This window comes from Rutidosis leptorrhynchoides, chromosome 11 (genome assembly GCF_046630445.1).
Source record: "Rutidosis leptorrhynchoides isolate AG116_Rl617_1_P2 chromosome 11, CSIRO_AGI_Rlap_v1, whole genome shotgun sequence".
In the NCBI taxonomy this organism is placed as follows: domain Eukaryota; kingdom Viridiplantae; phylum Streptophyta; class Magnoliopsida; order Asterales; family Asteraceae; genus Rutidosis; species Rutidosis leptorrhynchoides.
In genome coordinates, this window is record NC_092343.1 from 42,586,993 (window position 1) to 42,659,081 (window position 72,089).

The window sequence follows — 72,089 nt, forward strand, 5'->3', positions numbered from 1 at the left end:
GATTGCCTTTTCGAACGTTGTTACCGAGGAACCTTTTATATTCCACCATATTAATAGTAAACGTACCAACAACTCGTTTACTATTTGACTTAAGTCTCTCTATATTTATTTATTGAAACCCCATCATATACTCATCTGCATCTTGTAACAATAATTACCATACTAATACCAGGAAGCATCAATCATTATTTTCAAATTTCGCGGCATTTCTAAAACAACAGTTATATATACATATAACGTCTATCTCCTGGACATATGTACTTCAATTCTGGAATCCTGAAAAATACCCCAACCTACGAATCAGTTCTCTGAGTTTTGAAAAATTGGTGAAGCTGCAAAAACTATAAAGGACCTTAACAGTCAAAAGTTTGGTGATAAAGAATAGAGTGTTGGAAACGTTCAATAGAAAAATTTGGTACTAAAAAACGGATTGAGCAAACCATGAAGGAGGCTGTGGACAAATCACGAGGACTAAACCTGTATTCAAAAAAATCCAGATGATTCTGTATTTGATAAAATCTTTAGCGAATACCTTGCTCTTTACTTATTCTAAATCCTTACAGAAAATTTTCTTCATCAACCTTCAATCTTAGAAATTTCAAAATATCATCATATCTTCATTATAAATATCTTCGATATTTCTGAAGATATATTCATAACTATTCTTGTCCAAAATTATTTATCTCTTCGAGCTATTTGTATTACATTAAAGGAAACTATTTTAGTTTCTTAACTTCTAAAAACCTTCGAGTTTAAATTATGAATGATTTTTGGAGAAGTGTTTGGAAATTGAAGCATGAGTTAGTATAATATAATGGCGCCGGGCCAACGTGATTATATTACAGTAAGTCATGCTAAATTTCTAATGGAACGTGATGATTCACAGATCTTACACTCATCATATACCATGCTACACGACCCTTTCATTCTACTTAAGCTCTAAACATATCAAGAACATATTTTCTTGATAGTTCTATCTTTTTCCGCGACTTCGGATAATTTAACAAATCAAATCATGCTATTACCTTCCCTTTCTACTTAGTATGATATGATTATTTGAAACTTCATACCTATGAATTCTGGACCATTATTCACTTTACTTAAAGTCGGGAAGAGAAAACAGAAGCATAGAGCTTCGAAACATAAAGAGGAGTATAAATCACAGCAAATAGAAAAATTACAAACCGTGTATATCAATGCATATAGCAATATAGAGACACGGTAGGATTAAGAATAATATCACACCTAGAGCGAAGTAGAAGTAAACAGATTCCTCTAGTGGGAGTTGGAAAAGAAGAATGATTGTTACGATAGTCAGGATAAGGACAAGGATCAGAAATGGATTAAGCATTTTTTCACAATCTTAGGAAGTGTGAGTTGATGGAGAAAATATAGGAATGGTAGAAATAATGGAACGGAGGAGGTTAATTTATAGCTAAAAATTAGACAAAGCAATCGAGGCAGATGACTACATTTAATTAAAAAGGATCATAATTTCCTAAATCTGATCTTATATAGATTACGAAGATTTTCTTTAAGATCCCTTAAATCCCGAAAATCAACCGTGACTACGTCCAAAGTTAAGACGAATCTTTATTTTCTTCATTTCACTCTTTTACGATAGTTTCACTCATACTCTTCGCGTAATCGAATTGTTCTATCCATATTTTTCACAATGGTGAAAAAACTCTATAATTATTGAACTCATAAAACGGAACTCGACTAATTCAAGGTATTCAAAATACTCCATTAATGTATTTTATTATGTTCTTTTGATAATGATTTTATGAACAATCGAATTCATGATAGGAATTCATGTTATATCATATTTCTTGATACAAGAATATTCTGGTTTTCGTTACCAACTTTCCTTAACCAAATTTCGGGACGAAATTTCTTTAACGGGTAGGTACTGTGATGACCTGAAAAATTTCGACTTATTTTAAACCAATTCTCTATATGATTTAATATTTTCATCATGATAAGCAATGAATTTTGACAAGTTTTAAAACTTTTGAAAATGAGTTTTTATATAACGATTGATCACCCTGTTTGTCCGACGATTCACGAACGTCATAACTTGTGATAATTATATAGTTGTATATATATATATATATATATATATATATATATATATATATATATATATATATATATATATATATATACGAAAACATGCGAATAATATTTATATACGAAATGATAAAAAAAAATTACTATTGAATGATCCAATTTCAAATTAAAATTTTTACGTATTAAATCGTTTTATTTTTATGATGTATTTTTTTTAATTTTTAAGAAGACACGAAGTTAAATCAAAGATGTACAAGTTGTAAAGCACAACGTACAACAACGTAACTTAAATAGTTGAATTGAAATTAATTCATTTATTATTCATGTGAATAGTAAATGAAACGAAATTAATTAATTTACTATTCACATGAAAGCGACATGATAGAAATTATTAATTATAAGTTACGTAAAATACGCCTGGAGTATTTAATAAATACAACTTTTTAAAATATTAAAATTCATTTATTCAATTGAATTAAATGAATTCCGTGATTTACAGTGGCACAGAATGATCAGCAGACTAGTACGTACACTCTACATCAAACATATATAGTAATTTTATAAATAAATGGACCTTTTTACAACTACTTTTATAAAGCTTAAGACCAAAATAAATATATGTATTCAATTATAAAAAGTGGAAATTTTTTTATTTATACTTTTAACCCGTCAAGATATATATATTATATGATTTTACTTTCTTAAATGAAAACGTTAAAATAACTTCTATTATTAAAATGTTTTTAAAAATTAAGAATATAATTAGTTTTGAAAAACTAAATTTTATATAATTAAGGTTACAAGATCTCAATTTTATATATAAATATCGTGTTTCAAATATAAAACGTACAAACTTATGTTTCAAAATGTTAATATATATATATATATATATATATATATATATATATATATATATATATATATATATATATATATATATATATATATATATATATATATATATATATATATTACGATGTAACAAAAATATATTGTTAGAAAATATTTATATATTATATATTTAAATATTAAACGTTTTGAAAATATTAAAAGATAACGATATTTATATTTTATTTTATTAAATATATATAACGATTTAAATGAATATTATATATATTTATACGTGTATTATACGTACATAGTTTTATACTTTTACTTTACTTTAACTTTACTTTTACTTTACTTTTACTTTACTTTAACTTTAATAATTCACTTTAATAATTCATACTTTAATAATTCACCTTAATAATTCAAAAATCTATTATAAATAGAATTCAATAGTTTTTATTATTTCATAAAACTTGAAAATATTTTTATTTAAACTCTCTCAATCGATTTACACATATATATTTACTCCGTATTATTTCAAGATATTATTAGTATACATAAAATACTACGACGATGTTATGTTTGGGTGATTATAAAAATGGGTTTTCAAACAGGTTAAAGCTAAGGAATTTATGGGTTATGGCTAAGGAGGTTATGAGTGATGTCCGTGGGTATTGTTCGTGAATCAAAGGCTAACCTTTCATTTGTCATCTTCGTTGCAACTGCATACTTTTCCTACAATATTGAACCACAATATTGATATGTGAGTTTATAGATCCCCTTTTAAATGCTTTAAATATTTTTGGGCTGAGAATACATGTACTTTATTTATACGTAATGGACACAAGTACATACTTAATTCTACACTGAGTCTAAACTGATAATCCCCTAGCTTTGGTAACTAGTAACTGCCGGTTATAAGAACTGATGGGCGCGAGTAATTGTATATGGATCCATAGGGCTTGACATCCCCGTCCGTTCCAGGTATAGAGACCCTAGCCTGAACTATAAAGCAGACGTATACTATTTGAGTTTAGTACACGTTAGTTTACGTGTATTGTACATGTTGGTTGTATATATGTTAAAACAGGGGTACTTATTATATATACGTTAAGTTTAGTTACCAAGGTGCTCAATTTCGTAGAATATTTTGATAAATGTTTTGGATGAAACAACTGAAATCTTGTGATCCACCTTTATATACATATTATGCGCAACATTAAAATTATGAACTCACCAACCTTTGTGTTGATACTTTTAAACATGTTTATTCTCAGGTTCCTAGAAGTCTTTCGCTGTTTGCTTATACGTTATACAAGCTATGTGCATGGAGTCATACATGCTTTATTCGAGAAAACTTTGCATTCACAAAATCATCACCATGTATCTTATTTTGACTGTATTGTCAACGGATGTATTATTAAAAACTATTTTTACGGTGATTGTCTATACGTAGAAATCATCAGATGTTGAAAACTTTGGATATATATATTCAATTGATAGTGTACCTTTTCAAAAGAATGCAATGTTTACAAAATGTATCATATAGAGGTCAATACCTCGCAATGAAATCGATGAATGATGTACTACGTCTAAAGGGATTTGGACGGGTCATCTCAACACCAAAGTCGAAAGGTGGGTTTTAAAGTCCACATTTCTTGAAAATTTGGATCCTTAGGGAAATTAGGACCTTTGCGAAAAACCTTTTGTGTTTTGAAAAATAACCATGTTAGTTTTTACACTAATCAAGTTTTCTGGTTTTAACCTCAAAGTCCAGTTGAGGGTAACTGAAAACCGAAGCCTCAGTCGGCGATTAGTAAGCTACTCGCCCCCACGATTGAAGTATCATGGAACTTGAAATCGGATGTCCTAAAAATGATTTTACATAATATAGTTCATAAAATAGCATAGGTTTTAGAAGAAACTATATCACGTTCAAATATCATCGGTGAACCATGAGTTTGCACACCTCAATTTGTTATAGCATATGTATATTGATCGCGGTCAACATAGATGCGGTTGATCTTTACGGAGATCATCCATCTGGGGATTAGATTCATTAGTCTTAAAAGCTAATTTGCAATGTGCCCCCCATTGTATGAGACAGATCCATCTCATGGTTAGGATAAGTCTGACCACCAAAAACCCTGTTTGATGCTGAGGTGAGGTGGATTTCCAGCCGATGATAGAGATGATTTTTCAAGATTTTTCGTCAACCTACAGCTGTTCTGGACTGCATCTTCTAATCATAAGTTAGCAAGTGCGTCATTTTAGAAGACTCGACTTCCTTTACAATCATTACATAGATAAGCATTGGATTAGATTGTTATAACAACAAAGTACTTGAAGATCCTTTTCATTAAGAATGTGGTGTAGCATATTAACCAAAATAAATTCAATCATTTGGTTGTTTCTAAATTTGTTTCATGATAATAATTTCGGTGTAAACACTTAGTTTTAAGATCAACAAATTTTTAAACAAAATTTGAATTTATGAAGATAAAAGTTCAAAAATTTTCACCATTTTAAAACTTTTTAATCAAAATCAAAACCTAAAAGAATTTATAACCTCCTCCCCACACTTGAGTTCATGTATCGCCCACGTTACATGAAATCAGGAAAATTTAAATTCGAGAGGGTTAAAGAGTGCAAGAGAGTGATTACTTTCAAGGTTTAAAACCGAAGTGCACGGGATGATGGCGCTGAACTGAATGTCAGCATAAGAACATCATCCACTTCTTTTTACCACTATTCATTCATTAATTAAGTATGTGCTGAACTTACTGCCAGTCTTTGAAAATTTGTAGCAATTAGCACAATGCTCACCTGTCAAAAACCAAACAAATATCTCACACAAACCAATGGGGTAGTACTCCATGTACCAGAAACCCCACTTACAATTATCTAAAGCATTCAAATTACAAACATCCTGAGTACCATTATCTATTACAAACCAAACAAATAAGATAAATTATAAATTGTTTTAAAACACCAACATTATTCAAACCTTACACAAACCACGAGAATCATCACGTCAACCAGAGAAAAATCCCCAAAAAGAGTTACTCGGCCCAGTTTCTTCTGGGTTTTGGTCGGTCGAGTCATCACGCTGAAAAACTGAGGGGTGGTGCTCCGGATAAGTTAGATTGGCAGGGGTAATAGCAGTTTTCGGATTAGGTGGGTAAGTAGGAGGATAAGGTGGAGGATATGGATCACCCATTCGAACCCAAGGGTCGTATGCAGGCCAAGGAGATGGGGAGTAGTTAGCCGGATCTTCAGCGTATATTTCAGTCTGGCAATGCATCAAGTTAAGCTGAGCTTGCTGCCCGGCTTGAGTGTACTAAGTCCTATCATTCCCCACATCGATGTGCTATTGCATCTCCCGGTTACCTGCATCGTAGTGGTCCATTACCCTCTGAGCATTTTGATCTTGATGGAGTCGCATTGCTAAAAATTGACGCTCCATGTATGCCTCCCAATCGCTGCCCGAACCTGAGCTACTACCAACTTGGGGCTGTAGATGTGGCTGTGGTTGTGGTTGTGGCTGTGGCGGTTGCACGTGCTCGGGGTCCACATACCTAGTTAAAAGCATGTTCGACCCCCTCATCAAGATATTTGCCTTGTATAACTCACCCAGTCAAAGGTAATCATTTGCTTCTCTTCTAACCCAATTGTATTAACACGAAAATGTTCGACAATTTTGGTGACATATTGGCCTCCCATAATTGGTGTTATCTTTTTCCTATCTTCGAAAAGGAAAGTTAGAAGCATGTGTGGGATATGAACATGCGCGTGATTCATTATTCTATAGATGTACCAGATGTCCAAGTTTGTTACTTTCTCGCTGCTGTCCTTTCGACGGTTTATCGTGTTCGAGATGAACCTTTGAACACATCTATGTTCGTAAGTCAGAAGCTTGTTACATGTTTGCTTGCTTGCATTATACGCATGATGGCTCATGTTTTCCACACTTCTCGATGATTAAAAGATGACACATATACTTCACATTGACTAAAGTATGTTTGCATTAGTTGATTTGGCAAACCTTCGTAGATATTTAGCACCTTTACAAATTGTAGCAATGTCAATGTTCGGTCTTGCCCTCCCAGTCGAAACCTCATGAATGTATTTGATGTTGGTGAAGAATAGTCAACCCTCCGTGAACCTATGAATTCCTTGGTTAAAAGTGGGAACACTTTTTCTTGCATTCGGAACAAATTTTCCCAACCGTAGATTCGATGACCTTGGTATGTTACCCAGAAAAGATTTCAAAAGTTTTGTAGTTTACCGTCTTCTTCCAATGGTACCCAATCCATGTATTTACCTGGATATACGTCTTTGTTCAAAAGTTTCTTCATGCGTTCATGATACTCCAGATGTCTTAAAATCGCATTGATCCATGGATCCGGAGTAGTTAATCTACGGACATTGAGTTGTTGGTTATCTATGTCCATCTCTTCTTCTTCCTCAACATTTTCTTCCTCACTTGTCTTCGGATCTTTAACCGCCGGGCCCTTTTGCTTTTTCGATTGTGGGTTTGATGATGATGCTCTAGTCTAAAAAAATAGACACAACAAAAACAAACAACAAAACAACAAACCAAGTTGATTAGCTTTTACGAGAACTAAAACATCTACCATATTACGCAAGCCACAACCATGTAGAGAAAGTTTATATCTTAAGTTGACACAAAATTTAAAGTTCATGTTAAACAATATCCTAACATGGTATAAACTAGTCTCATTCTCAATAAACAAACTAGTATGACTTAAAATCTATATCACTTCACAAGTGTCATAAACTAGTATGTTTAGTTTCACCAAAAATCTTTTAAAACAATATTAAACCATAAGCATTCATCAATAAGCATGTTAAACAAAATGCAATAAATGGTTTTCATACATTTAGTACATTAAAGCCAACTCAAGTCAACAATTTATCAAAAAGCCTAAGCATACAATCCTTAACTTTCGTAAATAATACTTTCAAATTGAACAAACACTAAGTTAAGGCATATATGAGTTTAGCATAATCAATGAATTGCTTCAATTCCACTTAGAACAATTACTAGTTAACAAAAGTCAAAATCCCCAATTCAAGAACCCTAATTCTCAATTTATTCAAAATCATGTAGTTCAACGAGGGTTCAAGGCAAATTGCTAATGTATGCTAGTAATTAAACTTCAAAACATCTCAAATTAAACAAGTAATGGTCAAAAATTCGAAATTCCTAAATTCATGAAGAACCCTAATTTCTAAAGTAAAAATTTAAGCAATTAATCATGAAATTCGAGTATGAATAAGGATTAGTAACAATAATACAAGCATATAATGACCAAAACATGAAGATTCAAACATCCCACACTTAGAACAAACTAAATCCGAATTTGAGAATGAAGAACACAAGAATCATGAAGGAATGAAGATTAATCTTACCTTTCTCATGTTGATTAGACTGATTAGATGCTCAAAGATGGGATTAATTAGTTGATTTAGTGTCTAGAGGTGGAAGTTTTGAGAGAAAATGAGATGGGAGTCGGAGTTGTAGGTGAAAAAATGAGAAAATTTGATAAAACCCGTATTTGTGCAAAAAAATTTGGTCAGACTGCATCATTCAGATACAGATGCGGCGCATCTGTATCAGATGCAGCGCATCTGTATCAGATGTGGCACATCTAGCTCAGATGCGGCAGATCTGAATCTGATGCGGCGCATCTGGTGGTCAAAAGCGGCGCTTCACTCAAAAGCGGCGCATCCCAAACTGTCGACCTTTTTTATGCATTCAGATGCGGTGCATCTGGCCCTGGTTCACCAGTTTTCGATGTTTTCCAATGTTTAAACAGTTCCAAAGGTCTCTTAATCACTTGGTTCGCATTAAAACTCAAAAAATCACTTAAAAACAAACATTCCTAAGAAACGAGGCATACGAATGGGACTATATACAAGGTGTGAAGTTTATTAGTGAGTCGTTCACGCGACTCCGTCCTAAGCTAATTAGCCTTGGAGAAAAAAGTGACATCATCTTGAACCGTTGTGTCAACTCCATCAAAATAGAGTTTTAATCGATGACCATTCACTTTAAAAGTGTTTCCGTTTCCAACCAATTCAACATATCCCGATGGGAATGCTTGTTTCACCAAATAAGGTCTAGTCCATCGGGACTTCAACTTTCCAGGATAAAATTTAAATCGCGAGTTAAAAACCAAAACCTTGTCACCGGTTTCAAACTCTTTCACTCCTTTTAGTCAGGCATCATGCCACCTTTTTGTTTTCTCCTTATACGAGCTTGAATTCTCGTATGCTTTCAATCTTAATTCTTCTAATTCATGCATTTGCATGAACCGGTTTTCACCTACCTTCTCCATATCCAAATTACAAAGTTTCAAAGCCCAATATGCACGATGTTCTACTTCAACAGGTAAATGGAAAGCTTTTCCATATACAAACTTAAATGATGTTGTATCGATAGGTGTTTTAAATGCAGTTCGAAAAGCCCACAACGTGTCATCTAACTTGCATTGCCAAATCTTAGGGTTGTTATCAACCGTCTTCTCAAGTATGCGTTTCAAAGCACGATTCGTGTTCTCCACTTGACCACTCGTTTGTGGGTGGTACGGAGTAGAGAAACGATGAGTTACGCCATACTTCTTCCACACCTTTTCAAGAAGGTTGTTGGCAAAATGTGTTCCTCGATCGGATATGAGCGCCTTTGGAATTCCAAAGTGCGAGAAGAGATTTTTTAAGAAGTTCACCACCACCCTAGCATCATTTGTAGGCAAAGCTTTCGCTTCAGCCCACTTAGATACGTAGTCAACAGCTACTAAGATGTATTTGCATTTATGGGAACTTGGAAATGGTCCCATGAAATCGATTCCCCAAATATCAAAGATTTCACAAACTTGGATGCCGGTTTGAGGCATCTCATCCTTCTTCGTGATGTTGCCCGTTCGTTGACATGCATTACAAGTCCGAACGAAATTATGGACATCTTTAAAGATCATGGGCCAATAAAAGCCCGAGTCAAGGATTTTTCTTGCGGTGTAGTTTGGTCCGAAATGACCGCCGGTTGGCCCTTGATGGCAATGCTCAAGAATTTGTTGAGCCTCTTTTCCGTATACACAACGGTGAATCACTTGATCCGCACCAACATGAAATAGGTCGGGGTGTTCCCAGAAATAGGACTTCAAATCCGCGAAGAATTTCTTCTTTTGTTGATTAGAAAGTCCTTTTTGAAGAATACCCGAAGTAAGATAGTTTGCAAAATGGGCAAACCATGGCATTTCAGAATCCTTGTCAACCTTCATTAGAGATTATCGAGTTTCTCTAATTTGGGGTTTTCAAGTTGGGATAAATGATCGGCAACTAGATTCTCGGCTCCTTTCTTGTCACGTATCTCAATGTCAAATTCTTGAAGTAAAAGAACCCAACGTATGAGACGATGCTTTGCATCTTGTTTCGAGAATAAGTACCTAAGGGCTGAATGGTTCGTGTAAACAACGGTCTTGGACAACACCAAATATGACCGAAATTTATCAAACGCAAAAACAACCGTTAGGAGCTCCTTTTCCGTGGTGGTATAATTAATTTGAGCCCCCGTTAGAGTTTTGCTAGCATAATAAATTGGGAGAAAGTGATTATCGTGACGTTGTCCTAAGACAGCACCTAAGGCATAGTCGCTCGCGTCACACATTAGCTCAAATGGCATACTCCAATCTGGAGATATGATAAAGGGAGCTTGTGTGAGTTTTGACTTTAGAATGGAGAATGCATTCTTGCAATTAGAATTAAAGTCAAATGGAGCATCCTTTTCAATAAGCTTGGTCATTGGGCGGGTGATTTTAGAAAAATCTTTGATAAATCGTCTATAGAATCCCGCTTGACAAAGAAAGCTTCTAATGGCCTTGACATTTGACGGTTCGGGTAGCTTAGAGATAACTTCAATTTTAGCTTTATCTACCTCTATTCCCGCACGAGAGATCTTATGGCTAAGAACAATGCCCTCCTTCACCATGAAGTGGCATTTTTCCCAATTTAGGACCAAGTTTGCTTTCTCACATCGGATAAGCATACGTTCAAGGTTAAAAAGACACGATTCAAAGGAGTCTCCAAACATGGAAAAGTCATCCATGAAGACTTCCATACAATCCTCTACCATATCATCAAAGATTGCCATCATGCACCTTTGAAAGGTTCCGAGTGCATTTCATAAACCAAATGGCATGCGGCGATAGGCAAAGGTACCGAAAGGATAAGTGAATGTGGTTTTTTCTTAGTCGTTGGGATCAATTGGAATTTGGAAGTAACCAGAGAAACCATCAAGAAAGCAATAGTATTCTTTTCCTGCTAATCGTTCAATCATTTAATCAATAAATGGTAACGGGAAATGATCCTTTCTTGTGGCATCATTGAGACGTCTATAATCAATACAGACTCTCCAGCCGGTAACCGTTCTAGTTGGAACGAGTTCATCCTTTTCATTTAGAATAACGGTTGTACCCCCCTTTTTGGGTACTACTTGCACTGGACTAACCCAAGGACTATCGGAGATGGGGTAGATTAACCCAGCGTCAAGAAGCTTGACTACCTCCTTTTTAACAACCTCCTTCATGTTGGGATTTAATCTACGTTGTCTTTGTACTACTGGTTTGAAATCATCCTCTAGGAGGATTTTCTGTGTACAATAAGACGGGTTTATCCCTGGAATGTCGGTCGTTTTCCAAGCTATAGCCTTTTTATGGGTTTTCAAAACAAAGATTAACCTACCCTTCTCGCTACTGGAAAGATGTGAAGCAATAATTACCGGTAATTGAGATGTACCTTCAAGATAAGCATACTCCAAGTGTTTGGGTAGCTCCTTAAGCTCTAGTACGGGTGGTTCTTCCAAAGAATTCTTGATACGGGATCTATCTTCATTCCCGATATCTTCAAATGATTCCTCTTCTCAGGGGATTTCTTCTTCTATGATCTCATCATCCGTGACCACCTTCATCAATTCATTAAAATCTTCATCGATATTAAAGTATTCACTTTCGCTTATCGGGGCAACTCCTGAGGTATCATTTTCAAGTAGTTCCTGCAATTCATCCTCAACACAAAGATCTATAATATCAATCTGAAAACAAGAGTCATCGGTAGAATTGGGTCTTTTCATGGCCTTATCAATGTGACAAATGATTCTATCGTTTCCCACACCTAGATTTAATTGTTCTTTTTAAACATTAATGATAGCATCTGCGGTGTTAAGGAAAGGACGTCCCAAAATGATAGGAACTTTTGTGTCCTCTTGCATTTCTAGAATAAAAAGTCGACGGGAAAGATAAGTGAGCCAACTTTCACAAGAATATCCTCGGTTATACCTATGGGAGTATCAAATGATTGGTTTGCTAATCGAATACCCATCCGGGTTGGTTTTAAGTCTCCTAAGTCAAGTTTTAAATATAACGAGTAAGGCATTAGGTTGAAACTTGCACCTAGATCGGCTAGTGCATCGTACACTATCGAATCACCCATCATACATGGTATGATAAAACTACCCGGGTCTCCCAATTTTGGAGGTACAATTTGCTTTTTCAAGATGGCCGAACACTCCTCATGGAGGAATGTGGCAGAAACTTTGTGGTATTTACCCTTCGAGGATATGAGATCTTTCAACAACTTCCCGTAATGGGGCATACCCCTAAGAACTTCCGCGAGTGGCATGTTAATGCTGATTTGCTTGATCATATCCGCAAATTTCTGATATTGGCTTGCGAGTCTGTCTTTCTTCAATGCTTTTGGGTATGGTATAGGTGCCTTGTACACCTTCACTGGTGGTTCTTCACTTTTCTTTGATATGATCTCTGATGGATCATCTTTCTTTTGTTCTTTTTCAACATGCTCGTCAACGCTGACGGGTACCTGCAAAACAGAAGGAGACACAGGAACTTTCGGGGACTTATGAGTCTCCGGGTTAATAGTTACACCACTTCTAGTAGTTATAGCATTTACATGTTCATTCCTTGTTTGATTGTTATTGGGATTCACTTGAGTATTTAAGGGGAGAGCGCCCGATGGCCTCTCTGCTAATAACTGTGAGATCCTTTCAACGTCTCTTTCTAAATTCTGAATCGTAGCTTGATGATTTCGAATTTTCTGAGTTTGAAGTTCCGAATTTTGCTCGTGTTTAACTATAAAAACTCTTAAAATATCTTCTAAACCGGATTTCTTCTCGGGTTGTGGTTGTGTAGGTGCTTGTGGTTGTGGTTGATTATGTTGGAAATTATTTTGGTAATTTCATTGAGGTTGATTTTGGTTGTTTTGATGATTGTAACCTGGTGGTGCATTTCTTTGATTTTGATTTGAGAAATTCCTGTTATTTTGGTAACCCGAATTTCCTCCTTGGTAATTATTATTGTTGGAACCCGAAGCTCCTCCTATTTGATAACTGTTGATAGGAGGATATTTCCTATTCATTGCTTCAATCGCGGGAAAATCATCAAAATTCAATTCACCTTTTCGTAAATAACCTAAGAAATTAGCTTGTTCTTCCATTGTTGTTTGATCACAATCCTTAGTAAGGTGAGGACCTTGGCACAATTCACACCCTACCCTGATAGCGTGCATTTCCTTGGTCATCTTCTCAATTTGCCTTCCAAAATTCGCCAATTGAACTTTTACCGCAGCTATTTCATCGTTGCTTTCAACACTAGCAACCATTGTTGATCTAGAAAACTCCATCTCTTGATGCCAATCGTGAGATTGTGCTGCTGTATCGGTAATGATGGTGTTAGCTTCTTCGGGTGTTTTCTTCATAATTGAACCTCCTGCAGCAAAATCAATATCTTTTCGAGTAGCCACATTGACTCCTTTATAGAATATTTGGACATTTTGGAATGTATTTAACCCGTGTTGAGGACACACTCTAAGCATCTTATTGAATCGGGTCCAAGCTTCATAAAGAGTTTCATTAGGCTTTTGCCTAAAGTAATTTATGTCACTTTGTAATTTTGCTGCTTTCGAAGCAGGGAAAAACCTTGACAAAAATTTATCCATCATACCATTCCAATTTTCGATTTCACCTTCTGATAATGAATCTAACCAATCTCTTGCATCATCCTTTAATGACCATGGAAATATCTTTAAACATGCGACATCATCGGAAACATCTTTGATCTTGAATAGCTTGCAAATGCTTACAAACTTACGAAGATGCTCATTAGCATCCTCGTTCTGAGCTCCACCGAATTGGCATGTAGTAGTCACCATGTGGAGAAATTGATCCTTGATTTCAAAACCATCAGACATAACAGGTTGAACAATTACGTGGCATTGACCTGTTCTTGTTGCTCTCATTAATGCATCCATCGTCTGATCTGTAGTAGCCATTTCTTCCTCTTCTATAATAACTGGCTCTATAACTGGTTGAATAACTGGCTCAGAGTTAGAATCTAACGAAAGTGATTCTAAATCCTCAGCAAGAGACTCTACTTCTTGAGCTCTTAAGCGTTCGTGAAGTTCTCTTTCAGGTTCAGGATATGAAGGTGTGACGACCCAGAAAATTTCAACTTATTTTAAACCAATTCTCTATATGATTTAATAATTTCGTCATGATAAGCAATGAATTTTGACAAGTTTTAAAACTTTTGAAATGAGTTTTATACAAACAATTGACCATCCATTTGTCCGACGATTCACGAACGTCATAACTTGTATTAATTATATACTTATGTATATATATGGATATATATGGATTATATCTAACTTGAATATATGATAATTAAGTATCTCATTAAATATATTAACAATGGATTATATACATAAAATGAGACTACTAACTTAAGGACTTCGAAACGATATATATAATATATATATATATATATATATATATATATATATATATATATATATATATATATATATATATATATATATATATATATATATATATATATATATATATATATATATATATAACGCTTAACAACGTTATAACTTCTAAGTTAAAATAAATATATATGTATTGTATTAAGATGTATTAATACACTTTTTAAAGACTTAAATATATATATTAATATACTTATACTCAACAAAGATAGCTATACTTGTATTCGCATTCGATTTTCTCAAGAATTCTACTCGTATTCACGGTATTCATACCCATATTATACACAATTTCTAGATGTATTTACTATTGGAATATATCAATAGGAAAACATCATTTTCAACCTTTTATCATGGAAAATGACATCTTTGTTATTATATATGACTCATGAGACATGTATTATATACAATTTCTAGATGTATTTACTATTCGTATATACCAATAGTAAAACATCATTTTCAACCTTTTATCATGGAAAATGACATCCTTGTTATTACATATGACTCATGAGACATCTTTAAACACATAAACAAAATAATTTTGTATTTATACCCGTATTATACACAGCTTCTAGATGTATTTACTATTCGTATATACCAATAGTAAAACATCATTTTCAAACTTTTTAATCATGGGGGAGACATGTTTAACAACTCTTAACATCTAGTATTAAACTTCTAGCTAAAATTTCAACTTGGAATCTCTTTATATCTATATACATATGACATTTTATATATCTATATCTATATCATTTCCATTTCAATTTTTATTCTAAGATTTTACTCCCTAAAAGCACACACTTGAAAGCCTTTGTTCTACTACTTCAATTCAGCAAAAACACATTAATTACAAGCCTTAAAACAACCTAAAATCATCATAAGAAAAACCAAACAAGAACACTTCATGAAGTTCATCCATTTCAAGTTTATACTTTCAATCTTTTAAACCCATTTCAAAAACTCTTTGAAGATCAAGAATTTATTATTCATCTCAGCTAATTTCTAAGTTTTAATCAAGGTAATAAACATATTCAAACTTTAGTTCAATTCATATAATTATAACTATCTTAAATCAAGATAGATTTCTTACTTGAAACTTTTGTTGATTCCAAGCTTCTACATCAAGATTTCTAAGCTATCAAGGACACCATCAACTCAAAGATCCTTTCCTTATTTTTCCAGTAACATCACTCTTTAAACTTGAGGTAGTAACCTTATTCAAAATCTCGTTCGATTCATATTCATATAGCTATCTTATTTCGAGTATATAACTTATAACAATTAGAACATAGTTTAGTTAATTCTAAACTTGTTCGCAAACAAACTTAATCCTTCTAAATTGACTTTTAAAACACTTCAACACATGTATTATGACAGTATGTCAAGCTAACATAAGGATATAAAACTTGTATACACGAAGAACACCTTAAAATCGAACATACGCCGTCATAGTTTCATCGGGGGATGTTTTGGGTTTAATTTTGAAAAGCTATCTTAAACTTTGAATTAAAATTTTTCCTTCTATAAGAAATGTTATTTCATATGGATATGAAACATATCCAAAATCCATGGTATAACTCTAAGTTGAAGTATGTTTTTCAAAAGGGTCATCAAGATGTTGTTCTTACGACGTATATGACCAATTTTCTTTAAATATTGACATATAGACTTTAAATTCGACTATAAACCTATACTTTTTCTATTTAGATTAATAAAATATAGTTCGATACAAAACCATGGCAATTTGAAACACTCAAATCAGATTTGAAATGAAGAAGTTATGGGTAAAACAAAATTGGATAGATTTGCTAGTTTTAGCTACGGTTTTGTTTTAATAAAATCTATACTAACAATATCCTAGTTAACTTATCCTATATCCTATATGTATTTATACATGTCTTGATCCCGTCCTAGTAGAAATACAATTTATAATAGTCGGGGTTAATTCTACGACAATATATTATAGTCTTAATAAAAATCGTAAGACACCATATATATATATATATATATATGACTTGATAAGACATAGATACGTATACAATGTTTTGACATATCATGTTGACACATCTATATATATTATTTTGAATAAACCATAAGACACTCTATGCGGTAATGTTCGAGTTAGCATATAATGGGTCGAGGTTGATTCTAAAATAATATATATACCATGGGTTGTGATCGAGTCTGAGACTTGTATACAATGGGTCGTGGTTGATTCAGATAATATACATATTATGTGTCTTAAGTATATTAAGACAATATATAATAGTGTTAGTTAATTCTAACACAATATACATATTAATCTTGGTTAATCCTGAGATCTTATATATATATATATATATATATATATATATATATATATATATATATATATATATATATATATATATATATATATATATATATATATATATATATATATATATATATATATATATATATATATATATATATATATATATATATATATATTATCGGATTATCGGACTATTGGACTATCGGACTATCAGACTATTGGACTATCGGACAATTGGACTACTAACATTGGACTACTAACTTGACAATCTAAAAGTATCATATAAGTATGATATAATTATTATTCAAATATAATTATTGTATAGTTGATATATATATTATTATCATAGGTTCGTGAATCTGTCGAAGGCCGAGTCTTATTTTTCACCGGATTGAAAAATAATATTATTTACTATCTACGAATTACAGGTGAGTTTATAGATCCCTTTTTAATTGCTTTTGCAATCTATATTTTTGGGCTGAGAATGCATGCACTTTATTTTATACGCAATGGACACAAGTATTTACATACTTAATTTTACACTAAGTTTAAACCGAAAATCCCTTAGCTTTGGTAACTAGTAACTGCCGGTTATAAGAACTGGTGGGCGCGAGTAGTTGTATATAGATCCATAGGGCTTGACATCCCCTTCCGTTCCAGGTATAGAGACCCTAGCCTGAACTATAAAGTGGACGTATGCTATTTGAGTTTAGTACACATTGGTTTGCCTGTATTGTACATGTTGGTTGCATGTATGTTAAAACATGGGTATTTATTATATATACGTTAAGTTTAGTTACCAAGGTGCTCAATTTCGTAGAATATTTTGATAAATGTTTTGGATGAAATAACTGAAATCTTGTGGTCCACCTTTATATACATATTATGCGCAACATTAAAACTATGAACTCACCAACCTTTATGTTGACACTTTTAGCATGTTTATTCTCAGGTTCCTAAAAGTCTTCCGTTGTTTGCTTATATGTTATACAAGTTATGTGCATGGAGTCATACATGCTTTATTCGAGAAAACTTTGCATTCACAAAATCATCACCGTGTATCTTATTTTGACTGCATTGTTAATGGTTGTATTATTGTAAACTATTATTTTTGGTGATTGTCTATATGTAGACATCATCAGATGTCGAAAACCTTGGATTTAGATATTCATTTATGGTGTGCCTTTTCAAAAGAATGCAATGTTTGTAAAACGTATCATATAGAGGTAAAATACCTCGCAATGAAATCGATGAAAGATGTACTTCGTCTAAAGGGATTTGGACGGGTCATCACAGTTGGTATCAGAGCGTTGGTCTTAGCGAACCAGGTCTTGCATTAGTATGTTTAACTGATAGTTGTTAAGATGCATTAATGAGTCTGGACTTCGACCGTGCCTGCATGTCAAAAGTTTTGCTTATCATTCCTTGTCGGAAATAACCTGCTCATCATTTAGTCTAGACACGTCTTAGTGCAATTATTGCATAGATAGTGTATAGACAAATTCATATCTTAGTGTATCTGTTACTGTAAATTTTGCCTGACAGCTTCCGAAAATTCCTCCATAATCTACGGGATCTTTTGTACTATATATAGGTATTCTATGTAATTAGAATATCATCCGATATTCGAAAATCATTTCATATCAAAAATCATTTCCTGCTCTGTACGAGATGAATCCTGCAACTAGTTCGAGTTCCTTGGATTCTGACAGCTATTCCGACATGGATTTCTACCTGAGCTCCGAAAGCAGTGTAACCAGAATGAAACAACCAATTAGCCATCATCAATTCTGGATGAATTGGGGATGGGTTCGTAGTCGACTCAATCAATGGAGACAAGAAGAAGGCGATCCTTTCCATCAATCAAATTCACCACTCGGCGAAGAACCTGAAGCACTTACCGGCGAACCAGTCCGAAACACCATTTTCACCCTCATTGCCAGAATAGCTCGCAACGATTACATAATATCTACTATTCTAAACCTTATCCATCAGCTCGTTCCCACCGCTCATCATTCCAGTGTAATAGAAGAAGTTAACGAGCTTCGCTCTTGAGTAGTGGCTCTGGAAAGTATGATGTACAACTTGCAGGCATCACAAGCACCACTAGGATCAGCACCAACAGCACCACCAACATCGGCACCAACAGTACCTGTACCACCAACAACACAAGCCTCAACATCACACGCCTCAACATCATAATCTGTACCTCGAGCATAATTATCATTCTACATCGATTATATTCATTCTATATATCATTCTATATTTCATTTATATTCGTTCTACGTATCGTTATACATCAACATACTTTTGTACAAACTATTAATGATGAGAATATTTTAACGGGTAGGTAATACTCGAGAAATATTTAGATTTCACATTAATGTGTTACATTATACATTCCTTGATTCCGGTTCAACATTCATTAACTATATTATCCATAAGATATATGTATCCGTTTATCATAGAGCAATTATTTTTCATACAAATTCAATTACATATTCTGATTTTGACCGATCAGAATCCAAGTTAAAAACTGCAACCAGTGACATCACTCTTAGAGTCCTACATCTTTCAAAAACCATACTTTGAATTCAAAATTGTACTAGAACATCACTCTTATTCATAAAACCCAGAAATATATTCATTTCATTCAAAATCTTAAATGATTTCATATTGAACATCATACGTTTATTAAACGATTACAACCTGCGTTCAAACCCTTCATAATTCTTGAAAATATCTCAATCGAGAAGATGAACCAACCACACATTATCGACAGAAGGAAAGAGTTATACTTATAGTCATACACCTGAAAAGCTCTCAAAACCTAAGTAAAACTTTAACACATATCCGTGATAAATCCTTCGGCATTATTATTACTGAAAGTAATTTTGCAATTCCTTTTCAAGCATTCAGTTTTATCACACTTCCAACAAATCAACTTTGACTTTTCATAAGTCTTGATATAACCTTGACATATATGATTACCCTTCCTGGCGTTGTTATCGGGGAACCTTTTATATCCCACCATATTAATAGAAAATGTACCAGCAACTCCGTTACTCTTTGACTTAAGTCTCTCTATATTTATTTATTGAAACCCCATCATATACTCATCTGCATCTTGTAACAATAATTACCATACCAATACCAGGAAGCATCAATCATTATTTTTGAATTTCGCGGCATTTCTAAAACAACAGTTATATGTACGTATAACGTCTATATCCTGGACATACGTACTTCAATTCTGGAATCCTGAAAAATACCTCAACCTACAAATCAGTTCTCTGAGTGTTAAAAATATTGACGAAGCAGTAAAAACTGTAAACGACCTTAACAGTCAAGAATTTGATAAGGAATGGAGACTTGGAAATGCTCAATAAAAAAATTTGGTACTGAAAAACAGATTGAGCAAACCATGAAGGAGACTATGGACAAATCACAAGGACTAAACTTGTACATCAAGAATCCAGATAATTTTGTATCCGATGAAATCTTTAGCGAATATCTTACTCCTTACTTAGTTGGAATCCTTGTGGAAGAATTTTCTTCATCAACCTTCGATCTTAGAAATTCCAAAATATCATCATAAATATCTTCGATATTTCTGAGAATATTTTCATAAATATTCTTGCCCGAAATTATTTATCTCTTCGTGCTATCCGTATTACATCATAAAGGAAACTGTTTTAGTTTCTAAAATTGTATAACATTCGAGTTTAAATTATGAATGATTTACTGAGAAGTGTTGGGAATTAAAGTATGAGTTAGTATAATATAATGACGCCTGGCCAACGTGGTTATATTACAGTAAGTCATGCTAAATTTCTAATGGAACATGATGATGGTTCACAGACCTTACCCTCATCATGTGTCATGTTACACGACTCTTTTATTTTACTTAAGCTCCAAACATACCAAGAACATATTTCTTGATAATTCTATCTTTTCTGTGATTTCTGGTAATTTAAAAAATCAGATCGTGCTATTACTATTTCTTTCTTAGAACGTTAGCCATGATCATTCAAAATTCAAAGATTTAATCTACGAATCCGAGACGTCTTAATGGCTTTACTTAAGGTCGAGAAGAGAAAACAGAAGCATAGAGCTTCGAAACATAAAGACGAGTATAAATCACAGCAAATAAAAAAATTACAAACCGTGTATATCAATGCGTATAGCAATATAGAGACACGGTAGGATTAAGAATAATATCACACCTAGAGCGAAGTAGAAGTAAACAGATTCTTCCGGTGGGAGTTGGAAAAGAAGAATGATTGTTGCGATAGTCAGGATAAGGACAAGGATCAGAAATGGATTAAGCATTTTTTACAATCTTTGGAAGTGTAAATTGAAGAAGAAAATATAGGAGTGGTAGAAATAATGGAACGGGGGAGGTTAATTTATAGATAAAAATTAGACAAAGCAATCGAGGCAGATGACCTCATTAATTAAAGAGGATCATAATTTCCTAAATCTGATCTTATATAGATTACGAAGATTTTCTTTAAGATCCCTTAAATCCCGGAAATCAACCGTGACTACGTCCAAAGTTAAGACGAATCTTTATTTTCTTCATTTCACTCTTTTACGATAGCTTCACTCATACTCTTCGCGTAATCGAATTGTTCTATCCATATTTTTCACAATGGTGAAAAACTCTATAATTATTGAACTCATAAAACGGAACTCGACTCATTCAAGGTATCCAAAATACTCCATTAATATATTTTATTATATTCTTTTGATAATGATTTTATGAACAATCGAATTCATGATGGGAATTCAAGTTATATCGTATTTCATGATACAAGAATATTCTGGTTTTCGTTACCAACTTTCCTTAACCAAATTTCGGGACGAAATTTCTTTAACGGGTAGGTACTGTGACGACCCGGAAAATTTTAACTTATTTTAAACCAATTCTCTATATGATTTAATAATTTCGTCATGATAAGCAATGAATTTTGACAAGTTTTAAAACTTTTGAAATGAGTTTTATACAAACAATTGACCATCCATTTGTCCGACGATTCACGAATGTCATAACTTGTATTAATTATATACTTATGTGTATATATGGATTATATCTAACTTGAATATATGATAATTAAGTATCTCATTAAATATATTAACAATGGATTATATACATAAAATGAGACTACTAACTTAAGGACTTCGAAACGATATATATATATATATAACGCTTAACGACGTTATAACTTCTAAGTTAAAATAAATATATATGTATTGTATTAAGATGTATTAATACACTTTTTAAAGACTTAAATATATATGTTAATATACTTATACTCAACAAAGATAGCTATACTTGTATTCGCATCGATTTTCTCAAGAATTCTACTCGTATTTATACGGTATTTATACCCGTATTATACACAGTTTCTAGATGTATTTACTATTAAAATATACCAATAGGAAAACATCATTTTCAACCTTTTATCATGGAAAATGACATCTTTGTTATTATCTATGACTCATGAGACATGTATTATATACAGTTTCTAGATGTATTTACTATTCGTATATACCAATAGTAAAACATCATTTTCAACCTTTTTAATCATGGGGGAGACATGTTTAACAACTCTTAACATCTAGTATTAAACTTCTAGCTAAAATTTCAACTTGGAATCTCTTTATATTTATATACATATGACATTTTATATATCTATATCTATATCATTTCCATTTCAATTTTTATTCTAAGATTTTACTCCCTAAAAACACACACTTGAAAGCCTTTGTTCTACTACTTCAATTCAGCAAAAACACTTTAATTACAAGCCTTAAAACAACCTAAAATCATCATAAGAAAAACCAAATAAGAACACTTCATGAAGATCATCCATTTCAAGTTTATACTTTCAATCTTTTAAACCCATTTCAAAAACTCTTTGAAGATCAAGAATTTATTATTCATCTCAGCTAATTTCTAAGTTTTAATCAAGGTAATAAACATATTCAAACTTTAGTTCAATTCGTATAATCATAACTATCTTAAATCAAGATAGATTTCTTACTTGAAACTTTTGTTGATTCCAAGCTTCTACATCAAGATTTCTAAGCTATCAAGACACCATCAACTTCCTTATTTTTCCAGTAACATCACTCTTTAAACTTGAGGTAGTAACCTTATTCAAAATCTCGTTCAATTCATATTCATATAACTATCTTATTTCGTGTATATAACTTATAACAATTAGAACATAGTTTAGTTAATTCTAAACTTGTTTGCAAACAAACTTAATCCTTCTAACTTGACTTTTAAAACACTTCAACACATGTATTATGACAGTATGTCAAGCTAACATAAGGATATAAAACTTGTATACACGAAGAACACCTTAAAATCAAACATACGCCGTCATAGTTTCATCGGGGGCTGTTTTGGGTTTAATTTTGAAAACCTATCTTAAACTTTGAATTAAAAGTTTTCCTTCTGTAAGAAATGTTATTTCATATGGATATGAAACATATCCAAAATCCATGGTTTAACTCTAAGTTGAAGTATGTTTTCAAAAGGGTCATCAAGATGTTGTTCTTACGACGTATATGACCAATTTTCTTTAAAGATTGACATATAGACTTTAAATCTGACTATAAACCTATACTTTTTCTGTTTATATTAATAAAATACAGTTCGATACGAAACCATGGCAATTTGAAACACTCAAATCGGATTTGAAATGAAGAAGTTATGGGTAAAACAAAATTGGATAAATTTGCTTGTTTTAGCTACGGTTTTGTTTTAATAAAATCTATACTAACAATATCCTAGTTAACTTATCATATATCCTACATGTATTTATACATGTCTTGATCCCGTCCTAGTAAAAATACAATTTATAATAGTCGGGGTTAATTCTACGACAATATATTATAGTTTTAATAAAAATCGTATGACACCATATATATATATATATATATATATATATATATATATATATATATATATATATATATATATATATATATATATATATATATATATATATATATATATATGACTTGATAAGCCATAGATATGTATACAATGTTTTGACATATCTTGTTGACACATCTATATATATTATTTTGAATAAACCATAAGACACTCTATGCGGTAATGTTCGAGTTAGCATATAATGGGTCGAGGTTGATTCTAAAATAATATATATACCATGGGTTGTGATCGAGTCTGAGACATGTATACAATGGGTTGTGGTTGATTCAGATAATATACATATTATGTGTCTTAAGTATATTATGACAATATATAATAGTGTTAGTTAATTCTAACACAATATACATATTAACCTTGGTTAATCCTGAGATCTTATATATATATATATATATATATATATATATATATATATATATATATATATATATATATATATATATATATATATATATATATATATATTATCGGATTATCGGACTATTGGACTATCGGACTATTGGACTACTAACATTGGACTACTAACTTGACAATCTAAAAGTATCATATAAGTATGATATAATTATTATTCAAATATAATTATTGTATAGTTGATATATATATTATTATCATAGGTTCGTGAATCAGTCGAAGGCCGAGTCGTATTTTTCACCGGATTGAAAAATAATATTATTTACTATCTACGAATTACAGGTGAGTTTATAGATCCCTTTTTAATTGCTTTTGCAATCTATATTTTTGGGCTGAGAATGCATGCACTTTATTTTATACGCAATGGACACAAGTATTTACATACTTAATTCTACAATGAGTTTGAACCGAAAATCCCTTAGCTTTGGTAACTAGTAACTGCCGCTTATAAGAACTGGTGGGCGTGAGTAGTTTTATATGGATCCATAGGGCTTGACATCCCCGTCCATTCCAGGTATAGAGACCCTAGCCTGAACTATAAAGCGGACATATACTATTTGAGTTTAGTACACGTTGGTTTGCGTGTATTGTACATGTTGGTTGCATGTATGTTAAAACATGGGTACTTATTATATATATGTTAAGTTTTGTTACCGAGGTGCTCAATTTCGTAGAATATTTTGATAAATGTTTTGGATGAAATAACTGAAATCTTGTGGTCCACCTTTATATACATATTGTGCGCAACATTAAAACTATGAACTCACCAACCTTTATGTTAAAACTTTTAGCATGTTTATTCTCAAGTTCCTAGAAGTCTTCCGCTGTTTGCTTATATGTTATACAAGCTATGTGCATGGAGTCATACATGCTTTATTCGAGAAAACTTTGCATTCACAAAATCATCACCGTGTATCTTATTTTGACTACATTGTTAACGGATGTATTATTGTAAAATATTATTTTCGGTGATTGTCTATATGTAGACATCATCAGATGTCGAAAACCTTGGATTTAGATATTCATTTATGGTGTGCCTTTTCAAAAGAATGCAATGTTTGTAAAACGTATCATATAGAGGTCAAATACCTCGCAATGAAATCGATGAAAGATGTACTTCGTCTAAAGGGATTTGGACGGGTCATCACAGAAGGAGTTAAATCAGAGTTGGAAGAACGTAGATTCATGCATTAATACCTATTCTGCAATCGCAACACCACAAACAAACCAATTGCAAAAACACAAATTCACAATAAAAAGTAACTTTTCTAGAAATTCAATTCCTACAAAAGGATCGAATAATTCAAAGCCTTTTAAAATCTTTTAACAAAACCGCTCCCCGGCAGCGGCGCAAAAAAGTTGATCTGTTAAGACGTAACCTTTAAAATGTAGACAATATCCTTAATAATTAACACACAATACAGGCAACTAAACCCGATCATGCAGTAACTAGCAAGTAAATTGACCAGTTCGATCCACAGTGAGAAGTTTGTTTCAAGGACTTTACAACGATTAATTATTCTGAAGGGGGAGTTTATGTTTGAAGTTGTATTTTTGGTAACAAAAAAGTAATTTAAATATGGTAAATAATAAGAATGAGAATGCGGTGTTTACTTCTATGTTTGATAAATGACAGGGATTGTTCTTTTATAATTAAAACCGTTATGTAATAGTTACAATTGAGCAGTTTATATCAATTTCACAATATCTATAAACTTAAGAACTATGTTTAATCAACAAGATTCTTTCTTGGTTAAATTCACATAAAACCTAGTTTACTAAGATCACTCTAAGTAAACTACACGATTGTAAAACCTAAATATCATCCAATTATCATCTTATACTCACATATAGGTGACTAGATCACTAGGTGTTGAAGTACAAATTATAGCCTATGATAAACTCACGTAAATCAAGTCACAATTATTATAATTGAACTAGGATATAAAGATGGTACAACAATGGATTTATTGAAAGAACAAGGTAATTTAGATTGATTTAACTAACTAGACCCAACCCGGTTAAACTCACATAAAATCTAAACTACAACAATTACTTGGGGTAATTTCATGACTATGTTGCTTTGAAACTACTTCAATTATCGGATTAAACACATAACGAAATCACTTAAGCCCATGTATCTAACCGTCTAGATTACTAGTTGTATTGAAGCATAAATTGTTCACCGAGTTAACTCACATTAATTGGTTTACAATTTATGTAACTGAAGTAAAGAACTAAACAATCATAACTATGGTTCTTGTGGTTGGACTAGGTGATTTAATTAATCAAACATATATGTAACTAGCATAACATCGAAGTATAGAACAATCCCAAGCCATAAATCTTACATTGAAGCAAACACACAATGCTTTTAGCCAAACATAATCATAATGGAACTAACAAAACAATAAATACAGATTGAAATCATGTTTAAAAGATGTAGAACGATAATACCAATTGCGATAAATGATCCTAGCTTAATCTTGATGTTGAAAAAGTGGAGATTGATCTTGTACCCTTCTTTGAGCCTTAAATTTCGTATTAGAACAGAGAGAATTCGTTTATATTCTGGTGTCTCAAGTATGTAACCAAAGGGTTCTTTAAATAGACTCAAAAGTTAGGTATTTTAGCCAGAAAAAGACCAGATGCGCCGCATCTCCTTTGGATGCGCCTCATCCCTTTAAACCTAGTGTAATCCAGCTCGTTTTGGCACTCAGAACTGTCGGTATGGCAACAGATGTGCCGCATCTGGAATAGGTGCGCCGCATCTGACTTGGATGCGCCGCATCTGGGGCTGTTTTGGTCCAGAAATTCTTGATGCCCCGCATTTAAAACTGTCGGGATTTATTTGTGCATAGATGCGCCGCATCTTAGAGAGATGGGCCACATTTGGACATGTTTCAGTAGTTTCAGGCTGTTTTACGCGTTCAATCTTCGTTTTGACGCCTTTTTCGTTGTTGGTCTTCATTTATTCACTCACAATGGATTATTACAGATATTTATGAATTACAATACATAAGTAAAACAATTTCATACAAATGGAAACAACATTGGATCGAAATAACGACAATAAATATGTATAATTTTGGCGTTATCAGCATATTTTTACTACAAAATATCGTATCGTGAGTTCGTTTGCTCCCTTTTTACTAAATGCTTTGCAATATATATTTTGGGACTGAGAATACATGCGCTTTTATAAATGTTTAACGAAATAGACACAAGTACTTAAAACTACATTCTATGGTTGGATTACGAATACCGAATATCGCCCTTTTAACTTGGTAACCTAAGAATTAGGGAAATGACCCCTAATTGACGCGAATCCTAAAGATAGATCTATGGGCTTTGACACGCCCCAGTCAGTGATATGAACTGCTTTAGTACTTCGAGGATTATACGTAACAGACGAGAAGTTCTGTATTTACCATACTGATTGCTATATGCCTGTATATTTTGGAGATATTCTATATGCATTTTGTGAATGTCGGTTACCAGGTGTTCATCATATGAATGGATTTTATAGCAGTGAACAGACCTGCACTTTGTACGAAAATGAAATCTTGTGGTCTATTAAAATTATTGAAATGATTGTTTACGATAAACCTATGAACTCACCAAACTTTTGGTTCATACTTTTAAGCATGTTTATTCTCAGGTACGAAAGAAATCTTCCGCTGTGCATTTGCTCGTTTTAAAGATATTACTTGGAGTCGTTCATGATATATTTCAAAAGACGTTGCATTCAAATCATTCGAGTTCAAAAAGAGTATTATTAAATGAATGACAGATTAGTCATTTATATTTTGGGAAACAGATTTATATCATTGGCATAGAGTGGATGTATTTTGAAATGGTATGCATACTGTCAACTTTCGTTGTAATGAAAGTTTGTCTTTTAAAATGAATGCAATGTTTGTAAAACGTATCATATAGAGGTCTGTACCTCGCAATGGAACCAAATGTTTATGTATTTGTCCATATGAATTTGGGCGGGCCATTTCAAAAAAGGAACTTTACATGTTTATTCTTATTTATTTATGAAAGTGAATAATTAATTTAGAACAATATAAAAAAGGAATACTAGACAATAGATTTGAAATCTAAGGGTAGAATACTCTTAGTATTTATTTAATTAATTTACAATTTATTTATGTAAAAATAATATTTCCCGATATTACCATATTATCTATTAGACAAAAGTTATGAATAGTACCGAAGACATTTTCGCCCTTTCACCTTTTTTTCCATTTTTTTTCAAAAAAGGCCCCACAATTTGTTCAAAAAATAAAATCGACTCCCCAAACAGGGGGGTAAAGTGTCAAATCAACATTTTCATAAAAAAAACTTAAATAAACTCCACTCAAATATTCAACGGGTCATATCTTCTCGCCCGCAACGAGTTAAATTTTTTCGACACCATCGTTAAGCTCGAAATAACTTTACGAACATAATGTCACTAACTATACGCAAAACGGACGCTTTTTAAAAAACGCTAAATATTTGAGTCTACCTTTCATACACGTTGATTTTTTCCTCACGGGATCCGTAACTATTTTCATCTATTAACAGCATGTACATATGGGTCTTATTATTTTAAAAAAAAAATTATTTAGTAATTTTTTTGATATTACACAGTAAATATTCTATTCTTAAATCATACGGAGTGTTAATATAAGCTAACGAGTTAATTGCGTTGAATTTTAAAAAGTCAACAACTCCATAGCGAAACGTAGAAATACACATATATTGTTAATTTAAGATAACATCTAAATCTTTGATGAGTTATACCTTTTCGTTCGACTCAAGTTGCGCTTCAACGACATCATCGTTAGCCACGAAATAATTTTGTAAAATAAACGCAATAAAATACATTGGAAACCGAACCCCGGCGCGAAGCGAGGGTTAAAAAACTAGTTCTTTCTATTACAAAAAAGATATGGACAAGTGGGTTTACAGATCAACGAGATGAAATTAACGTTTTCCATAACTTTTAAAACATTATTAAGCGTAAATAAAAAGTAATTAAGAAATGAAACAACAATAAAGATTTTTAGGTATAGATAATATATTCTGTTGTTATGACCCATTCAGTTTCTTTTTGAAAACGTGTTGGTGCACCCTCCGTTGAATAGATACACAAGACCACCACCAACTCAGTTCTCTCTCTCTATTTTTTTCCCCTTTTTTCTACTCAAAAACTATATCTTACTGTCACTGGACCTTAGATTATTGTAACTTTTTGTTTCTTGTATTAAATTTCTCTTGATTCGTACATAAATGGAATCTGCAATCACAAAACTTGCCCAAATACGAATCCCACTTCAAAAGATACTAGATGTAACCAACAACTTCTCTGGTAACAATATCATCATGAAAGGTGATTTTGGAAATGTTTACATAGGGAAACTTGATCATGAAGGAAAGATGATTGAAATTGTTGCTCGAAGGTTAGATCGAAAGTACGGACACAGAGACATCGAGTTCTGGGCTGAGGTTTCTTCGCTTTCTAGGTTCATGTGGATTGATGAAATAGTCGCTATGATTGGGTTTTGTGACGAAAAAGGTGAGAATATCGTCATAAACCACCATTATCCCAACGGAAGTCTCTCACGCTATATAAAAGATCCGTTGACCCTCGATGTGGACCAAAGATTTGCTATTACTGTTGCTATTTGTCGGGGAATATCCAGTATTCAAACGGAGTTGGAAGGTGATTATATCATACACCGTAATATTAACAGCTCCACAATTTTATTAGATGATGATTGGATGCCGAGGTTATCTGGATTTGATTATTCCATCAAACATTCAAAAGAACGAAGGAACCTAGTTTTGAATTCGGAAGCGATTGGCACACAAGGGTATATAGATCCTGCTATTGAAAAGTATGGAGGTGTGAATTACAAGTCGGATATTTACTCATTTGGAGTCGTTTTATTTGAATTGTTGTGTGGGGGGAATGCATTTGAAGAAAATAAGTTGCTAGCTTCGCTCGCCAAATATCATTATGAAAATGGAACAATGAAGGATATAATTCATCCTGATTTATGGAATCAAATGAATCCGGAATCATTCAAATGTTTTTCAAAAGCAGCGTATTCTTGCTTACAAGAGGATCCAACACTACGTCCAGACGTGGATGAACTTTGGTTGCAACTTGAGAAAGCAGATCGTTTACAAGTAGGAGGCTTTTGAATTATGTAGTACTATATGCATTAGACTTTCATGAGTTCTTTTACCATATTGGTATTACTATATTTTTATAAGATATAAGATAAAAGATGCTGTTTATTCATGTGCAAATTGTCCAAATTGAGAAGCTAGTGGTGGAATTAGAACAATTAAGTATCTGCACAAATGTATTCATTGCATCTGCTCAAAATTATACTTGTTCAAACTTATTGTGAACAAATAAATGTCACATACTTATTTGTGGTTTTCTAGATTAATCATCGGGTGTTGATGTAACTTTTGAGATGTTAGAGGACCTTATTGAAATACTTGGAAGTAGAGGTGTGCATATGGAGTTTGTAAGACTGTAAGGATATTGGATGCAAGACCGGATTACAAGTCACGAATTTGCGAGGTTGTTTTTTAGTATCGTAGGTTGTTATAATTGTTTTGTACTATACGGTATATGCATATTAATGTGTAGCATATGTACCGCGAAAATTGAATGGCTTCTGAAAGTTTTATCTTAAAATTATTCTTGCGAAACAATTCACTAAATCCTCTTCAATTCAAGATGATGTTGAGGAGATCAATCAGCGAGTGAGAGGTGCGAATCAAACAGGTTTTCTTCATTATTTTTCCTGTAACGTTTCTCTCGCTTACCCAATATAGAGTATCATATGGTACCAAAATAAAAAAATAAAAAAAAATTAATGAATAATAATAATTGTACAAATAATCTACCTTGTCATCTTCATTCTCATCCTCCAGGTTTTCATTATTTTTCCTGTAACGTTTCTCTCGCGTACCTAACTTTTTCAACTGTGAAGCAATCGAACTAGGGGCCCCACGCTAATCATTATTATCACCGTCTTCTGCCTCCAATGTATTGCAAGTCCTCGCTTTCCGGCAAGCATTGCTGCCGCTTCTTCTTCTTGTCGATAAAGCAATTTTAAATCCAATAGTAACAAAAATTAATAACACTAGCCAACCAATTATCTATTAAAATTTAATTTACTATGAGGATTATTATATTATATTATATTATATTATATTATATTATAAATAAATAGTAAAAGAAAGAGTGGACAACTCTATGATCCTGAACTTTATGCTCAACTTTCCGAAATAGTTTTTCAGCAAACGAACGTGTGTCACTTGAAGAAGACACCCCCATGGGTTTTAAGATGATTAAATACATCGGAAGGAGATGAAGCTTTCTTATGATTAAATACATGGGTTTTAAGTTGATTAAATACTGTATTCGATACATCCAAACCCTTACCCGATCCCAATTCTAAAAGCTCTTATGCTATCGCTCCAAAATCCAACGAATGGCCACCTCACCAAAAATTGAAGAACATCACTAAATCCGATGATCCTAATCTTCAATTTGATGTCGCGTATTCGACAACCGTGTCAGCTGATGACCCGAACATCACTTACGGTCTCAATATCCGTACGAAAAAGGATTCCGATTCAGGTCTTGGATCGAAACCGAATGCGAATTTGATGTTGAATAGATTTAGGAATGATATTGATGATAGGTTAGCGGAGGATAATGTTTCGGTGGATGATTTCGCATCTGCGTTGTTGCGAGGTTATGGGTGGGTTGAAGGATATGGAATTGGAAAGAATGCGAAAGTTGTGAAAGTTTTCGAGTATGCGAAAAGAACTGGAAGACAAGTGTTAGGGTTCCTTAATGATATGCCAATGCCCCCAACTAAAGATAGCAATGGCAACAATAACAGTAACAAAGTTGCGAAAATGGATACGAAAACGGAAGCAAAAACGAGAAAACAAAGTGTTAGTAATCAGAGATAGTAAGGGCGAGTCGAGTTATAATAACAAGGGAAGTTAACGGGGTCGAGAGACACGCGTAGAAACTTGGTTAACTAGTCGTATTAGAGTTAAAATTATTAGTGAAAATTTAAAAAGAGGGAGATTGTATTTGCAAAAAGGTGAGATTGTTGATGTTGTAGGTCGAACGACTTGTGATATATCTATGGATAAGGATAGGGAGATTAGACAAGGTGTTGAACAAGAGTTTATTGAGACTGTATTGCCTAAACTTGGTGGACCTGTTCTTGTTTTGTATGGTAAATGTAAAGGTGTTTATGGGAGTTTGCAAGAGAAGGATATGGATAGTGAAACGGCGGTTGTTCGTGATGCAGACACACATGCGCTGATTAATGTTAAATTTGACCAAATTGCTGAGTATGTTGGAGATCTTGATGATATTGGAAACTGATTGGTGTCATGTTTAAGGTATTTCAAGTATTGCTTTTGATAATGATATGATATTGTTGTGAAACTTTATGATATGAACTTTACTATTGCTATGGTAACCTGGTTGTTGAAGTTATTAGTTTGGTATGGTTATTAGAATTTATAAAGGATATAATCAGGGGCGGTACATTATAGGGACAAAAGGGGGTATCCGGCCCCCCTCGATTTCGGGAAAAAAAAAAAATTTTACACTAAAAAATTTTTTTTTTTACGGAAAAATAAGGTTTTTTTTAGTGTTTACCCCCCTTCGATTAGTTTCGCCCCCCCTCGAGTCGGGGTCAAGTTCCGCCACTGGATATAATTGCATTTTTGGTTATTTTATTGGTTCTGAGTTATATATGCTTACTTTATGTGATGGTTCATATTGCCAGTGGGATGTAAATCTTTAAATAATTTACTCATGTTAGTAATAGGAAATTGAAATTAAGAATCGTCTTACGCTGATCCCTTTATAGATAAGTTATTTCTTGTAGCTCTTGCTTTTGTATTAGGGTCTACATAGCCATAGTATTTTCTTATGCAACATAATCTGTAATCATCAACAGCTGTTTGGGTCATTGAGATCAATTATACTCAGTTTGGTTTTTTTTTTTTTATTTATTTATTTTTTTTTTTTATAAATTGTTAATACATTTTACAAACTGTGTATTTGGTACAGGTCAAATCTCCTACATTGATAGTCATTCATTTTGACGGTTGGAGTCATTTTCATCATTTGAATGCTAATCGATTAGTTATCGCACAAAATTAAGGTGTGAGTGCTTATTTTATATTCCAGTTATTGTTTAAGATCATTCCTGTTAGTTTTAAAATATAATACTCTGTATAGTAGTAGATTTGGGTAAAAGATAAATGATGCATATACGGTGGATGATTCTAGAAGGATCAAGAATGGTGTAGGATGAGATTAGCTTGAAGTGCAAACCAAGAAAGAATCGATTTGATTTGTTTCCAATTACTATTCTCAATAAGGATTTGATCCAAATTTTGTTTCCTTAATTATTTGTGTTGTCCTATTATATAAAGGACCTAGCTTTTTATTATTCTGCAGTTTTGTTTATCTATTGTGATTATTATAAAGAAGTCGCAATTTTGCCAACGATCTTTGTCATTCCTATTATCTTTGTTATCTTATAATTGGCCAACGATCCGGTTGTCATTAATAAATCTCCATATAATACGACAAATCAGTTATCTTTTGAAAATTGGAAAAGATAACCACCCTAAAATATACTTATTTGACCGAATCATTAATTATTTTTTTTTTTATCAATTACGTATGTCGTTTCTACAGTTTGTTATTGTCGTTAACGTTTCGGTAATTGTGTTTTTCGTAGCGCTATGTGTAGAATGTTGTAGCTTGATATTATGTTGTGTTTATATTTTCACGTGTGTTGCGCTTTGCTTTTGTCGATTGCTTCTTTACATGCGCTTAACGACGTTGTGCCGTAAGTTTGTTTGATATTTTCCGTTTACCCTTTTTTCCTTTTACTGTTATATATCACGTTTTTAGTAGATGGTATGCAAATGTTTAAGAATTAGCTATATTACGCTTTGCGGTTTCTTATCTGCAGTTTGGTTATTTAGTATTATGATGTTTTTAAGAGATCGTTCTGCTATTGTTTAATGACTTGATATTTAATATGTTGTCTTTTTTGTGGTGTTAGTGGCCATAAATGGTTGCATATGTTGCTTTATTTGTGTTAGCTTAGATGTAGTTAGATATATTGTTTGACGTTATAGTTATATGATGGCACCTAGAAAACGTCAGAAAAGATCTATTGATAGTAAAAATGTTCTGTCTGGGAATATTAATAATAACAACATCGACGTATATGTTCCATCTGTATCTTTAATACAAACGCCAGTTACCTATACTATTTAAATGAGTTAAAGCTTGTATTTTTATAGTAAATATGTCAAATTGTCGGACGTGAATACATGATGCACCAGTCACTTAAGTAAGCACTTACACACCAGACGACTTTTGGCCAGCTTAACCCATTCGCTTAAGTGACCAGTTTGATTTTTATGTAATATTATCAGTTAGATCCAGTTCTATATAAATGGGCTGATATTGCCGATATTGCCACCCGTGCACTTCCTGTTTTTAATGGAATAAACTGAATTGGTTCTTGTTTTCCTGAACTTCTTCGTGATCTGCAGTCGGTTGTGTTATATGATCAAGATGCGAAATTCGTTGGGGTTTGTAGGTCTAACTCAAAACTTCCAATCAAAATCGATGGTACAAAAATTGAAATAGTAGATGCAATTTGCAGCAGTGGTCTTGATATGAAGGTAATATTTTGACCCATTTCCTATCCAAATATACATTTTCAGCTGCTTTTGACCCGTTTCCCTTTTAACTGATATTTTTATCAACCCATCTTACCCGTTTCCCTTTTAACATAACCCATATTCAAATGAGACTAAACAACGTGCTATCTGCGCAGACTGATCCTGGGGTGCCGATTGATACGCTGGTTTTGGTGCATTAATGCTTACAACTTGCATAAGTTATCTCACATGTATGTATCAATTATAAAAAGTCAAACGAAACACATTTTGGTTACGACTTTCAAACTTACACACATTTTGGTTGCAAACGGTAAGCTAACTTTTATGTAATGTTTACTTTATTGTGTTGTTGTTATGGTGTTTTTTGAATTTCAATCATGTCTGCATATATAATACTATGTTTGTTTATTGCTATGATGGACGATCGTCATTTAGTTGAACCATGTGTTGGAACTTCTAGAATTCACAGAGTTCTTTTATTTAACGATTACCGAGTTTTCAATTCTAACGGTATGCTTATGTGCATATCGATTGGTTTTATGATTAGTAAAACCACCACTCCATGTTCAATTAAGGGGTTTTACATCCTTAACTTTTATTTTGAAGCTCTTATGGTGGTAGTATGTTTTTATTCCGAAGTGTTATACTTTGGTTAATTAATATCACATCATCTCTGAAATGCGTATGCTTTTGTATTTTTATTGTTATGTTGATTTTAGGTAGTTGATTTCATTACACATTTTAATTGTCTTTGCAGCTGGTGGTAATACTATTGAACAAACATATGCTGCCACTGGTATGGTTCTATTAGTAAATGTTAACTTTTGGTTAGTAAATATTTGGAGTTGTAATTTGTTTCATTTTGTTTAGTAGCTTTATATTTCGTTCAAATATTTTTATAGAACTTTTGTTTTCGAAGGGTGTTAGTACTGACCGATTGCTACAACAGTCCGACGTTCCTGAATGCGAATCAGTCTTATTCATTCTCAACAAAATGATTTGTTTTTCGCTCTGTATGTTTACACAACTATTGATTTTGTTTGCTATTTGTATCGAGGGTTTTTTAATATATAGTTTTTATATGAGATTGTTCAAGTGTTGTTAGGAATAGAACCAATTGGGTGTTTAGGATTTGTTTGTTTGTCATTGTTTGTTTTTTTCAACAAATGTTCATTGTCATCTTTGGATAGGTGTTCTATTATCAATTTTTGTTATCTCCTCATTATTAATGATATACCCTAATAACTGGTATGAATGATGTCTTTTTTTCTTTTTCGGTTAAGACTACCAACAATACTGGCATGGAACTAATATACTATTGTACACAATATGTACCAATTATAATTATTTTGATTTTTAACTATAATTATTTTATGTTTGTAGGTGAAAAAACCTTGGCCAACCGTAGATGCTCATATTGCCGTGTTGCTCAACTACTATGGTTTAACTGAACAAGATACACGTATAAAACTTTGACCAACTGCGGATGCTCATATTGTCGTGTATCATACGGCTAAGCTAACGAGTCTTAATACTAACGTTTTCGAATGTTATTTTATAGAGCTGTTGTGAAACGTACGGATTCTTAAATCTAGTATACATATATATTAACATACAATAAGATCGGTTGTGGAATGTATATATGTTGGTCCACAATCAACAACCTAGAACGTTTATATAAGATCAATTGAACAGAATAACAATTAGGTTATAAAGTACGGAATCAATTGAACTTATTTGATAAATTAACTCAAAGAGAATGAAACAATAGAGAAGAGAATTGGTCCACAATCAACAGCCTTCTCAAATCTTATCGAATCAATTCCTAAACAACCATAGCAAAATATAAGGAAACAATATAATCCATATCTTCTCAATTATTTTCTCCTAGAAATCAGAGATATTCGCTTTGATATAATATCTTCAATCTTATCTTGATTTGCTGTACGCGTATTTGATTTGATCTTGATCTTTTTTCAGCACCGATAGAATCTGTATTTTTTTGTTGAACAGAGTCTGTGTTTTTCAATCTTCCAGACTCTAAATATTACAGACTCTAGATTTACAGATTCAAATAATACTGACTCAAAAATATTTGACTCATCAGATTTACATAATTTCTAACAATCTCTCCCCCCCCCACCCCCCCCCCCCCCCCCCCCCCCTCCCTCCTCCTCCTATCCGATGATGTCAAAACATATAAGCAAAAATATAAACTATAATAAGTCTGTGAATATATGAACAAGCTTACAGATTCTAATGCTTAGAACCAACCAGTTTTTTTTTCTTTCCTTCACCCTTTCTTTGACTTGAAGATTCACTTGAAGCTTTTTCCTTCTGAAGTTTTGCATACTCATCCTTAATAACATCACTCATAAATCTCAAACTTGAACTATTTTCAATCTCAGTCAAATTAAGAAACAGGAAGTCAGACAATTTTCTTCTGAATGGTAAACTCTGTTCAGATTCACACTTTTTGAGTAGTGCAATCAGATGGCTCAGCTGTGTATCTTTGAATTTATCAACTTTCATAAAACACTCTGTGTTTCTTCTGTCTTTGTACATCAGACCTTCAGGATTAGACAAATAAGCATTATCTTCAAACTTCACATGGCTTGGAACCTGAAACATTGGATGTATCTCATCTTCAAAAATCAGATTTACCCCACTAATTTTTGTCCTTTCTTCTTCTGAGTGAATCCTGCAATATCCTTTATATTCTTCTTCTGCTATCATACCCAGTTCATATGAAACATGAACTAACATATGAATTTGCCTAAGAACCTCTGGTTTCAAATCCCATTCCTGCATCTTTCTAATACACCTTGCAATAGCTTTCTACTCGAATAAACCCAAAATAAACACCTGATCCAAATTGATTATTCTTTTGCTTTTATCATCTAGAATCAACTCAATACAAATAACTCCATCATCATTTCTTCTTAAAATACAATCAACAATTGTATTATCTTCAAACCCTCTATAAGAAAATCTATCATTTAACTTTTCAGCCAATTCTCTTTCTTCCTCTAACATTTTTAAAACAAACTTCTCAGCTTTAGATCTTGAATCTTGTTCTCTTATTATCTGCAAATAATCTTCAACAGACATTCCTTCTGCAGTAGCAGTTTTTTTGATTAAATCATCAACAGCTTCTTCAGCAGAACTCATCTTTCTTTTACCAGCAGCCTTCTCCCTTCTTTGCACATTTGAATCTGAGCTCTGTTTCATAGATTCTTCTCTCTTTTCTGCTCTAGCCCTTCTTCTTTCTGCCCTGATCAAAATAGATGATATCATATCATTATCATTACCATCACTATCACTATCATCATCAGATTCTATGCTGATAACACTTGATTTACACCCTTCAGCCTTCTTCTTTCTTTTGGAATAATTTTCTTTCTTGTGTATAACTTTGAAATTTCTGGATTGGATTGTTGTTGTTGCTGTTGCTGAGTTTTATCCTCCCCTTCAACCTTAGAATCACCTTCTCCTTCAGCATGTGACTCTTCTGCAACCTTAGGCTCCCCCTCAACCTTTGAATCCTTATCAACCCTTGTAAAGCCTCCAACACCTTCAATCCAAGGAATCCAGTCACCCACACTATCTTTAACAGATTTAACCCTTTTGCTTGGATTGTAATACCCCGTCAGAATCCACTAACGGCGCATTAACTCTGGTCCCAATGCTTGGCTTGACTTCTACATGACAGCAATGTTCTACAGCGTAAGCAACTAATACCTGAGATAAAACATGCAAAACGGATCAACATAAAGTTGAGTGAATCTACAGGTTTAGTAAATCTTTTCGTAAGTTAGGCCACAAGATTTTCTTGGAAAACATCATAGGAAAAGTATACATTATCATGAGCACTTGATTATAAAGCTTTATGGCGCTACACCGATTAAGTGTACGAGTTTACCTTATCATGGCGCTACACAGAAGTGTACGTGTTTATCTTATCATGGCGCTACACCGAAGTGTACGTGTTTATCTTATCATGGCGCTACACCGAAGTGTACGTGTTTATCTTATCATGGCGCTACACCGAAGTGTATGTGTTTATCTTATCATGGCGCTACACCGATTAAGTGTACGTGTTAATCAAGCTATGAACTCATATGTATAGTCGTTTAAGTTACTTGTGCCTAATATGTAAAACATTTGTAAACACAGTTTAAGAAATAGTTTCAAAAGCAGCATGTATCTCATCCCAAAAATGTTAAAGAAAATGGGACTGTAGACTCACCTTAGCAAAAGCACTCGTAAAGATCTTAGTAAATCGTATTGTAATCGAACACTCTCGACTGAACAATGTAACCTAGTCAAATAGGTCATCTTAAGTATACACATATAGGTCATAATGTCAATCCATAGTGTACGCAAAGTCCTAGTGCTCAGACTGACTCAATGAACAAGTAAAAGTCAACTAATCCAAGCAAGTCAACAAAAGTCAACCAAAGTCAAACCAAAAGTCAACTCGGTCAAAGTGGTCAAATAAAGTCAAACATCTCAGTGGGTTATGCAAACATGGTCAACATGTCAAACCTAGGTCATATAACATGTTATAGCTCATAGTTTAGCAAATCGCATTTTCCTCATCTTAGAGCATACCTTAGAAATTCGTACGTCGTAAAGAGATACATCTATAGCACATAGCACATAATTCATAAAATTATGATCAACTCCAGATCATAACTATACTTAAAATTGATTCCAAAAAGTCTGGCCAAAGCCTTATACGATAATTAAAAGTCCAATATCAGAAAGGATCAATTCTGAGTTCATTACAGAAATTTCTGCTCGCGCGTCAGTTTTTAAACATTTTTCATAAAATATAGAAAATAGATGTTGATGAACGGCCAATTGGTGTCATCTAAAAAAATCTCAAAGTTTAAGTGATAAAATAATCAGAAGCATTACTTTAGCTAATTTGTACAGTTTCAAAAAATATTACAGACTCGTCAGTTTTTGACCAACAATCAGACACATCACATAGACAAGCGTATATCTCATGGCAATTCACGTTTTCGCAAGTTCTAATACAAATGAAACATGTCAAGGAACACTTAATCTAACATATTACAGAATATCAAAGTCTAAATCAACTCCTAGTTCACTCTAACAATTTTTATGTAACTTTGAAAACAGATTCAGCTCACTTAACGACACGAAACTTCGTTTTGACATAATGGGAGCATTACATAGCCTTTTGACGCAAATCTTAAGTCTAAATTGCATAAATTTTCACAAGAAATATAGTAATACACTTTATATAAGCTAAAACACAAAGCATACAACTCAGAAAATTCGGATATCATGCAAACCCTAACGAAAACTTCGATTAATCATAACTTAATCATCCGGTAGCGAAATCATGCAAAATCAAAGTCCAAACTCAATAGTTTTTAGATCTCTATCCATCTAGATAATCATCCAAGATCAGTTCATAAGTTAATTTTATCAGATCATTAAAATACAAATTCGTTTTTCATGCAAACAACGCTAATCGAGCAATTAAATGATAAACGATAACACAAGACACCGTTAATTGAGCACTAGACTTGATTACACTATGTAATTGAACTAGAATCAGATCTAATAAGATTAGGGTTGGTGTTTATACCTTTAAACACAAATCAACTAGTACTAACGTGTAGAGGACGATCAAAAGAAGCACTTTCGTGTTGAAGGTTCAAGCAAACAAGCAATTTTTGATGGTGATTGATTAGGATGAAGATGTCGACATGTATGGGGTGTTGGGAACTGATATTGGTCGTGGTTTAGGGTTAGGGGTGGAAGAATTATGATTAAATGCCTTTTTATACTTATTTCCTTAATTAGGTTAGGGCTTAAACTAGTAACAAGTAACCATGGGTTAAAAACAAGACCAATATGATGGGGTGGAGTGGAATTTCGGCCATGAGGGTCCAAAAGAAAGTTAATGGACTCAAAAATGATGCTAGATGACTTTCTATTGGATCCGGTTAAGAGCCTTGAAGTGTCGTTAGCCGAAAACGCAAACCGGATCGATAAACGTTAATTTCTCGCGTTCTTAATCTATATAAATTCTAATAAATTGAAATTATGTTTAAAACATAATAATTACATAAAATAATGATTAAAAGTGAAATACCATTCGTTTCGTTATTTTCTTGTACGCGTGTGGTCCGTTTCGAGTGCCGTTAACCGTACCGGATCTCCGGAACGTTAACTAGTCGTTAAAACGAATTCACCGGATTTAATTTACTAAATAAATAATAAATTAAATAAGTTTTTCATAAAGTCAATAATTATTAGAAATAATTATTTTATCGTTTTTCTGAGGTCCGTAAACTGAAAAGCTTTCTAGGCGATTAACTTAATCGTAACGTTTTCTAGTTATTTTTCTATCCGAAATAAGTTCACAAATTAATATAACATATTAATTCAAGTAATCCACTAGGATCAAATATGCATTTAATTCTGTTAAACACATAAGGTTCTAAGTAATCACCGTTAAATATTTAACGGACAAGTAACGATAGTAACGGAAAAAGTCGGGTTGTTACATTACCCACCTGTTATGAAAAATTTCGTCCCAAAATTTTAGTGTACGTCTGCCATAGTCTTCTCCTCGGGAAGCAGTTGCGGATACTTTTGCTTCATCTGATCTTCATGTTCCTACGTGAATTCTAGTCCTCTGTGTGCTTTCCATTGAACTTTAACTATCGGGATTCTGCTTTGCTTTAACCGCTTGACCTCGCGGTCCAAGATCTCAATAGGTTCTTCAACAAAATGAAGCTTGGAATAAACTTGTATCTCTTCTAAAGGAATTACCAAACTTTCATCTGATTAGCATTTCTTCAAGTTAGAAACATGGAAAGTGTCATAAACTTAGCGGAGTTCTTGCAGTAGTTTCAGCCTGTAGGCTACCGGTCCAATTCTCTCGGTAATCTCAAATGGTCCAATATATCTCGGACTTAGCTTGCCTCTTTTACCAAAAGGCACTACACCCTTCCAGGGTGATACTTTGAGTATAACCTTATCTCTAACCTGAAATTCTATATTTCGCCTTCTAACGTCGGCGTAACTCTTTTGAAGACTTCGCGCCATTTTCAGTTTCTCTTGTATCTGCGCGATCTTCTCGGCTGTTTCATGTATGATCTAAGGACCAGTCAATTGACTATCTCCTAACTCAGTCCAACATACGGGTGATCTGCACTTCCTGCCATAAAAGTGCTTCAAAAAGCGCTGCCTTTGTACTTGCGTGACAACTATCGTTATATGAAAATTCTACTAGTGTTTGGATGGTTCTCTCACTTTGACCATCTATTTGAGGGTGATATGCTGTACTTATATCTAAATGAGTTCTCATTGCCTCTTGCAATGCTTGCTAGAATCTAGAGGTAAATATGCTGTCTCTGTCGAAAATAATAGATATCGGCACTCCATGTCGAGAAACCACTTCTTTTATGTAAACCTGTGCTAACTTCTCCATCTTATCCGTTTCCCTAATCGGTAGAAATTGAGTTGACTTTGTGAGACGATCAATGATAACTCAAATCGTATCATAACCTCCCACAGTCTTGGGTAACTTAGTGATAAAGTCCATAACAATATTTTCCCACTTCCACTGAGAAATCTCTGGCTGTGTCAGTAGTCCTGACGGTTTCTGATGCTCAGCCTTGACCTTAGCACAAGTCAAGCACTTACCAACATAGGTAGCGATGTCAGCTTTCATGTTAGGACATCAATAAAGTGCCTTAAGATCTTGGTACATCTTGTCGGATCTAGGGTGAATAGAATACCTCGTCTTGTGTGCTTCATCTATCACTAGTTCCCTTAATCTGGCAAACTTCGGTACCCAAATTCTATCTATGAAATATCGAGTTCCATCATCTCGAGTAATGAACTTCTTATCGATTTCTCGAAGCGATTCGGTAGCAACGTCCTCTTCTTTCAACGCCTCTAACTGTGCGTCATGTATCTGTGAAGTATGGTTCCTTCGAATAGTTAAGTTCAATACTCTAACTCGAATAGGCTTAACTCTATCCTTCCTACTCAAAGCATCTGCCACTACATTAGCCTTACTAGGATGATAGCTAATGTCGCAGTCGTAGTCGTTCAATAGCTCGATCCAATGTCTCTGTCTCATATTAAGCTGTTTTTGATCGAAAATATGATGCAAACTCTTGTGGTCCGTGAAAACAATAAACTTAGTACCGTACAAATAGTGTCTCCACATCTTCAAAGCAAAGACCACAGCACCAAGTTCTAAATCATGTGTCAGGTAATTCTGTTCATGTATCCTCAATTGTCGTGATCCATATGCAATCACTTTCTTACGTTGCATCAACACGCAATCCAAAACCCTGTCGTGAAGCATCACAATAAATTACGAAGTCCTCGGTTCCTTCGGGCAAAGACAAAATTGGGGCAGTAGTTAATTTCTCTTTTAACCACTAAAATGCGAACTCATGCAGCTCAGTCCATTCATACTTCTTAGCCTTGTGAGACATTGTTGTTAACGGTCGGGCAACAGTAGAAAATTCCTCCATGAATCTCCTATAATCACCGGCGAGACCCAAGAATTTTCGAACTTGCGTTGGCGACTTAGGAGTCTCCCCCTTCTTGAGCGTTGCTATCTTTACAGTATCAACTTGAATACCATTAACACCTACGATATGACCCAAAAATTGAACTTCTCGTAACCAAAAGTCACACTTTGAAAACTTCGCATACATCTGCTCCTTCCTGAGCACCTCAAGTAGCAAATGAAGATGTTTCTCATGTTCCTCCTCGTTCTTAGAATACACCAGAATATCATCAATAAACACAATAAGAAACTTGTCTAGATATGACTTACACACACGGTTCATGAAATCCATGAACACTGCAAGTGTGTTCGTCAATCCAAACGGCATTACGGTAAATTCATGATGTCTGTAGCGTGTTCTAAATGCTGTCTTCAGTATATCTGTCTCTTTTACTCTCACCTGATGGTAACCTAACCTCATATCATCTTAGAGTAACATCAAGATCCTTGTAACTGATCTAACAGATCATTGATTCTCGGTAGCGGGTATCTCTTCTTGATACAAGGTTTCATAGATCCATCCTTCTTCCTAACAAAGAGCACATGTGCTCTCCATGGTGAAAAACTCGGTCGAATGAATCTTTTGTCTAAAAGCTCTTGAAGTTGACTAGACAATTCTTGCAATTCTGGGGTGTAAGTCTATACGGTGCATGTGATACAGGCGTCACTCCTGGCATTAAGTCAATCTAAAATTCTACGTCTCTATACGGTGGAAGACATGGTAATTCTCTCGGAAGGACCTTAAAGAAAATTTCTAACGGTTGGGACATCTTCGGGTCTCTTAACTGCTGATTCAACTTTGCTCACATGTGCCAAAAATTCGAGACATCCTTATCTCATGTACTTCTGAACCTTAGAGCAATTAATGTAACGCAACGGTGTACTGATGTTCTCTCCGTACACCATCATTGATTCGTCTTCGGTAAAGGAAATTCGAATGGCCTTCTGGTCGCAACAGCCTTGGTTGTGTCGTCAGATAACCAATCCATTCAAACCACAATGTTAAATAAAGAGATATGGTAGTCCAAGTATAATAATTTAACTCCAAGCATCACTCATGTAGTTTTCTATTGTAATGGCTCGCCAATCGTCGGAAAAAGTACTGTTCGGTACGGAAGGTTGTTGTGAGCTATACCGTATGGGTCTTAACTTATAATTTGAAAACGATTAGGAGCAATCGTCGATATAAGTTTGGGGTGAGTTTCTGGTGAGAAACGTTTATGATGGGAGTGTACGATCAAACTTCTTAAAGCAGGATCTGCTTAAGCCAAAATGACATCAATCCTTATGCTTTTTCTTCCCAGTTGATAGTTCCATAGAGTTTACGTTGTCTAAGGCAGGTACTGGATTCTAAATGTTGTGACGGAATTCTTTAGCGATAAAGTTTCTATCAGCACCGATGTCAGTAGGACATAAGCATTATGTTTGTTGAGTAAGAACGTATTCTTGATGAACTTCATTGAAGTTGATGTTAAAAGCAGGGTGAGTTATCAGACTTGTCCACATCAGTGGGGGAGAAGAACGAAATACCCTTTATGAGGGAAGGTGTGAATACCTCTTCCGGTAGACTCGTATTGGAAAGCAAAATCGTGGAACCGCGGATGGCTGAATGATAGGAAAGTCAAAAGTCAAGTAGACAATATGTACTACGGATTGCGCAGGCTGTTACAAGGAATTCATCCTCTAAAGATATATCCGAAATGAGTCGTGATGCATAGGAGCTAGTAGTAAATCATGGAGGTGCTAGTACTGATGAGTAGTATTTCGTAGTGGTAAGTAGCAATGGGTGGCATCAAGTAGTAACTAGTGATGACAAGCAGTGAGAAGTAGGTGATCGGTCGAGACTAGCAGTGAGAGGCGACGTTATGTAGTAGTAAGCAACGATAAGTAGTGGTATGAGATGATGAGTATGTTCTAGCAGTGTCTTCGTAGTGTCAAGTAGTGTTCGGTGGTGACGGACAGTGTCAAGTAGTGACGAGTTGTGACGTGATTACACGTTTCTTATAGGTTATAATAACAATTAATGCGCACAGTGTAAATTTCTAATCATTTTGAGATTATAAGGTTCATGTTCTAAACGGTGTTTATCCTAGTAACCTACTTGACTCGCTCCCAATTCCCTATTTTGCAATGTCGAAACTTTTATATGAGTTACCGTAATGTAATCCCGGTCATTACACTACGCTATCTCACATATCCATTCGAAATCACTCCATAAGTTCAAGATAGCGTAGTCAACTTAATGCTCTTAAGTGTCGAGTCGTGTGTACGTATGTGATTCGTGATATCATATATCTAGTCCAAGTCCATATCATTATGGGTATAGATGTGTATATGCATGTGATATCTAATATGTAGCCCTACGAGTAGCATAGTAGAGCAAACAGTGCAAGCATGGCGTATAACAGTCATTCTAAGTTCACGGCTATAGACTAGACCCACTAATGCGCCCTACGGTTAGCACACTAATGTATCCTAGTTCCCTATATCCAAAGCTCTGATACCAAATGTAATACCTTACATTTGGGGTAAAACCCACCCAGTGCCTTTCCTGTTAATAGGGTGACCACTGAGTGTACCTCAGACACTGATTTTACGGCCCGCGTTTCCGCTAAACTGCCAACCCTCATCTTTCTTTGCAAGGGATCGCAAGGGGTAAGAACCAATGCTTCGTCACAAGTTACACTGTGAGAACCCCCTCTACGACTAACTTGCCCAAAGTCGTTGCCGTTAATCGAACCCGAATCTTGGGAACGTTAACTGGTCGTTGTTTTGAACGCAGTTAAACCTGGCTCTGATACCAAATGTAATACCCCGTCAGAATCCACTAACGGCGCATTAACTCTAGTTCCAATGCTTGGCTTAACTTCTACATGACAGCAATGTTCTACAGCGGAAGCAACTAATACCTGAGATAAAACATGCAAAACGGATCAACATAAAGTTGAGTGAATCTACAGGTTTAGTAAATCTTTTTGTAAGTTAGGCCACAAGATTTTCTTGGAAAACATCATAGGAAAAGTATACATTATCATGAGCACTTGATTATAAAGCTTTATGGCGCTACACCGATTAAGTGTACGAGTTTACCTTATCATGGCGCTACACCGAAGTGTACGTGTTTATATTATCATGGCACTACACCGAAGTGTACGTGTTTATCTTATCATGGCACTACACCGAAGTGTACGTGTTTATCTTATCATGGCGCTACACCGATTAAGTGTACGTGTTAATCAAGCTATGAACTCATATGTATAGTCGTTTAAGTTACTTGTGCCTAATATGTAAAACATTTGTAAACACAGTTTAAGAAATAGTTTCAAAAGCAGCATGTATCTCATCCCAAAAATGTTAAAGAAAATGGGACTGTAGACTCACCTTAGCAAAAGCACTCGTAAAGATCTTAGTAAATCGTACTGTTATCGAACACTCTCGACTGAACAATGTAACCTAGTCAAATAGGTCATCTTAAGTATACACATATAGGTCATAATGTCAACCCATAGTATACGCAAAGTCCTAGTGCTCAGACTGACTCAATGAACAAGTAAAAGTCAACTAATCCAAGCAAGTCAACAAAAGTCAACCAAAGTAAAAAAAAAAAGTCAACTCGGTCAAAGTGGTCAAATAAAGTCAAAAATTTCAGTGGGTTATGAAAACATGGTCAACATGTCAAACCTAGGTCATATAACATGTTATAGCTCATAGTTTAGCAAATCGCATTTTCCTCATCTTAGAGCATACCTTAGAAATTCGTACGTCGTAAAGAGATACATCTATAGCACATAGCACATAATTTATAAAATTATGATCAACTCCAGATCATAACTATACTTAAAATTGATTCCAAAAAGTCTAGCCAAAGCTTCATACGATAATTAAAAGTCCAATATCTGAAAGGATCAAGTCTGAGTTCATTACAGAAATTTCTGCTCGCGCGTCAGTTTTTAAACATTTTTCATAAAATATAGAAAATAGATGTTGATGAACGGCCAATTGGTGTCATCTCAAAATATCTCAAAGTTTAAGTAATAAAATAATCAGAAGCATTACTTTAGTAAATTTGTACAGTTTCACAAAATATTTCAGACTCGTCAGTTTTTGACCAACAATCAGACACATCACATAGACAAGCGTATATCTCATGGCAATTCACGTTTTCGCAAGTTTGAATACAAATTAAACATGTAAAGGGACACTTAATATAACATATTACAGAATATTAAAGTCTAAATCAACTCCTAGTTCACTCTAGAAATTTTTATGTAACTTTGAAAACAGATTCAGCTCACTTAACGAAACGAAACTTCGTTTTGACATAACGGGAGCATTACATAGCCTTTTGAAGCAAATCTTAAGTCTAAATTGCATAAATTTTCACAAGAAATATAGTAGTACACTTTATATAAGCTAAAACACAAAGCATATAACTCAGAAAATTCGGATATCATGCAAACCCTAACGAAAACTTCGATTAATCATAACTTAATCATCCGGTAACGAAATCATGCAAAATCGAAGTCCAAACTCAATAGTTTTTCGATCTCTATCCATCTAGATAATCATATAAGATCAGTTCATTAGTTAATTTTATCAGATCATTAAAATGCAAATTCGTTTTTCATGCAAACAACGCTAATCGAGCAATTAAACGATAAACGATAACACAAGGCACCGTTAATTGAGCACTAGACTTGATTACACTATGTAATTGAACTAAAATCAGATCTAATAAGATTAGGGTTGGTTTTTATACCTTTAAACACAAATCAACTAGTACTAGCGTGTAGAGGACGATCAAAAGAAGCACTTTCGTGTTGAAGGTTCAAGCAAACAAGCAATATTTGATGGTGATTGATTAGGATGAAGATGTCGACATGTATGGGGTGTTGGAACTGATATTGGTCGTGCTTTAGGGTTAGGGGTGGAAGAATTATGATTAAATGCCTTTTTATACTTATTTCCTTAATTAGGTTAGGGCTTAAACTAGTAACGAGTAACCATGGGCTAAAAACAAGACCAATATGATGGGGTGGAGTGGAATTTCGGCCATGAGGGTCCAAAAGAAAGTTAATGGACTCAAAAATGATGCTAGATGACTTTCTATTGGATCCGGTTAAGAGCCTTGAAGTGTCGTTAGCTGAAAACGCAAACCGGATCGATAAACGTTAATTTCTCGCGTTCTTAATCTATATAAATTCTAATAAATTGAAATTATGTTTAAAACATAATAATTACATAAAATAATGATTAAACGTGAAATACCATTCGTTTCGTTATTTTCTTGTACGCGCGTGGTCCGTTTCGAGTGCCGTTAACCGTACCGAATCTCCGGAACGTTAACTCGTCGTTAAAACGAATTCACCGGATTTAATTTACTAAATAAATAATAAATTAAATAAGTTTTTCATAAAGTCAATAATTATTAGAAATAATTATTTTATCGTTTTTCTGAGGTCCGTAAACTGAAAAGTTTTCTAGGCGATTAACTTAATCGTAACGTTTTCTAGTTATTTCTCTATCCGAAATAAGTTCACAAATTAATATAACATATTAATTTAAGTAATCAACTAGGATCAAATATGCATTTAATTCTGTTAAACACATAAGGTTCTAAGTAATCACCGTTAAATATTTAACGGACAAGTAACGATAGAAACGAAAAAAGTCGGGTTGTTACATGGATGCTTTGCAATAAAGCATTAATTTCATCATGTTTTCTCTTGTTCTCCCCCTTTTTGACATCATCCATCTCCTCATCAGACATAGGTGGAGGATCAATATGAGTAATATGATCATACACCTTTTCAGACAGATTCTTAATTGTACCAAGCTCTGTAGATAGACCAGCAACTTCAGATCTAAGACTATCCATTTCATCCATAGTTATCTCCATTGAATCTAACCTTCTGTTGATAGTCTATAAAATAACATTGTTAGAACACGAGGTAGTTGCTTGATCTTTCGGTACCTGCATCATCACACCTGTCAAATTCCCAACCAAACTCCTTACCTCCTCCAGCTCATTTCTGGTTGCCAAATTATTATTCAAGTTATTAAACACATCCCGCACACTGTGATGCCCCGTACAAAACCATCATATACGAATCATCAACAACATGATCATTACAAGGTTAAGTACTATATGCTGTTTCAAAACAAGTTGCATTCACGATAAAAAGGTGACGTCATAACCGACATCAAATGTTTTACACCAACAGTATGCTTCTACGAATAGCAATCATGAATAAATGTATGTAACCCTTAGGTCGTTACAAAACATAGTTTCAAATGTTTTAAAGTTTGAATGCAAGATAAACAGTTCATGCGGTGATAACACTAGAGCAGCGAGTGTCTACGGCAAGACTAGCACGACAGTGGAAGCAAATAACCTTAAGCACCTGAGAAAAACATGCTTAAAAACATTAACACAAAGGTTGGTGAGCTATAGTTTAAGTATAACAGTATGTAAGGTAGGCCACAAGATTTCAGTGCTACAAAGAGCGTTTCAAAACAGTATGATAAAGTATATGTTAACCGTGGGCACTTGGTAACTAACTTAACGTTTATACCCCCTGAAAGTACACTTGGCAAGTGCGTAAGTATACGAAGTATTAAATACCCGTTAAATGCTAGCGCTACTAGCCCGAGTGGGGATGTCAAACCCTATGGATCCATATCTAAGATTCGCGTTCACCGGTTCAAAAGCCAATGACTAAATGTTACCGAGCTAAAGGGAATGTTTATGCCGTTGTATAACTCACACATATATAAGTTTAAGTACTCGTGCCTAGTATGTAAAACGTAAATGCGCATGTATTCTCAGTTCCCAAAATAGTTAAAGTAAAAAGGGAATGCTATAACTCACAATGATAATGTAGCGGTAAAGTATGACTCGGAAAGTAAGCAAGTAATGAAGGTTGTCCAAACGGGCCCTCAACCTAAGTCAAATAGTACTAAGTCAGTAAATCGTCTGAATAGGTTTAAAAGTATGTAAATAAGGTCTTAAGGGTCATCATCATTCATCATCAAACAAAAGGTGTAAAGCAAGTTTCGTTTATGAAAGAAGTTTAAAACAAAGGCTGAGTTTGGTCAGTCACCACGGCCTCTATACCTACTGAAATAGGTGAGACCAGTGGTAATGGCTCCGTATATGATTCCTTTAGTTGTGGTAAAAATTACAAAAGCAAACTCATCTTTGTTTGACCGTGGCGACGGTCTAAGTGCGAGTAGGTCAGAATTTTCAGCACAACGTTAAATGGACATAGTGACAATCGGAGGGCCATAAATCCTAAACCGTAACTCGGATTAAGACGAGTCCTATATGAAAAGTTATATAATCGAACAGATCTATCTGAAAATAATAATTACAGTAGCCCAGGTCGTACGGGTCGGACACAGAAACAGTAGAACAGTAGGGTTAGTAGGTTCCGGTGGTTCTTGGTGCTCGATGCTTATCATGGTTCTCATCCTTGATGCATATAGCTTCAAGTGTACAACTCGTTGATGTGTTTGCATCATTTTCACCAAGGTTTGACCATCATAACCCAAGTGTAAGTCTAAGACATGAAGCACAACTCACTTAAGTGTTGCAAGTGTTTTGATGAACCAAAGTTACATCAAAGTCTTAGATCTAACACATACATGAACTTTAAAACTAATAATAAGTTACAAACTTGAAAGTGAACTTATGAAATCACGATCTTAAGTTGTAGAACATAGTTCTTAGTTAGATCTTGAAGATCCTAGACCCAAAATTCTAGATCTAACATAAGTGTACCAAGTTATAAATAAAGAAAGCTTACTTACATGTTCTTGAACTTTCAAAGTTAACTTTTAGTTCAAGATTAATGAGATCAAGGTTAACTAGTAACACTTGAGCAATAACAACCAACAAACATTAAATTAAAGTGCATAATATGAAGAAATAAACTAAGTAAACAAGTAAATAAGTTCATGGGTTGCATACTTTAAAGATTCAAGCCTAAGTCTTGATCTTTAGAAAGTAAACTTTAAAGTTTACTTCATGAACTTCAAGTATGATTTACAACCATGAACTTACAATCTTTGAAACAACATATGTAGAACATAAACTAGTAAGTTTAGTTCTTGTGTGTTCTTGTAATTACAAGATAAAATGAAGAATGAAACTAAAGAGTTTGATTCTTGTAACTAGTAAAGAAAATAATAACAACAAAGTTCATGTAACTAAGTAACAACAACAACTAACAAGTATCAAGTAATTATACAACATCAAAGAACAAAGATGATGATGATATAGGGGTGTTGGGCCACGGTTTTTACAAAAGAAAAGGAAGATGAAGTGAGCTTGTTACTTACAAGACTTGAGAGAAAAAGAGAGAAAATAATGAAAGCAAGTAAGTGTGTTTTGGAATGAGAGAATTATGAGTAAGAAGTAATGCACAAAATGAAACAAAAACACCTCCCTTGTACCCTTCAAGTTGACGGTTTGGGAGGGATCAAGAGGAAGGGTTTTGTACACTAGTTACTTGCATGTAAAGCTTTACAAAGTTGGTTAATGGAGGTGTTTACATGGGAAGGATGTATAACCAAACTAGTAACTAGATTCTATACAAGTTAAGCCATCAAGTTTAGTTCCAAATAATACTTACATGTGAGAATGGGCTAAATAGTCCAACTAAGAAGTAGGGTGGGCTTATAAGCCCATGTTCAATCATAAAGCCCAAGTATGTATTAATTAACAAATTAATCCAAGTAAAAGCCCATTAACACTAATAAAGGCCCAAGTAATTAACTAATAACTTTAGTTAATTAAAATGATTAATAATATCAATCATGAAAGTAAATAATATTCTAAAAATATTATTCGTGAAAGTTTCGTGTGTCACAAAGACGTTTCGGGCATTTAAAGTCAAGTATAATTAATCATGACAACAAGTAAATGTAATAACATACATTCGTTTAATCACACGTATTAATAATAACAATTATTAATAAATAACATTGGAAAAACCAGGGTCGTTACATTACCCACCTGTTAAAGAATATTTCGTCCCGAAATTTAAGCTGAGGTAGATGGAGGAGTCGGAAAAAGGTGAGGATACTTCCGCATCATTTGATCCTCTCGTTCCCAAGTAAACTCAGGTCTTCGTTTGGCATTCCATCGTACTCGGACGATCGGAATATTGTTGCGTTTCAAAGTCTTGATCTCACGATCCATAATTTCAACAGGCTCTTCCACAAAGTGGAGTTGTCATCAATTGTAAGTTCCTCAAGTGGTATGATAAGTTCGGGTGCAGCAAGACACTTCTTCAGGTTTGACACGTGGAAGGTAGGATGAACTGAGCTCAATTGTGCTGGTAGATCCAAACGGTATGCAACGGGTCCAACACGTTCTAAGATTTCGAAAGGACCAATGTATCGTGGGTTTAACTTTCCACGTTTTCCAAAACGGATCACACCTTTCCAAGGTGCAACCTTCAACATTACATGATCACCAACGTTGAATTCAAAGTCTTTACGTTTAAGATCGGCATAACTCTTTTGACGATCGCGGGCAGTCTTAAGTCTAGCTTGAATCTGAGCAATCTTCTCCGTGGTTTCATGGACTACCTCGGGTCCGGTGATTTGCTTTTCGCCTACTTCGGCCCAACAAATAGGAGATCTGCACTTACGGCCATACAATGCTTCAAAAGGTGAGGCATTAATGCTTGAGTGATAACTGTTGTTGTAAGAAAATTCGGCGAGTGGCAAATGCCTTTCCCAGGCCTTTCCGAAATTAATGACACATGCACGCAACATGTCTTCCAAGGTCTGAATCATTCGTTCACTTTGCCCATCGGTCTGTGGATGATAAGCAGTACTCATGTCGAGACGGGTTCCCATGGCTTCTTGCAAAGAACGCCAAAATATAGAAGCAAAATGGGGATCGCGATCGGAGATGATCGATAAAGGTACACCATGACGAGATACAACCTGTTTGATGTATAATTGAGCAAGTCTCTCCATTGTATCCATCTCCTTCATCGCTAGAAAGTGTGCAGATTTGGTAAGACGGTCAACGATAACCCAGATGGTATCGTATCCGCCCACCGTCTTTGGTAGCTTGGTGATGAAATCCATAGTTATCCTTTCCCACTTCCATTGTGGGATTTCCGGCTGTTGAAGTAACCCAGAGGGTCTCTGATGCTCGACTTTAACTTTGGATCAAGTTAAACACTTACCAACATAGGTTGCAACGTCTTTCTTAAGATTCGGCCACCAATACTGTTCCTTAAGATCGTGGTACATTTTGCCCGCTCCAGGATGAATCGAATATCTCGATTTGTGTGCTTCATCAAGTATAAGGTTCCGTAGATCTCCATAAAGAGGTACCCAAATTCTTCCGGCATAACATCGGAGTCCAGAATCCCTAAACTCGAATCGAGAGACAAGTATGTTCAAATGTTCATGAGTTATATTCTCCTTCTTGAGAGCCTCATCTTGGGCTACTCTGATCTGGCTGTTGAGGTTCGAATGAATGGTGATGTTCAGAGCCCTAACACGAAGAGGTGCCGTCCTCTCCTTTCGGCTCAAAGCGTCAGCTACAACATTGGCCTTACCAGGGTGATAACGAAGTTCACAATCGTAGTCGTTGAGCGTCTCGATCCATCGACGTTGTCTCATATTTAGTTGCTTCTGATCAAAGATGTGCTGGAGACTCTTGTGATCGGTGAAAATAGTGCTCTTAGTTCCATACAAATAGTGTTTCCACAATTTGAGCGCAAAGACAACGGCTCCAAGTTCAAGATCGTGAGTAGTGTAGTTCCGCTCATGAATCTTCAATTGGCGGGAGGCATAGGCAATAACTTTTGATTGTTGCATCAGTACACAACCAAAACCGCTCTTCGATGCGTCACAATAAACAACAAAGTCGTCACTGTCCTCAGGAAGTGATAGGATAGGTGCGGTGGTTAACTTTTTCTTCAAAGTTTGAAATGCTGATTCGTGTGCGGGTTCCCAAATGAACTTCTTCCCTTTGTGAGTCAGCGCGGTCAAAGGACGCGCAATCAGAGAAAATCCTTCAATGAACCTTCAGTAGTAACCGTCGAGACCTAGGAATTGGCGAATATGAGTCGGAGTAGTGGGGGTCTCCCACTTGCTGATGGCTTCAATCTTGGAGGGGTCAACTTTGATACCCTGGTCGCTCACAACATGACCCATAAACTGGACTTCCTTCAACCAAAATTCACACTTGGAGAATTTGGCATAGAGTTGCTCTTGTCTCAAGAGTTCAAGTACTAGTCGAAGGTGTTGCTCATGCTCTTCTTCGCTCTTAGAGTAGATGAGGATATCATCTATGAAGACGATAACAAACTTATCCAAGTACGGCTTGCATACACGATTCATGAGGTCCATGAACACGCCAGGTGCATTTGTTAAACCGAATGGCATCACGAGAAACTCATAATGACCATAACGAGTTCTGAATGCAGTCTTCATTACATCACTTTCTTTCACCCTCAACTGGTGATAACCGGATCGCAAATCGATCTTTGAGTAAACACTCGATCCTTGTAGTTGATCAAAAAGATCGTCAATTTGTGGAAGAGGATACCGATTCTTGATAGTCAATTTGTTGAGCTCACGGTAGTCGATACACATATAGAAGGATCTATCCTTCTTCTTCACAAACAACACAGGTGCGCCCCAAGGAGAGAATCTTGGTTGGATAAATCCTCGAGCAAGTAGTTCTTGTAGTTGGCTTTGTAATTCTTGCATCTCGGAAGGTGTGAGTCTATAAGGTGCGCGAACTACAGGTGCAGCTCCTGGCACTAAGTCGATCTGAAACTCTACGGCTCTCGACGGTGGCAATCTGGGCAATTCTTCAGGGAAGACATCGGAAAATTCGTACAAAATTCGAACGTCGTTCACATTCTTCACCTCGGTTTCTATCGTTTTCACATGCGCTAGGACAGCAAGACGTCCCTTCTTCATAATCTTTTGCGCTTTCACGCAACTAATGAGGTTCAGCTTCGAGGTACATCTCTCTCCGTAGATGATCAGTGGCTCACCGTCTCCTTGTGGTATACGAAGATGTAACATCCCGCGTTTTTCCGTTTAATTTAATTTTAACACCGTCTTTTTTTTTTAAACATAATCTTTCGTATTTAAATTAATAGTTTCCGTGAGTAACGTTCATTATATTTCCGCTATTTAATTTTGACATCACCCGTTTACTCGAGCGTTTTAAAAATATTCGATCGGTTAAATCCCGCACCCGCTTTGAAACTCGAGGGACCGGAGTTGCCAAATGGGCAAACTAGTTGACTAGGTCAACTAGTCAACCCATTTTTCATTCATTCCATCATCTCCCTCCTCTCTTTTCTCTCCATCTCAAGAACACACACACAAACCCATTCCATTCATTCATCATCTAAATTCAATCTTGGAAGCTCACAACAAATCCGACTACATATTCTTGATCCTCTCATCATCCTCTACGATTTGATACTAACTTCATTGATTTTGGGTAACATTTCTAAAACTCTAGATTTCTCTAAATTCGTGTTTTTGACTTGAAATGGTGTTAGTTAGTGTCTATGGCTCGTGTATAACATGAATATATGTTTTGTTTGCTCGATTCGTTGTTTTGAGTAACTAGTTTGAACATTTGAAATGGGTGTGCTAAATCTTTGATTTTGGATGAGTTAATGTTGTTAAATTGTTAAAGTTCATGTTTTAATTGTGTTACTAGTATCACTAGCTTCGTTTTGATGCGTAGGTTGATTAAGGAAACTTCAAAAAACATGAATATTGATTTTTGCGGATTTTGGTTAGGGTTTGATAGACTTAAAACGAGCTTTTGATGTTTCGAATGCCATGAAATGTTATTAGTAAGTGTTTAGTTGTAATGTATGCTTCATTACCTTCAAAACGGCATATCGTATGTGTAAATTGGATTCCCGAATCATAAAATACGTTTTACGAACTTGAAACTTTGAAAATAAACCTTTCTTGATCAATTGACGAGTTTTCGGTTATTGTAAATGATGTTTTTGATTGATGATATGTGGTTAGTTGTATTCCTCGTCAAAATACCTTTTCGACGATATATGATAGGCATTATAAGTGTTTGCGGGTCAAGAATTGGGTTGGAAAAGGTTTTGGTTCGTGCACACTTGGAAAACCTGACCAGAATTCTCTGCCCAGGTAGTGGCGCGGCGCGCCACATCCCCGCGCGGCGCGCAGAATCGCCTGGCCAGATTCTGCTCACTTTGTCACATTTCACGCGAAATGTTTGACTAGCTACCGACCTCCGATTCACATGAAACTTGTTTTAATATACTTGTATATGAATATTTAGCATAGAAAAATAGTTCGGGACCCGACCCGAATGCGTTGACTTTTTCGTTGACTTTGACCAAGTTTGACTTTTAGTCAAACTTAACCAAACTTTTATACAATCATTCTAACATGCTTTTATACTTGTTTCTTGTATGAAACTTGACAACGTGATTCACATGCTATACTTAATCGAGTCGTAACGAGCCATAGGACTAATTGAACACATTTCACCCGACCTTGTGTCGTAACCGGTTAATTGATACAACTTACTTGTTTAGGTCAAGGCTAAGCAACTTTCATGCATACGTTACTTTGTGAAGTACTTTTATACTCGTGCACTCGAGGTGAGATCATAGTCCCACTTTTTCAACAACTTTTTATACTTTTAAATTGTGGGCTGAGAAACATATACTTTGTTACATTTTGTACTACTTGCTTTTATACTTTGAACACAAGTACAAGGAAAACAAACATTCCACAGCGAGTTAGAACAAAAATCCTCAATTCGATTATCATTAGTTACACTTGCAGGGTGTAAGCGAGAACTTATATTGTGTGGCCATACGGGTTTGACAAACCCTCATTACGGATGGTTCGCTACCGTCTACGGATGAAATATATTTTCGGGAAACAGTGTATGTTCTAACACTATTGTGATGGGGTTCTATGGAAGGAAACGTTAAGTCTTGATAATTGGGTGCTCGCGAACAATACTTTTGGAATGCAAATGATTTTGATAATCAACTATGGGAATACTAAATCTTGTGGTTCAAAAACAACGTTTATTACAAACACCTATGATTTCACCAACGTTTTTCGTTGACAGTTTTCTATATGTTTCTCAGGTTCATACTTGGCTATTTGATACATGCTTCCGCGTACACTCATACTTGCTTGGAGTCGAGCATACATGCATACACTCTGATTTCTTGCTTGGAGTCAAGCATACATACATACATACGCTAGGGATAGCACTTTTGGATTCAAACTTTTGTTTACATACTTACGCTATTTATAGCAACTGTGTTTTTCAATTTATATTATGTCGCAAGTTATTTCATTTATACTTTATGACTTTTGTAAACTTAGACTTGTTGTCGAACGGTTTTGTAAACTAAACTTGCAAGTCTTGTACCTTTCAAATGAATGCGACATAATTTTGGTCAAACGAGTCTCATATAGGGACTACGACCACGCAACGGGACCTAAGTTAACGGCGCCGTCAATAACGGTTTTGGTCGGGTCGTTACAAGTGGTATCAGAGCGTTGGTTGTAGGGAACTAGGACGTGCATTAGTGTGTCTAACAGAGTCGTTAGGACGCATTAGTGAGTCTAGACTACAACCGGATAGTTAGCATTTGCATTCTGACATACATTTGCTATAGATAGCACTTACTTGACTACTTGTGCATTATACTTGAATCATTCTTAGGAAAACTTTTTAATGGTACCCAACCTTCATCATACGAACTCGTATTCCGCCACTTTTTGGTAACACACGTAAATTCATGATTCATACACGTATGGATGACGACGACTTCATTAGTCACACTTGTTCGGGAACTCTGTCTCCCGGATTGTTATTTGCCACCGTTTCAACTTACTATCGGTTTCCCACTGGTGTTTCTTACTATCTACTTTTTGGTGTTACTACCATCACTACTCTAGGTGAGTATCGTCATCAACATTTATCACTACGGTTGCGTGCTACTCGTTATCATGACTCGTTACTCTTTTCATACCCGAATACATTTTTGTCTGACTCGAACCACATTGACGTGAACAATCATTTATACACTTCCCTCGGGGAACGCTTCTTTATAGTTGCACTAATTCTTTCGATTCAATACGAGTCACGTTAGAGACGTCGTTACACTTTGTTTATTTTAAACTTCACGATTACACGAACTTGAATCTATAGAGTGATGTGGGAATGGAGGTATGAGTTAGCGTAATATAACGACACTCGATCAACGTGGTTATATTACGGTAAGACATACCAAAGTTCTAGTGACGCGTGATGGTGGTTAGACTCGATCAACCTAAACACCACCATGTGCCATGTACATGACTTCATCTTTTCAGGTTTGGACATCCGAAAACTCGAGAATATTTATAACAACCATACCGGGGACACACCTTCAATTATTGTCGAATTATATTTATGCTTCCGAATGAATTACCGATTCCATTCGACTTCAACCGTATGTCACACGGGTATACTAGCTCGTCCTCGCGCAGTCTTATTGACTAACTACAATTTACTCGTTATGCTCACATCGGGGCGGAAACTTCTCTTGCATCACCCTCGTACTTCCGGTTCAGGAGGTCCTTATTCTAAATTCTCAATGGAGAGCGACTCTTCACGTCATACAAGTATTCGCCGCGAGGGTGGATAGTCCTAACAATCGTTTTCAAAACCCGATAAGAACTTGCCCCGACGAACGTTTTTGGAAACCGATAAATCTTCCGCGACGCGAATTTTCTTGAGAAACTTGTCCTAGCTAACGTTTTCAATTCCTAGCAAACTTGTTCAATATGCCTTAGGGAAATATACCCCGTTTCGGATCGAGATCCTCGTTTCATTTCTAGATTTTGGAGTACCTTACAAAAAGCCTCGGGACCGCATTTAGACATGAGTACCGCGTACCATCCACAACCCGTCGGACCGAACAAACATGCGATTTAAACCTTGGAAACCATAATACAAGTTTGTATTACCAACTTCAAATTTACTTGAGAAAAGTATTTTCCTTAAACCGAATCCTCGTACTACAATGATTTTCATTCGAGTTTTAACGTCACTCCTTTTGAAACCACATGTGACCGGAAACGTCATTCTCCTTTGTCGAACCAAGTAAACGATGACCAATTCACCGGGACCGGAATTATTCATGAGCAACCGAGAAAAGTTATTCATATTCAGGTAAAACCCTACGCGACTCGTAATCACCAAGAGCTACGCCGATGTTAGACGTAAACATTTCAAATTCCACGTGGGAAAACCGCGTCACGTTAAGAGTCGCACCTTGGAAAGGTGCAATCCGTTTCGGGAAAACGTAGGAAGCTAAATCCGCGATATTTTGATCCTTTAAATTCTTGGGGTGTTTTGGACCCGTCGCTAGCCGTTTAGACTTTTCCGACTCATTTTGGGTCTCCGTTTATCCTACATTCGATGTATCAACTCAAAGACGTGTTTTGCGAAATGAGAACTTGTTATCTCCTTTGATGAACTCACTATCGACGATAACCCTCACTTCCTAGGAGGACCGGTTGAAACCATGAATCATGGAAGCCAAACCTTAAAACAACATATGATCCTGACCGTCAAAATTCGTGGAAATACTCAAGGACGTACCTTCACTTATTCGTAGAATTTACAACGCAAGGTCTCGAGTAAGATTCAACAACTACTACTTCCAACTAAATTTCGGGACGAAATTTCTTTTGAGGTGTGGATAATGTAACATCCCGCGTTTTTCCGTTAAATTTAATTTTAACACCGTCTTTTTTTTTTAAACATAATCTTTCGTATTTAAATTAATAGTTTCCGTGAGTAACGTTCATTATATTTCCGCTATTTAATTTTGACATCACCCGTTTACTCGAGCGTTTTAAAAATATTCGATCGATTAAATCCCGCACCCGCTTTGAAACTCGAGGGACCGGAGTTGCCAAATGGGCAAACTAGTTGACTAGGTCAACTAGTCAACCCATTTTTCATTCATTCCATCATCTCCCTCCTCTCTTTTCTCTCCATCTCAAGAACACACACACAAACCCATTCCATTCATTCATCATCTAAATTCAATCTTGGAAGCTCACAACAAATCCGACTACATATTCTTGATCCTCTCATCATCCTCTACGATTTGATACTAACTTCATTGATTTTGGGTAACATTTCTAAAACTCTAGATTTCTCTAAATTCGTGTTTTTGACTTGAAATGGTGTTAGTTAGTGTCTATGGCTCGTGTATAACATGAATATATGTTTTGTTTGCTCGATTCGTTGTTTTGAGTAACTAGTTTGAACATTTGAAATGGGTGTGCTAAATCTTTGATTTTGGATGAGTTAATGTTGTTAAATTGTTAAAGTTCATGTTTTAATTGTGTTACTAGTATCACTAGCTTCGTTTTGATGCGTAGGTTGATTAAGGAAACTTCAAAAAACATGAATATTGATTTTTGCGGATTTTGGTTAGGGTTTGATACACTTAAAACGAGCTTTTGATGTTTCGAATGCCATGAAATGTTATTAGTAAGTGTTTAGTTGTAATGTATGCTTCATTACCTTCAAAACGGCATATCGTATGTGTAAATTGGATTCCCGAATCATAAAATACGTTTTACGAACTTGAAACTTTGAAAATAAACCTTTCTTGATCAATTGACGAGTTTTCGGTTATTGTAAATGATGTTTTTAATTGATGATATGTGGTTAGTTGTATTCCTCGTCAAAATACCTTTTCGACGATATATGATAGGCATTATAAGTGTTTGCGGGTCAAGAATTGGGTTGGAAAAGGTTTTGGTTCGTGCACACTTGGAAAAACTGACCAGAATTCTCTGCCCAGGTAGTGGCGCGGCGCGCCACATCCCCGCGCGGCGCGCAGAATTGCCTGGCCAGATTCTGCTCACTTTGTCACATTTCACGCGAAATGTTTGACTAGCTACCGACCTCCGATTCACATGAAACTTGTTTTAATATACTTGTATATGAATATTTAGCATAGAAAAATAGTTCGGGACCCGACCCGAACGCGTTGACTTTTTCGTTGACTTTGACCAAGTTTGACTTTTAGTCAAACTTAACCAAACTTTTATACAATCATTCTAACATGCTTTTATACTTGTTTCTTGTATGAAACTTGACAACGTGATTCACATGCTATACTTAATCGAGTCGTAACGAGCCATAGGACTAATTGAACACATTTCACCCGACCTTGTGTCGTAACCGGTTAATTGATACAACTTACTTGTTTAGGTCAAGGCTAAGCAACTTTCATGCATACGTTACTTTGTGAAGTACTTTTATACTCGTGCACTCGAGGTGAGATCATAGTCCCACTTTTTCAACAACTTTTTATACTTTTAAATTGTGGGCTGAGAAACATATACTTTGTTACATTTTGTACTACTTGCTTTTATACTTTGAACACAAGTACAAGGAAAACAAACATTCCACAGCGAGTTAGAACAAAAATCCTCAATTCGATTATCATTAGTTACACTTGCAGGGTGTAAGCGAGAACTTATATTGTGTGGCCATACGGGTTTGACAAACCCTCATTACGAACGGTTCGCTACCGTCTACGGATGAAATATATTTTCGGGAAACAGTGTATGTTCTAACACTATTGTGATGGGGTTCTATGGAAGGAAACGTTAAGTCTTGATAATTGGGTGCTCGCGAACAATACTTTTGGAATGCAAACGATTTTGATAATCAACTATGGGAATACTAAATCTTGTGGTTCAAAAACAACGTTTATTACAAACACCTATGATTTCACCAACGTTTTTCGTTGACAGTTTTCTATATGTTTCTCAGGTTCATACTTGGCTATTTGATACATGCTTCCGCGTACACTCATACTTGCTTGGAGTCGAGCATACATGCATACACTCTGATTTCTTGCTTGGAGTCAAGCATACATACATACATACGCTAGGGATAGCACTTTTGGATTCAAACTTTTGTTTACATACTTACGCTATTTATAGCAACTGTGTTTTTCAATTTATATTATGTCGCAAGTTATTTCATTTATACTTTATGACTTTTGTAAACTTAGACTTGTTGTCGAACGGTTTTGTAAACTAAACTTGCAAGTCTTGTACCTTTCAAATGAATGCGACATAATTTTGGTCAAACGAGTCTCATATAGGGACTACGACCACGCAACGGGACCTAAGTTAACGGCGCCGTCAATAACGGTTTTGGTCGGGTCGTTACAGAAGAGCTTTATCTCTACAAATAATATCGGCCCTTATCTTGCTCAACCAATCCATACCGACGATCACGTCAAAACTTCCCAGTTTGATAGGTATCAAGTCAATTTCAAAATCTGCACCAGCTATGTTGATAATAGCTCCTCGACTAATGTGGTCAACTTTCTCAAGTTACCGTTGGCGACCTCAACAAGCATACTCTCTTTTAACGGGACTAACGACCAATTAATCTTATCGCAAAAATGTCTACATACATAACTTCTATCTGCACCAGTATCAAACAAGACAGAAACTAAAAGATTGTTGATTGTGAATATACCTGTCACCAAGTCGGGATTCTCGCGTGCATCCCTTGCATTAACGTTGAAAGCTCTACCACGGGGTGGTCCACCGTCTTTTCGCTTGTTTGGGCACGCATTTCTGAAATGGCCCGTCTGTCCGCATTCGTAGCACTTTTTCGGTCCATTGGTGTTCGGCTTCCCATTCAAAGTGGTGACCTTGCAGTCTTTCCCGATATGCCCAGTCCGTTGGCACTTTTCACAAACCACATTACAATATCCAATATGGTGCTTGTAGTACCGCTTGCATTGTGGTAAGGTTCCTTTATAGTTCAGGTTCGTGTTGGTGTTTGGATTGGGATTTCCACCGTTGTTGTTTCCCCTAAAACCCTCATGTCGTTTCGCCGGGTTTTGCTCATAGTTTCTTCCCCTGTTGTTGTTGTTGTTGTTGTTGTTGTTATTGTGGTTATCCCATTTGCGCTTCTCACTATTACCTGCTTCAGACTTAGTTTTCTCCGGTTCATCGATGGTTATTTGATTCATTAAAGTATGCGCAATGCGCATCGCTTCGGGAACATTCGGTGGCTTGGACGAGGTGACATTTCCCATGATGCTCTTAGGGAGTCCCCAGAAGTACCTTACCATTCGTTTGAATTCCGGGGTGACCATTGTCGGACACATCAGGGCTAGTTCCAAAAATCTCCTGTTGTAACCATCAAGGTCGTTCCCAACAGCCTTTAACTGCATGAACACCATTTCCATCTTTTGTATCTCGGTTCTTGGACAATACTCCTCAATCATGGCACACTTAAATTCTTCCCATGGCGTAGCATACGCCTTATCAATGCCTTGTGCCTGTGCCATTGTGTTCCACCACGTGAGCGTGCCGTCAGACAGCGTGCAAGAAGCAAATTTGGTTTTGTTGTCCTCCGAACAGTTGCTAACTCGGAATACTAATTCTAGCTTTTCGAACCATCTAGTGAGATCAACCGGTCCCTCAGTGCCGCTGAAGTTATGTGGTTTACAGCTCTGGAATTCCTTGTAAGTACACCCATTTCGAATGGGTTGAATAATCGGTGGTGGTGGCGGTGGCAGTGGAGCTTGGGGTTGCATTTCCGCAATGGCTGCGGCTACCCTTTCGACAATCATCTCTTCGATTTGGGCGGTGGTAGGTGTTGATCGTCCGTTGGCCATGGTGTTCTAAACAAAATTTTTGACTCAAGTCAAAATTCAGCATGCAGATAGTAATAATACAGTATATAGTAACCAACATGAAATCAAAACATCACATGTTATTAAATAAAGCATCTAGGTACAAATACCACAGAATCATCGTACAGTAATGTAAATAGAACATCGTGCAAGAATTAAATAACGCAAAGTTCCATTAATAATAATAAGTTGCATACATCTGAATAAGTTCGTACAATACATAAGTGAAACATAAAACTACAACTAGATTACATAATGGAATCTAAATACAAAAGCCCTACGGTGAAGGTGGGTGAAGGATGTCCATAACATGGGCCATCTGGTCCTCTAGCTCAGCAACTCGAGCTCGGAGGATCTCCACCTCCCTTGTCAATTCCTCGACAGTGGGAGATGGTGGGGCAGGTGGTGCCGGCGGTGCAGGTGGTGCCGGTGGTGTAGGTGGTGCCGGTGGTGCCGGTGGTGCAGACATCACATAACAGGGTACAGATGTTCCGGCTCCAGAAATGGTCAGTACGTAACGGGGTGCCTTACACACTTGTGGGTCGGCAGGGTACGGCACAAGCCGCTTACAAGCAGTAACCCTATGACGCCGACCAAATGCGTCAGTGAAAGCACGTCCTCCATTCACCCTTGGAATGACGGTGCCATCAAAACGGTACCGCTTCTTCGGCGGGTGGACGGTGCCTGTATAGGTACATCAGCAGGGTCCTCATCATCACTGGAGTCGTCTGAGGAGGTGTCATCGGATGAGGCATCAGTGGATGACGGGTCGTCCGAATCATGTGGTGGCTGTACGGGTGGCTGAACTGGCCGTCCTTGAGCGGCCATCATCTGTCTGTACCTAGCGGGTCCGATCGGAATGAGACGTCCATCAGGGGCGCGTCGGCACCAATATATATATATATATATATATATATATATATATATATATATATATATATATATATATATATAAATTTATTAGTTACACTATTTTTATATTAATAACATATATTTTTGATTTGTATATACATTTAGGATGACTAATATTTATATAGTTATATTAGTATATATATATATATATATATATATATATATATATATATATATATATTGTATAAAAAATACTTAAATTGTTATATAAGAATATTTCTAAAAATTTTAACATAGTTAATATATACTTATAATAATAATATTTTTAAAACTTTTATTTTCATATTCATAATACTTTTATTAATAATGATATTGATATTACTAATAATCATAATACTTTTAGTTTTGATGATAATTTTAATAAAATTGTTGGTAATGATAATAAATTTTAATAACAACAAAACTGATAATGATAAACTTAATAATAATGATAATGATAATAATGATATTACAAATTTTAAATACGTTGATAATACAAATAAAAATGATGCTAATACTAATATTAATGTAAAACAATAATTTTATTATTTTCATACTGATAATAATAATAGTAATGTTTGTAATTTTGATCATAATAATAGTGATATTAATAATAATACTTGTAAAAATATTGATTTTACAGTTAATGATAATCATGATACTGATTTTAGTACCTACATAGCAACTATACTCGTGATAATAATATTACTTATGTCAATATTAACACTTCTATTATTTATAAAAAGATATTAATACTAATATTTACGAAAATGATAATAATTTATATTACTTTCATAATAATAATAATAAACATATTCATGATAATATTATTAAAGTTTTAAATTTAATAGTAATATCATAATTGATTCTTATAATAATAATAATAATAATAATAATAATAATAATAATAATAATAATAATAATAATAGATATATTACTTATAATTATGATAATAATAATAATAGTAACCATAGTCTTAATAATGATAATAATACTAAAATGTTAAAGTAATAATAATAATAATAACATTAGTAATACTTATAATAATAATAATAATAATAATAATAATAATAATAATAATAATAATAATAATAATAATAATGGTTATAATACTTATAACTATGTTAATAATAATATTATAATACTAATACTAATTATAATACTAATAACAATGTTATTAACAACAATAATAATTATAATAATAATAACAAAATTGATAATAATAATAACAATAATAATAATAGTATTAGTAATAATAATAATAATTAAGAAAAGAAAACTACCTTAGAATCGGTTTTTACAAAAAAAATATGTCTCAGCCTAGACTCGAACCCTCGACCTTTCGCTAACCCGCAACACCCTCAAACCATCTGAGCTATCGCCCATTTTCTGTTTTATAACCCTCAGCAATTATTATAACCCATAAAATTTTGAGAGCATGTTCTTCATATGTAATCGACCCAACAATCAACTAATCAAAACAACAACTTGCTTTAAACTCGGACGTGAATCAGAAACCACTTATACTTGTGATATTAATTTATCAGACACAAAACAAAACAAAAAGAAAAAAAATAGCTGTGTTTGTAAAAAGAAAATAACGAAGAACATGACAATTGATTTTGATATTTAGGTGTTTTTAAATTAAAATTTCTACTTGAAATATGTTATAAATCGTTCATAGAAACTTCATGAATTATCAATTAATCCAGAAACCTCAAAACGATTATGAATTTTTCGAAGAACCAAATTGTTGACTTTTTGAAATTACACTTTGACTCAAAAATTCGAATTAGATATCAAGAATTGGAAGTTGGGATTTTTCAAGAAGTTTATTTGGACGATTCCTACTAAGACTGCATTAATAGATTTTAATAATCAACACTAATTCGAGCTTTTGATCATTTAAGTTCAAGACAGAGGTCGATACCCTTTTGTTTTATATTTTCTGTTTTTTTTTGTTTTCACTTCTTGAATTCGCAGTAAGTATGATATAGAGTGCAAGTTGAGGATTTATACAACAATAAAATTCGATCGAATTTGTTTTTTAGCAAAGATTGAGTCGACAGAAAAATAACGCAGAAAGAAAAAAAAAATAAAGTGGATGGTGATAGCTAACGGATTATGGAATTATATGTGTTCCTGAGATTGCATTTTTTTTATTCGTACCAATTTGAGACAGGAAAATCAATCACCTACAGCTATGAAAGAGATATGAAACAGAATACGTTTTTACCTTATTTATTCATTTATATACCATATTTATGTATGTATTTATTTATATATCAGTATATATATACTGTATCAGTATTTATTTATATATATCTGATGTATATTAGTATCTGTATATCTATATATCTTTTATGTATAATAAATATTAATAATTACTAAATATAAATATATTATTAATAATAATTCTAATAATATTAAAAGTATTAAGAATCACAATAATAAAATTAATAATTAATAATAATAATATCCAACTAACAATAGTAATAATTATATTAATGATAAAAGTAATAAAAGTATTGATAATAATAAATTTAAACAAAAATGTGAAATTTTAGTAATAACAATAATAATAATTCTAATAATAACTATAATTATAATTTTACTACAAATTATAATAATATTACTAATAATGATATTCATAATAATAATAATAAAAATAATAATAATATAACAAATTAAATGTATCAAATTTTCATATCTATATATTATAATAAATTTAATATATTAAACTTACATTTTGTTAAATATGTAACACTTATTTTTATAACATATTTGAATATTTAATATTATATATATATATATATATATATATATATATATATATATATATATATATATATATATATTACAACATACATATAATATTAATTGTGTATAGATGTCACATATATATATATATATATATATATATATATATATATATATATATATATATATATATATATATATATATATATATATATATATATATATATATACAGATTCATTCTAATAATAGTTTAGTTATTTTGCATATTACTTTATATTTTCAATTCAAATGATTAAATCGTATCTTATTAATTAATATATACACTTATATTTGTATTTAAATATTTTATATTTTTTATTAACAATAATTATTCGTGAATCGTCAGGATTAGTCAAAGGTAATTGAATATATGAACATAGTTTCTAAAATTTTTGAGACTCAACATTACAGATTTTGCGTATCGTGTCAGAATCTTATAAAGATAAAGTTTAAATTTAGTCAGAAATTCTCGGGTCGTCACATTATTATTATTATTATTATTATTATTATTATTATTATTATTATTATTATTATTATTATTATTATTATTATTATTATTATTATTATTATTATTATTATTATTATTAGTATTATCATTAATATTATTATAATATTTATTATTATTAGTATCATTATCATAAAACTAATATTAGTATCATCTAACTATTATGATTACTATTATTATCATTATTATGAATGCGATATAAAAGAGGACTAAAAGTTATTAAACAAGTCGATTAGGAAGTAATGAGTATAAGTATCATGATTCAGTTAAAATATTGTTAAGATTATGATTTAGATAAAAATATCGTTTTCATTATTTTTATCATTATTATTAATATTATTATTATTATGACATTAGTATTACTACAAAATATTATTATTTATTATCAAAATTTTTATTATAAATATTAATATTAAAATTAAAATCAGTATTATTAATATTATTATTTTCAATATATAACATATAGATATAAAGTTAATATATATAAATTGTTATAATATTATTATTACTAATATTATTATTATCATTAATAATATGAGTATTATTATAATTAATATGATTATTAATAATATTATTGTTATAAACTTTATAGTTATTATTATCATCATCATCATCTTCATTAATAATAATAATATTATTATAACTATTAAAATAATTAATATTATTATTATTACAAAATAATACAGCTTTTGGTTCATTATTAGTATTATTATTATCAATATTATAGTATTTAATCAAATAAATATTTGATACAAATATATATTTATTACATGTAAAGCAATTATATTAATAATACATATCACTATATTTTTATCATTAAAATAATATTATGTAAACGTTATACAAATTATAATACTTAATATATAAAATATATTTTTATCATATCTCTTTATCGTTAATACATTATGATAAATGATGAAATAATTTAAGAAATATTTACTATATAAATATTAATTACTTAAAATATGTAGAATAAATATAAATTATTTAATTATTAAAATAACATATAATTCAGTAAAATAACATATAGATTTCAAATAAATATATATAAACTAGTTACATTGATTTATCTAAAAATTTCCGAATATAACAACTTAGTCAGTTACGTAACAAGTTGAGTTTTATAAATTATCGATTCATTCAACTATCAGGACTTATACTTTGATAATATAATAATATAATAAACATGTATAGATTTTAAAAGTCATTTTTGGATTAGATAACTTTTGTTGACTTTTGCATGATAATCTTGAGCATTAGGATTGTGATACCCTACGCTTGTTCAATGTCGTCATATGTATTTTTACTACAAAATACAATATCGTGAGTTTCATTTGCTCCCTTTTTAAATGCTTTTACAATATATATATTTTTGGGACTGAGAATACGTGCGCTGTTTTATAAATGTTGACGAAATAGACACAAGTACTTGAAACTACATTCTATGGTTGGATTATTATACAGCGTATCCCTTTTTGTTTAGCCTGGTAACCTAAGAATTAGTGAACGCCACTAATTGACACGAATCCTAAAGATAGATCTATGGGCCTTGACAAGCCCCAGTCAGAGAATTTGAACTGCTTTAGTACTTCGAGGTTTATATTATATACAGACGAGGTGCCTGTTTGGGGATATGTCAGATGCATTTTTGTTAATGTCGGTTTGAAGGTGTTCACCATATGAATGATTTTTTATCTCTATACAGTTTGCGAAATGCCTGATATGAGATGATGTTTATGAGAAATGGAAATGAAAATCTTGTGGTCTATTAAATTAATAGAAATAATTGATTATGATAAACTAATGAACTCACCAACCTTTTGGTTGACACTTTTAAGCATGTTTATTCTCAGGTTTGAAAGAAATCTTCCGCTGTGCATTTGCTCATTTTTAAGATATTACTCGGAGTCATTCATGGCATATTTCAAAAGACGTTGCATTCAAGTCATTGAGTTCAATCAAGATTATTATTAAGTAAATGACAGATTAGGCCATTTATAGTTTGGATATTATGAAATGGTATGCATGCCTATCAACTTTCGATGTAATGAAAGTTTGTCTTTTAAAAACGAATGCAATGTTTGTAAAATGTATCATATAGAGGTCAAATATCTCGCAATGTAATCATATGTTATTGTATTCATCCTTATGAATTAGGACGGGTCGTCTCAACACTCATTGGAGTTTTCAAAGTAGAACAGTTTCTAAACCCATATTTTTCAATTAAGTTTAAAACATAAGTACTTTGATTTATGAAAATTCCCTCATGATTTTGTTTGACTTGTAAGCCTAAAAAGTGATTTAACTTACACAAGTTGCTCATTTTGTATTGCTTAGACATTGTATCAGAAAACCATTTACCTAAATGTGGATTTGTAGACCCAAAAATGATATCATCCACATATATTTGAGCAAGCAAGACATCACCTCTATCCTTTTTAATGAATAAAGTTCTGTCTATTGATCCTCTGACAAACTTCTTTGACAGAAGAAAAGATGTCAAAGTATCATACCAAGCTCTTGGTGCTTGTTTTAAACCATACAATGCTTTATCAAGCATGTAAACATAATCAGGAAACTTTTTACTTACAAAACCTGGAGGTTGTTTGACATACACCTCCTCCTGTAGTTTCCCATTTAAAAATGCACTTTTTACATCCATTTATGATACTTCAAAGTACATGTGTGCTGCATAAGATAAAAAGAGTCTGATTGCCTCTATTCTTGCAACAGGAGCAAAAGTCTCATCATAATCAATACCCTCTTCTTGCCTGTAACCTTGAGCAACTAGCCTAGCTTTATTCCTTACAACAATACCATCTTTATCAACCTTATTCCTGTAAACCCATCTAGTTCCAATAGCAGTCTTTCCTGCAGGCTTAGGTACCAAAGTCCACACTTCATTTCTTTCAAACTCCATTAATTCTTCAGTCATAGCTTCAACCCAATCATCATCCTTGAAAGGACCCGTTCATATACATTATAAACGATTCACAATAGTTGATTACATCGCGAGGTATTTGACCTCTATATGATACATTTTACAAACATTGCATTCGTTTTTAAAAGACAAACTTTCTTTACAACGAAAATTGACGGTATGCACACCATTTCATAATATATCCAACTATAATTGACTTAATATTAATCTTGATGAACTCAATGACTCGAATGCAACGTCTTTCAAAATATGCCATGAATGACTCCAAGTAATATCCTTAAAATGAGCTAATGCACAGCGGAAGATTTCTTTAATACCTGAGAATAAACATGCTTTAAAGTGTCAACCAAAAGGTTGGTGAGTTCATAGGTTTATCATAACAATCATTTCAATATATTAATAGACCACAAGATT

At 34.0% G+C, this 72,089-nt stretch overlaps 1 protein-coding gene and 1 pseudogene across 1 annotated transcript; both read left to right on the plus strand.

Annotated features, from left to right (window-relative positions):
* The first annotated feature begins 29,720 nt into the window (after window positions 1–29,720).
* LOC139874493 (probable receptor-like protein kinase At5g59700) lies at window positions 29,721–30,638 on the plus strand. The gene has a single exon (XM_071861920.1). The coding sequence runs from the start codon at window positions 29,721–29,723 to the stop codon at window positions 30,636–30,638; it is 918 nt and encodes a 305-aa protein (XP_071718021.1).
* Window positions 30,639–31,871: 1,233 nt separating this feature from the next.
* LOC139874494 (protein MOS2-like) lies at window positions 31,872–33,996 on the plus strand (annotated as a pseudogene).
* The last annotated feature ends 38,093 nt before the right edge of the window (window positions 33,997–72,089 follow it).

What these genes read in the sequence shown, in the direction of transcription:
- LOC139874493 (XM_071861920.1), top strand. Translation starts at nt 29,721, where the DNA reads ATGGAATCTGCAATCACAAAACTTGCCCAAATACGAATCCCACTTCAA.